Consider the following 72,089-nt stretch of genomic DNA (forward strand, 5'->3'; position numbering starts at 1 on the left):
TATCAGTGATAAATTATGCTGATAGCATATATTCCCTGACATAATGTGATACTGTTGCTATGTAAGAAATATTCTTGTTTTTAGGCAATGCACAACTGATAATTCAGTGGTAAGGGGGCATGATGTTAATCTACTATTACGTGGTTCAGAAAAAATACACAAACACACCATATAAATGTGTTTGTGTGTGTATATATACACACAGAGAAAATGGTAAACATGGCAAGTGTTAAACAATTGGTGAATTAGGATGAGAGAGCTATTGAAATTCATTGTACTATTCTTGCAACTTTTCTGAAGTTTTAATTATTTCAAAATAAAAAGTTACAATATAAAATTAACAATATTTCTTATTACAGGATTAATATATTGTCATTGTAAAATAATGTTTGAGAAAAAAAGACCTAATATTTAAAAACACAACAATCCCTGGGACTTCCATGGTGGTCCAGTGACTAAGACTCCACTCTCCCAATGCAGGGGGGCCCGGGTTCGATCCCTGGTCAGGGAACTAGATCCCACATGCATGCCGCAACTAAGAACTAGCATGACGCAACTGAAGATCCCGCACGCAGCAACAAAGATCCCAAGTGCAGCGACTAAGACCAGGAGCAGCCAAATAAATAAATACATAAATATTAAGTAAATAAATAAATACTGTACTTGGTACAGTTACTCCTTAAAAAAAACACACACACACAATAATCCCACCAATAGGTTATGAACATTTTATGTTTTTAAAACCATGTATATTTTTTAAAGGAACCATACTAGACAAATTGATATTTTAACCTGCTTTTTTCCCATGGTATATTGTAAACATTTTGTCATATCATTATAGTTATACCATTTTAATTGCTGAGTGGGATTTCATTGTAGAGTTATTTAACCAATTCTCTAATCATATTCAGGTTATTGATATTTCAGTATAATAACCAACACTGACATGAAACATATTTGTAGCTAAATCTTTTCCCACATGCATAAATATTTTCTGAATATAATTTTCTAGCAGCTATCCATTTTATTAAATAATAGTAAGTATAATTATTATTGTCATATATATACATAGAAAAGTATTCCAACAAAACCTAGAGTATAGAAAGACTCCAACACCTTAAGTCCATTCTGTGGATGTCATGATCATACATATATTCTGTTTTTAGTTCTTCCAGTGGTTCCATTGTAACTTTTTTTCAATATTTTTAAAATTTTGTGACCACACCACCTGGCTTGTGGGATCTTAGTTCCCCGACCAGGGATTCAACCTGGGGCCTCAGCAGTGAGAGCGCAGAGTCCTAACCACTGGACTGCGAGGGAATTCCCCATTATAACTTTAAACCATAGAGCCCTGTTTCTTTATGTATTTATTCCCAGCTGTGAAAAGTGAGGGAATTAGTGCGCTTAAACCACCACTTACCTTTCTTCTCCCTCTCTACCTTCAAAACTATGTTATAATCTTGGGTTATTATCATTCAGCACAGACCTAATACCAGGCACTACGTAAAAAGAAGTGTCAGAGAAGGAATAAATGAAAGTAAAATAAAAATATTTTATTTTTCTTATTCTTAATCAAGCTAATAGACAACTATTTTAAAGTAATAATAGCAACAATGTATTGGGCAATTATAGTTTTTAAATAAGATGAATGACATCAATGTTATAAGAGTGGGAGAGGCGACTTGAGAACACTCTGTTATAAGGTACCTGCACTGTCCATGAAGCATTAGTGTTACTTGAAGATGCTCTTAGATTTGTTGTAAATGTATATTGCAAAAACTAGGGTAACCACTAAACATTTTTTAAGAAGTATAATTGTTATGTTAAGAGAAGGGAGAAAATGGAATCATAAAAGGCTCAGTTAATACTAGAGAAGACAGAAAAATGGGAAGCAGAAAAGAAACAAAGAACAAGGGCGATGAATAGAAAGTTACCAGTTTGTCTCCCATGTGCTCAGAAACAGAACTATCTGGTACTATGGTGGTGGAAGATTTGCCACCTTTTCTATTTGGATCCCTTTGGTCACCAGATGCTAAGGATTCTGATACTTAGATGCTGTCCCTGCTCCTACTGGTGATCAGGAGAGTGAAAAGAATGTATTATATTCAGTTACGTGTATCTTAAAGCAATGCTGCCATGAGCTCCTTGCATCTTACAGGATCTTTAATAAAACACTCCTCTCAGTTTTTATTCCCCAACACTTCTCTCAGGACAAAGTAATGAATCCATGGAAACTGGGCCAAAAGATTACCTCAATGACAGACACATTCCTTCACTCAGAATCACTGTCCCTTTTTTCTCTTCCTGAGATAATATCCTTAAATAGAACTCTATTCATTTATTCTGAGAAGTTATTATGCCTGCAGCACACGATGGGGAAGACTGGTGAACAACAGTGAATATAAACCCAGTTCCTGCCATCAATAATTTGACATTCTCGTAGAAAAGGTAGGGGACAAAAATAGACAATTACAACATAGTATAATAAATGCTATGACAGAGAGGAGTATATGACTATAGAAGCACGGGGTAAAAGTACTTAACCTAGACTGGAAGGGCTAATGAGAAAAGATATGATGACCAAGATAGGTTGTGAAAGATGGGAAAGGGTTAGTTAGGTGAGGAAATACGCTGCAGACAATGTGAATCACATATGCAGAAACAGGGAGTTGGAAGAGAGCCTGACATTTTCAGGGTTGTGCTGGCACTCAGGATAATTTCTTTTCCAGAAGCCTCCTTGCTTCATTTTACAACATGACCTCTGTCTGGGCCTGCACCTCAATCCACCAGACATCCAGGGACTTTTCTTAAACTGAGGATTAATAGTTCAAGTGCAAGATGGAATCGTGTCTGAGTAAAACTCAATGACATTGTTAAAAAGAGAATGTGAAAGGTAAAATAAGGAGAAGAAAAGAGATAAAACCTAACTTCCTTCCCCCACAAAATGTCAGGAGGTACCATATTCCAGGTATTTTGTTGGTTCTGGGCCAATAAGTAGAGTGGGGAGATGGTATTCAATCCATCATGCCAAGAAGAAATTTGTACTAACATATTTGTGATTTGTGAGAGGTGCCAATACCTGTCAAATTAAAATACGAGAAAACACAAGCCTTTGTCAGCAACTGACTAAAATGACAGGTGCTAGCTTTCCTAATATGACCCAATCCAGTGAATTCTCATTCTTTGCTGCAAAAACAACTGCAGAAATTATCTGATGTCCCATGTTAGTCTTGGTCATTCTGCTGGCCTAACATGCAGGACATTTGCCAGGAAGAAGAGGGTCAGTTGTGTTTTTGAGGCCCATACTTTGGGGTCCCGCATTTTGGTACCCTCAGAAAATCTAGCTAATTTATCTTTAATTGCCTTTTCACCTTAATACAGTGTCCTACCTTAAGTTGAGAAATCAGCCAGTCATCCCTAAGCAACCATAGATGTCAAAATCAATCAGATCTCATCCTACAAACAAGTTAAACAAGTTGCAAAAGCTTGAGATTTCATCCTCACAGTATGTAAACGTTAGCAATAAATTGTGGACTTAGCATGCCAAGACAGAGGATAAAATGAAAATAATTGGTCATCTAAAGTTCTCTCTGCAATGGGGGGCTGGATCTCAAAGAAGATAATTTTTTAAAGCCTGAGTAAAAATGCTTATGCTTCATTCCTTGCCTTTCATTCCTATTCTGCTCCTTCTTGATCAAGATTATTAAATCAATAAATTTTTTTAAAACTCTTACCTTGATTTCATAAACATTATTATCTCTAGCTTCCCATCTCACTTTTCCCCTGGATTCAATCCAGCAGAGAAAAGTGTCTTCATCTGTTGCTTAAACCACAGCAACCCCAATTCTCCGTCATGGCATTTCTTTTCTTTTGCATTAAGTTCAGTTGGTTTACTAGGAAATAATTTCTTTCCTCAACATTACCCTTTGAACTAAATAAAGGTATTGAGTAGATGTGGTTTCTAGATTTGGTTCCAGAAAATATTTATGTGGAGGAAAGTTGAAAATAATAGATAACTCCAGAATTTATTCATTTATGTCAAGTCTTTTATGTCTGTTAAGAGCCTTTGCCCCAAACCTTTGGATTTAAAAACACCTTTTTTGTTTTCAGAAAGTTTAAGGATCTAAGGTAACATCTAGAAGAATAAGTAGGTAAGAACATTTAATAAAAATAGATTGTGAAATAGTAGACTGAGCCCTAAAAGGTCCTAGATAATAAAACCTATTTTGAAATTAAAATAACTTTTATAACGCCATTATAACACAACACTAGACACAGTTCAATAAAACAGATTTGATGGACCAGAACTGACTCTATTATATGTAAATTATAATATAATATGGGAAGCATCAAATCAATTAGAAACAGATGGGCAGTTTAAAAAACTGTGTTGGCCAAAATATTCAATGTCATAGAAAGTTGGGAAGAGACGGTTAGAGACTGAAGAGACACAACAAAATGCAACATGTGGACTTTGTCTTGTCTCAAATGCAAAGAAATCAATTGTAAAAAGACAACCATGAGCTATGGACTGGGTACTAGTCAATATTAAGAAATTATTTTAAATTTTGTTACATGTGATAAAGGCATGGTAATTATATTTTGAAAAAAGGAGGTGTCTTTCTCAGGTAGAAAAGCATACTCGATTATTTACAGGTGAAATGACCAGATACCTGGGATTTGTTTTAAAATATTCAAGATTAAAAAAGAAAAAAAGAGTGAAGGAGAAATGAAATAAGAAAGACAAAATAATCATTGGGAAAGTATGGGGATTCATTACACGATTTTTGCTACTTTCAAGTTGTTTTGAAAATTTCTGTAAAAAAGTTTTTCTAAAAAAACACTGGAATCATTTCTTCAAATAAATCTCACATTGAAACAAAGCAGAGTGTTTTGCTGAAGGAAGAGAGAGAAGAGAGCTACAAACTCCTAGCTCTTGACCCTTTCCCAGGAGAGTCCCTGAAATGTCTCTGTGGAACATGGTGTGAGAACAGCAGCATCTGGTTCAATTCCCTCAGCTGATAGACAGCAGAGCTCTCTCCAAGCACCACAGTGTCCGAGTTGACCCTTCTCATCCCATAGCTGATCTTTTTATAGGAGTACTCACCTTCCTGCACAAACCCCTCTTCACCTGCCCAGGTAGGGATCTCCCTGTATACATTCTGACTTCACCCCTTCCCTTGCTCTTGGTGCCTGAGAATTTGGTAAATATGTTATTCATCTTTTGATTTGTTGTCCTTATATGCAGAATATTTTATCATGGGACTAACCATAGTTTTCATCTTAATAAAGGATGCTTTTTAAAAAGAAAATGGTGTAGAGGCAATAGGTCAACTACTCAGACAAAAAATCAATAGATGCCTTAACATAGGTTCTACTCCAAAAATACAAGAGTAGTAAAAAGTCAAATGTAAAATAAAAAGCATAAAATGAACAGCTAAAATAAAATTGTGGTTAAATATCAAGGTAAAACATACGTAGGTAAAAGATAGGGTTTTCTAATCTTGAAAGTAAAAATCAAAATTTTTACTATACAAAGTCTAAAAAATTTCATCCCCAAAACATACAAATGTTTTAAGGGTTAAAATCACATAATAAGCTAGAAAAAGAGCCATAGCAAAAAAAGACAAGTGGTCAAACATTTCATTATTAAAAAAAGCTCTTAAACATACTAAGATCACAGAAGAGCAAAAGGCTAAGGTCATAAATAGTCATTTCATATGAGAAAAATACCATAGGCATATCTATATAAATATCTATATTATTCTTGTCACTATTAATTAATGTAATTGTAAGGTAAATGAGAGTTTTTACCTACCAAAACAGCAATAAAAATGTATCAAATATAGTTCTCACTCAGTGCAAAAATGTCTTTAACATATTCAAATCTTTGACTCTAATTCTTAGAATTTATCCTAAAGAAACAAATCTTATTAAAAAAATAAATTGTTCATTAAATGTTGCTTATCACAGTAAAAAGGTGAAAAGTCAAATGTTCAACAGTAGGAGATGATTAGATAAATAATGATTCAAATGCTTAATAACATTTTAAAAGATTCTGTTAATGCAAAAATGTTTACGTTTTAAGGTTAAGTCTAAAAAAATTAAAGGATGTAGATTTTAATATAAAAATGGTCACTAATATTTTCAAATTAAAGGCTAACTTTTTCATAGATTCAAAATAAAATCGATTTAGTCATTCTTTCCTTTGGATGTTGAGATTAAATGATTTTGTTCTTCCCTGTTTTTTGTTAACTTTTAAATTTCTCTCAAATTTCCTCTAATAAATACTCACTACTTTTATGATTTTGTTAAATATAATTTGGAAAAAGTGTGTGCTCTACTCGCAGTGTAAACAACTTTACACTGTGTATTTATTAGGAAAGAATGACATAGAAGTTTGGCAGTCTGAGCTGTTCCTTGATCTTCATAGTGTTATAGTATGTCATATTGAAATTTATCTTTTCCCTTAGTTATAGATCTTTGTATCAAGCAGCTAGCTAGGCAGAAAGTGAAAAGGAATGGCTGGGTGAAGATGAAATAAAGGTCTCTGGCAGAGCTACTGATCTTCCCTTAGCAAAATTCTTGGAGATTCCGAAAGGTAATGCCTCATATTATACTGAACCAAAAATTGCCATCATGATCAAGACATTTTCTATCATGAGCCTAACACAATGTCAATAATGTTAATAACCGCATGCTGATCATGGAACATAGTGAAATATTTGAGATATGTTATTTAGGGGAAAAAGAGCATTCTGCCTACTAAAGTTTCTTCTTTTAATTTTAAAAACATGGCTAAAATATGCGTACAAGTATTGCAGTATTATTTATAATAATGGCAAATTGGGAAAAAACGGAAATGCCCAACAATAGAGGCATAATTAAATACAGTACTGACTATTCATCCTTGTGGAATATTATATAACCATTAAAAATGAGGTAGGTCCACATACTTTGACATGGAAGTTTCTTGTAAAGAATAAATAAAATAATTGACAAGCTATATGTATATCTGTGTATAATTTGATTCTCTTTAGGGCGTGGGTTGGAAGGGGCCTTCACTTTTTTACATCCTTCTGCCTTTGCATTTTTGGGATGAGAAGATGTTGCTTTTATAACTAAAGAAGAAGGAGAGGGAGAAGAAGAGGAGGAAGAGGAAGAGGAGGAGGAAGAATCAACAGTAACAGGAGCAGCAACAGCGCAAGGAAGGAAGGAAAGAAGGAAGAAAAGAAGAAAGGAAAAAAGGAAGGAAAATTTGCAACTGACGCCACCAGATGGATATAGAGCCATTCTCTAGAGTTGGTCTTGGCTATCCACAGAGGGTGTCACACAACAGCAATGTCTTAGTGAAATCACTGTAGGCCACCATATGGTTCTAAATTTTTATAGCTCAAATATCAGTTTACCAAGAGCTGATCTATTTCTGAAATTGAGGCCTGATGTTTTTTCCAAATATGAGGCAGATGTAAAAACTAGGAAACCACTGCATACATTTATTATTAGAAATAGATGTAAATATTGACCCAGAGCCTCACATTCTCTGATCAACCTCATCCCCTCACCAACAAGGACATTTGGGAGAGCAGAGTGGGCAAGGGTGCAGATATGGTTGCAGAACTTAACTGGGCCACTTACTGCTATTGACTTTGGTCAAGTTTCTTAACCTCAGTTTACACATCTGTAAAAAGAAGATAATAATTATCTCTCAGGTTTGTTGTGCAGAAAATGGTATATGAATATACAGAGGAGGTAGTTTGATGAGCATAGAAAATGGGGGAAGAATTTGATGTGGATGGCTAGTTTCAACCTATATGTCTATTTCCCTAATGGAGGTATACCTGACTTAGAGCCAGAGAATTGTATCTGCTAAAATTGCATTCATTAATTAGCAGTCAATATATTATTACTTTGCCAGACAAAACACTAGGCACTAACAATACTGCGGAGAAAAAGAAAAAAAAAATGCTCCTGTTTTCATAGTGAGTCCCTGACTTACTATGGTTGGAGTTATGATTTTTTTACTTCGTGATACGCATTCAGTAGAAACCATACTTCAGAATTTGAATTTTGATCTTTTCCAAGTAAGCGATAGAAGTACAATGCTCCCTCATGATGCTGGGCAGCTGCAGTCAGCCATGCAATCACGAGAGTAAACACCCAATACATTTACAGCAATTCTGTACCCATACATACCGACATTCTGTTTTTCACTTTCATTACAGTATTCAATAAATTATGTGAGGTATTCAACACTTTATCTTTAATTGGCTTTGTGTAAAGATGACTTTGCCCAACTCTAGGCTAAAGTAAGTGTTCTGAGCATGTCTAAGTTAGGCTAGGTTGTTCTGAGCATGTTTAAGTTTGGCTAGGTTAAGCTATGATTTTCAGTAGGTTAAGTATATTAAATACACTTTTACTTACAATGAGTTTATCAAGACGTAACCCCATCTGAAGCCAAGGAAGATCTGTATTAGGGAAGTCAACCACTAAACCATTCAGCCCACATTGCAAAGAAGAGAGCAAGATGCCATGGGACTGTACAATGGGCAGCCCCAGGAAATCAGAGAAAGGTCCCGGGAGGAAGCAACATTTCAGCTGAGAATTGAAGGGTGAGTAGGAGTTAGCTAAGTGAAAGATGTAAGAAATTAATAAACAGAAACCTCAATTAAATAAAGTCAGAAGACTCTCACACCCAGCTCCAATAGCAGAGCCCAACAGGAAGAAGAAAGGCTCCTCTTCTTTCCTGACAACAACTCAGCCAAGGAAAAGCCATGGACTCTGTTTACTACAGCCCTCCCAACTTCCTTTTCCCCTCTATAAAAGCATCCTCCTTCCCTTGCTGGGTGGGCCTTGCCTGTGGCTCACTGTGGTTGCAGACCCCGAATTGCAATTCTCTGTTGATCCCAAATAAACCCATTTTTGCTGGAGAAATAACTGGCAGTCTATTTGTTTTAGGTAAACAAAGAGGAGGAGGAGTGTGACTCAGGCAGAAGGAACCGTTTGTGCAAGGACCACAGGTGGGAAGAAACTGAGAGATTTGGAGGTACTAGGAAAAGTCGAGAACAGCTGTGACAGAGGGCTATGAAGAGCAATGAGACTGCAAAAAAGTCAGATCCAGCAGATCCAGTCTGCTTAGAGGCAGACTGAAGGATTGCAGTCATTATTTCCGCAAAGACAAAACGAGTCATTAAAGATTTCTAAACTGGAAATTCATGCTGTCTCCCTTCTCCATTCTTTTCCTTTATGTTAATAATACTCCTTTTAGCTGTCTTGTGGTGGGGACACATTCTGACCCTTATTCTTTGTAAGGTTAATATTTATTCATCAAATTCTCAGAGTTCTGAAAGTGACTATGTGTCCCTATCTACTGTAAGAACTGAATTTATTTAAAGTATTCTCACCTTGTGTTCTTTTCATATTTGTAGTGGTCTTAATTTTCTAGACCTCATGTATATCACCAAATGTGGTGTCAGACACTAAGGTTTGTTTTTCAATGGCTTTCTGATTACACAAATTGTCCTATCAGTGTTTTACTTATTACAGTTTTTTACAGAAGTAGAAAACACAGAGGTAATATTTTGACACTCAGAATTTGACCACACTGGATTTTTTTTTCCCTAGCCATACTACTTTTCCTTTTGTTCATTTCCTTTGAAAGAAATTGTAGCCATTAGTTAATGCCACCCATTTATCAAGGACTGTCCTATACACGTCACTCACATCTCATTTAATCATCACAATAACGTTGCAGGAATGAATTTCTATTTTCTTTAGAGTTGGAGGACTGAGGCTCAGAGGTTATATATCTTGTTCAAGGTCACAGGGTAAATAAATGACAAACACTTCCCCAAATAGGCAGTTTCAGTTTACCTGTGCTTCTGCCAACTTCAAAAGTTCCTAGAACCATAAATGTAAATTTTTTAAAAAATGTATTCCTAGATAGACTCTCAAAAAATTCATGTCTGAAATTATAGGCACTGAAGAAGGTGAGAGGAAGAGTATTCTACTCCTCAAACCTCTGGCCCACAAACACCTAAAAATATGCAAAATCTGATCATTGATGAAAAATACACATTACTTGCTATAAATGGAACTGAATGGTAAGAATAAAAGTGAGTACTCCACGTCCAAACCATCAATACAGCTTTGCCCTGACACATGGTTGTATTTATGGTTTGAGGAGATACTAAAAATAACAAGAAAGGGCAGAAGTCTTGTTTAAAGCAGCGTCTTTTAAAAATGTGTAGCGTGCAAGGATGAACACAAGACCAAATCTTATTTAATGTGGCAAGAATTTTTTCAGACACCCTTTTCTTATAAATTTCTCATCTAGTTCCACTTACATCATTTTTGCTTGACATATCATTTCACCACAGAGCACATTTTTATTGATTATCCAAGTTTTGTGAATACTTTTTAAGAGACAACAAAGTTTATGTCTCACAAATATTGGAAATTCCCCAGAAGTCCTGGGAATTTTGGGAAATCTTAAGACATTCATGTTTATAATTCTTGAAGACATTTGCAGCTTTAATGTAATGTGGCTTTTAACAGCAGTGCCTGCTTTTTAAAGGTCATCTTGCATCTAACCACAAATTGAGAGGATTGTTCGAAATATTTTTTGAATGAAAAACAAAACCCTGTCTAAACACCTGAACCAATCAGATTATTTTTGTCATCACAAACTATGGGGTTAACACTATGGTAGACTGATTTATAACAAATTTAAAGAGTGAAATTTTGTTTTAATAATTTATTTCCAAAGCTAAAATGCTGCTGTAAACAAACAAAAAAGCGGTAAATTCCTTAGTTAACTAGCTAACTACACTTTTTTTCTCTTAGAACTACTCTTCTTTATCTTACAAGATTAGAATACTTTTATATGAACATGTGCCCACACAGAAATCTTTCTCTAATTTGATGTTACTTATAACACATTATAGCTTCTTTAGCTCTTTTTCTCTCACACACAATAGCTATTTATCATGTAGAATCATCAGTTTAGAGGCAGAGTTTGGCTATAATGCTGACTAAAAAGACTGGTCAAATGCCAAATGGTAGCCTGGTTCCCACATTTGCCACATTTGGAATTTTGGATAACCATCACCTACAGCTCTTACACTCTTTAATCATAAAGTGTTGCAAGTCCTCCAGACAAGTGAGGACGAGAGTAAAAATGAAAATTAAACAAATTTTTTGATGGTTTCCGATGATACTCTTTAATTACAAATGTTAAACTTCTGCTAGATTATTCCAGAGTTACTATCTAAATGTTTAACTTGCACTAGTTTATTAAAAGGTAAATATTTAAGGGAACAAGGTATAAGGTATATATGGCAAAAGGAAGTATTTGATACAAAAAATCAACAAACAAAACCCAACAACAAAATTGTTCTAAATGTGTGTAAGAAAAAGAAAGAAAGGAATTTGATGGAAGCTTTATATCACTGAAATTGTTTTAACTTCTACTGTAGATTCATGGTGGGAAACAAATTCCATAATTGAAACTCCAACTATGAACAAAACCTGAGAGGAATAGAATGTATATATTATATTTTAAGCTATCAAAAGTCAGAAAATTCTAGTGAGAGATTAGACTGAAGAAATAAAGAATGTGAAAATGGAGAAGAAATATGATTGAAAGTTCTAAACTGAAAGAAATAGCTTCAATAACATTATAATTTATTGCATCTGCTGTCATTTTTATTTTACAAATTATGAATTATAAAATTATAAATTATATGATATTTCAAGTATACAGAAATAATATAACAGGAAAATCTCTATTATAGTTTTATATTTACCTTTAATTACAAATGACAGGATGCTGGATATAGTTACATTTAACTTCCAAATTACTCAGTTTCACTGAAATTTGAAACTCATGGTTCCCCCAAATATTTTTGAATTAACCTGCCCAAGGAAAGGCAGTCATTGACAAGCTTGGCTAAAATATGAAAAATTGTCTCAGAATAAACCTTTTCTTTAGCTTTCTGGTTGTGTCTATCTTTGAAAATGTCTTTATATAGGGAGTAGCTTGAATGATTAGAAATTAATATGTTAGCGAATTATAAAGGTCAATTTAATTCCAGTTGCTCTAAGTTGAGAAAAACTTGAATGTGAGCCGCAATCACATCAAAGTCTTCAAAAGCAACGGGCAATTTATACTCTAGGACTCTGGGTGGAGTTGAGGTTTCAAGTAGTGTTTTAAAGAATCTCAAACTTTTACCCTTTACCCTCCAGAGTTCTTTGAGTTAACCTCAATTGAAGTTGCTTTCTCACAGGCTTAAGGTTAGTTTAAATTTTTTCAGGGAAGGGTTCCTAAATTAGTTAACTGTGTTCAGAATTAATAAATATACCTGAATATATGAAATATGTAACTCTGACCCAAGCTTTTCAAAGCAGAAGGCAGTCTTACATTTCTCTCCATTTACTTTTAAAATAAAATAACCCTCATGGGTTCTGCTACCATAGCAACTAAAAGTTCTCTTATTGTCTATACTAATTCTGATGAACAGTTTTGTAAAAAGTAACTGACTAAGAGATTCCAGCACAAATACCCCCCCAGGCTCCATTTCATTCCATGTCTTGTAGGAACAGATGGCTCATTACATTAAATAAGACCTGAGACCAGGGTTGGCTTTCTAAAGTGGGTGCCTCTTGAGACAGTTTTTATATTCAACAGGAAAGTGTGTGGGCATTGAAATTACTCTACACGTCACAGCCCAAATAAGCATTGGGTCATTTGAGAGAAACATCTGGAGACCAGAAGAAAAAATCTGACTTAAAATTTCAACACTTTGAAGACCAGGAAACAAATGCAAAAATTTTCCTCCAAATTTGCTTTCTTCTTTATGTAATATTCTTGTTACTCTACTGTCCTTGAAGCAAAGTTCCACGTCTGCTCTTGAGTTCTGAAAATTGCCAGCTGCAAATTCTGACATGCCAAGGGCTCAGCTATATTTGCCCAACCAAGAAAAGGTAAAAACAGAATCTTGGAGCCAGTAAAGATTATAAACATGTTTCTATACTTTTGGTGTGCTGTTTATAAAAAGAACCCACTTTAAGACTTTAATAAGCCCCCAAACTTCATTATTTTGCTCTCCCTCCAAGTACAAAGCATGTTTTGGCATGTTGGAATTTGAACTTTGGAATTTTTAGGAGAGGCAGTGTGTGGGCAAGGACCTAGCACCCTGGCAGGTAGAGGTTCAGCAAGTTTCTCAAAATAAGGTGAAAGAACAGCCCATGGCCTAGAAGCTTCTTTAGGACCCACAGGGGCTAGGATGATAATGCACTGAACCAAAAGAGTTCACTAGACTTCTTCCCAATATTTAAGGACTTTAGACAATCCTACCGCTTTTAATAATAGGTAGCATAAGTTTGTGCATGAAATTCTGAAGTAAAACGATGATAATATAAAATATATGATTATCTAACAAGACTAGGTAATTTCATGTAAAAGCAGAGGCTTTGCTTAAATAAGTTTCCTATTGTTTACAGAGTAAGAAACACTATTATAAGACTATAAAAATGACCCTGAAGTTTCTCCTTCCTGTTTCTAACATGACCATCCTCTCCCCCATTTCCACCCAATATTAATTATTTTTCCCCAGCAGATTCTAGAACTGCACCTCCCAATTCAATAGCCATTAGCCACATACAGCTATTTAAATTAAAATTAAAATAATCCTTTTCTAAACAATCCTCAGAATAGGAGAAAATATTTGCAAATGAATCAACGGACAAAAGATTAATCTCCAAAATATATAAACAGCTCATGCAGCTCAATATTAAAAAAACAAACCAATCAAAAAACAGGCAGAAGGCCTAAATAGACATTTCTCCAAAGACATATAGATGGCCAAGAGGCACATGAAAAGCTGCTCAGCATCACTAATTATTAGAGAAATGCAAATCAAAACTACAGTGAGGTATCACCTCACACCAGTTAGAATGGGCATCATCAGAAAATCTACAAACAACAAATGCTGGAGATGGTGTAGGGAAAAGGGAACCCTGTTGCACTGTTGGTGGGAATGTAAAATGATACAGCCACTATGGAGAACAGTATGGAGGTTCCTTAAAAAACTAAAAATAGAATTACCATATGACCCAGCAATCCCACTACTGGGCATATACCCAGAGAAAACCACAATTCAAAAAGACACATGTACCCCAATGTTCACTGTAGCACTATTTACAACAGCCAGGTCATGGAAGAAACCTAAATGCCCATCGACAGACAAATGGATAAAGAAGATGTGGTACATATATACAATGTAATATTACTCAGCCATAAAAAGGAACAAAACTAGGTCATTTGTAGAGACGTGGATGGACCTAGAGACTGTCATACAGAGTGAAGTCAGAAAGAGAAAAACAAATATCATATATTAACCCATATATGTGGAATCTAGAAAAATGGTACAGATGAACCTGTTTGCAAGGCAGAAATAGAGACACAGATGTAGAGAACAAACATATGGACACCAAGGGGGGAAAGCGGGGGAGGGGGTGGTGGTGGTGTGATGAACTGGGAGATTGGGATTGACATGTACACACTGATATGTATAAAATAGATGACTAATCAGAACTTGCTGTATAAAAAACAAATTAATTAAATTAAATTAAAAAAAATAATAATCCTTTTCTTCAGACTCACTAGCCATATTTCATGTGCTTCAATAGCCACATGTAGCTAGTGGCTACCATAGTGCACAGAATAGAACATTTCCACAACAGAAAGTTCTACTACTTCTAGAAGATTCAAAAATTTCCCATTTTTTAAACCTGAAATTTTATGCCAAAAATGAGTGTCTAATAAATATTTGTGGAATAAAACTGCATAGTTTTCTCATAATTTTAAAACACAGCTCAATTCAATTTTTAGTTGTGGAAAATAGGCAGCCAATTAAGGTAAGCAAAACAGAGTGGAACATCATTTTTAAAACTTCTGGAAGGCTTCACCTTGTAAGCTTCATGGAGCAGGGGACTATGGGGTCATTCTAATAATCACCACTACTTAACAAAGTGTCTGATATATGGCTGGTGTCTCAAATTTTTAACAGTGATTTCCTCTGGAATTAGAACTTCTCTGATGTCTCTGTTGGAGAATGGGGAGACCTGAGGTTTGATTTTCAATTTCGTATACTAAAACTGTAGTTTAAAACTGTATATTTATAATATACTTAGATTTTTTCTTTTTTAAAATAGTGACAAGCTTTAAAGTTTGGGAAATGTTTAAGATGGACTATTTTTTAAAGATGTAACTTGCCCTCCCACCTCCATACACATACATCAGAAACCTACATTCAGTAGTCTAATTATTTGTCCATCTGTACCCTATGAACTGTTTGTGAACACACATTCAAATAAACCACGTTTCTCTATTCCCCATTGTAAATGCAAACACATACATGCACAGAGAAAACTTGCCTCTCCCTTCAGATTCTCAGCCAGGCAAATGGTAATACTTGAAGAAATGTTGATACTACCAATTATATTGACTCAGAAACTGGTTAGTAGACAATCCTTTGACTTTAGGCACATCCCGTAATATTTGTTCATTAATTAAAAAAAAAAAAAGGAAGCCACCGAACTGAACTAGGTTATTTCTAAACTAGTAATATTTTTATGTTCCAGGCATTTACTAGTTTGCTTTGTGATGTGTTCATGTAAACAATTTTAGTAAGTTAAAAAGCTTTTGGGACTTCCCTGGCAGTCCAGTGGTTAAGACTCTGTGCTTCCACTGCAGGGGGCATGGGTTTGATCCCTGATCTGGGAACTAAGATCCCAAATGCCACATGGTGTGGAAAAAAAAAAAACTTTGTTGAAATGTGACTTAAAAGTGCTAATACATTTTTTTTTAAATTTAGATTTAATGAGATTTACCTGATGAAGACAACTCACTTTTTTTTTTTTTTTTTAAATTTACCATCTTAACCATTTTTTTTCAAATTTTTATTTATTCATTTATTTATTCATTCATTTATGGCTGTGTTGGGTCTTCGTTTCTGTGCGAGGGCTTTCTCTAGTTGTGGCAAGTGGGGGCCACTCTTCATCACGGTGCGCGGGCCTCTCACTGTAGCGGCCTCTCTTGTTGCGGAGCACAGGCTCCAGACGCGCAGGCTCAGTAATTGTGGCTCACGGGCGTAGTTGCTCCGCGGCATGTGGGATCTTCCCAGACCAGGGCTCGAACCCGTGTCCCCTGCATTGGCAGGCAGATTCTCAACCACTGCGCCACCAGGGAAGCCCGCTAATACATTTTATATTTTAAATTACAGCAATACTATCAGTTGCCCAGAATTGTTCTTGTCCCTATGAATGGTTCAATTTTCCTTGGGTGTTAAGAATTTTAAAAATCGTATTTTCTGTGTTTTCACAATGTCTTGGAATAATAGAATCATAGATCTATTTCATTCTTTTGTCACACAGCATAACCATACTCAAACCAACCCTGCTCTTATTCTTTTATATCTGGGAGGCCCTATAGCTTTAAAATTTTAGCATCCTCATCTTTTTATGCTTACTTCTGTCATGTGTGGATCTACTAAATTACTCACTTTAGACTCTATCACACATCTCATTAATTTTACATTCCAAATTCAACACTCTAATACTTTATCTTCTCTGCTGAATAAATATCCAAATATGTTAATCAATGTTGCACTGAATCTAGCTAATAACAAATACTGTCCTTTTAAAGATTCTGGAATCTTGTGAATCTTATTTGCCCATATCCTCATAACCAATGGAAATGTCTTTGATAATTGTGAATTGATGCAATAAAAGTTTTAAAAAAATCACACAGGATATAAAGGCTATCTTTATACTAAATTAAAACTTTATTGAATAAAGAACACTCTCCAGAACACATGATCAGATGGACTAGGTCTACATTACATGCAATGAAGCTGAACATGACAGTAGTTTAACATGGAATGTCAAACAAATTAGTATTTCTCATTGTACAAAACTGCTTATGTAGTTGACATGCAAGAAGAAAAGTATGATACTCTGCATTTTCACTAATCATCCGTGATGAATTTTAAAAAGACATTTGAAGAAACTGGTAGATTTCTTTAGGATAGATTTCAAATAAATTAGTTACATGTGTACAATTATTGAAACTTCTTTCAACCTCTCTTGCATTCCAAATAAAATCTTAGTGCAAACATCAAAGTTGCTGGTTACTCCAAAAGACTGTCAAACTCATAACAGAATACAAGTTCTGAATTAATGTGCATAAGTAGGACAAAACCAAGAATACCAGTTACTGCAAAATTCATTTAGGCACACTTAATAGTCCACTCTAAGCATTTTTTCTAAGTCTGTCACATTAAGTTCTAAAGCCTGTTTACAGTACTAAAATTCTATCATTCAAGCATCAATGATTATATTTCAGAAAAAGAAAATCATTCATTTCAGCAATAGCATTACTGCTATATTCTAAAAAAAGAAAAAAAGGGAAAAAAAAAGAATCATAATTAACAAAACCAGTATCCATAATAGGATACATGGGGAAAAACATTTTAGGGGAAAAAAAAATGTGCTTTACTTGCACAGCAGGAATTATATAATGTAAACACCATATTGGCCCACACCACAAAATCCATGAGAAAGGTTCAAATTTGAACACCATGTGTGCATTATTTTCAAATCTGTGTTTGTGAGTTTATACTGCATCTGCTTGTACCAATACATGACAAATAAAACACACTGTTCCACACACATTCACATACAAGTGATTGTTAAATATTGAGCATGGCTTGCTTCCCTGACTTTAACTCAAAAAATGTTAAGTGATATCTCAACTGTTTTTTAAATGTCTACAGAAATCATTAAATGAATGTGAATAGTAGTTGAGGAATGATGCAAAGTGATGGTAATAATAACGTGGATGTAAAAAAGAATGTATGTATAACTGGCTGACATTTGCAAATGCATGGAAAGTCTTCTTCTGTGGGCCGTGTCTGAACTTTTAACTGATACCAAGAATAAAAAATATAGTAGCACAAGTCCATTGACACCTGGAGGGTCAGGCCTAGAAAGCTTACCTTCAAAGTGCAAATTTTAACAATGGAATGTTTTAGCAGGGACATAAGGACAATCCTTTGTCTTCTTCTTGATAAAGAGAAGAAGTAGGATGTTCAAGAAGTATTTTCTCCTGGCCAAAGTTATTTCAGTTTCTTGGTAAAACAAAAAAGTATTTAACTAAAAATATCACCCACCCACTCTTTCACATACACAGAAGTATTCTTAGGGGTGTGTGGGGAAGAAAAAACCCTTAACTATGGATCACCTAATGTAACTTTTATTTAAAATGTAAGTTCTTTGAATCAACTACATTAAATACCAACATGTACCTCCCTCATCCCTTCCCTCTCCACCTGCCTATCCCTAACACCCCCAGTGAACCAGGTATTCTAATGTCTTTGTGTTTTCTAAGCCTCGTGACAAGGCTGTTGAGTACCACCTCCAATGGAAAAAAATGAACACCTAAGGTGCACTTTCTATAGCACCTTTTTCTTCTCCACAATTGAGTGGAATCTTTATGCTCTCAAGACTGGACCTAGATCTCTAGGTCATCAGGCCGAGGTCGGCTGCTGGCACGACTGCTGGCTCTGCTGGAAGGCCGCTGGTCCACAATGGCTAGAGGCTGTAGTTCATGGCCAGCATCGAGCTTTTTAGAATTCTGGGGGTCATCAGGAAAATCAAAAGGCTGTGCGTGGGAGTTAGAGATGGTGCTTCCTGCCTGCCCCATTCGATTTTGTTCTGCACTGTAATTAGCCCAGTTTTGCTCACTTGCTTGTTTGTTGTAATTGCGGCAGGAAGAATTGTTTCTGTCTCCGGTAACCAGCTTGTACCCGGGAGGAGACATGGGTGAGAGGGGAGCGGTTGGGGAGGAGCAGCCATTGAAATAAGCATATTTTGGAGATCCACAGTCTTTGGAGGGGCTCAGTGGGCTGGCGGTAGTGTGGTAAGGATCGCTCTTTCCCTTCACGCGATCCTTAACACCCTTGAAGAAGACATAGAAGAGTTCGATGATGTTCAAGCCAAGAGACACCAAGGACACGACCAGCATGAAGATGATGAAGATGGTTTTCTCTGTGGGACGAGAAAGGAAGCAGTCCACCTGATGCGGGCAGGGATCTCTTTTGCAAGTGTAAACAGCACTCAAACTGAATCCATAGATGTACCACTGGATCAGCAAGAAGGCTACCTCAAAGACAGACTTGAAGAGGATACTGATGATGTAGGTTCGCAGCAAGCCCCCTCGCATTTTCACCTTGCCGTGCTCTTCAATGCCATACTTGAACTTCTTTATTTCAATCTGCTTCAAGTGCATATCCACATTGACACCATCAGTTTGGGCAACTTTGAGTTCCTCCTCTTTCTTGTTCAGTTTCTCTTCCTTTCGCATCACATAGAACACATGAGCCAGGTACAAGAGTGTGGGAACAGACACAAATATGATCTGTAGGACCCAGAAACGCACATGAGAGATTGGGAAAGATTTGTCATAGCAGACGTTTTCACAACCAGGTTGTTGAGTGTTACAGCGAAAGGCAGACTGCTCATCACCCCAGGCTGACTCAACTGCTGTCCCCAGTAGCAGGATTCGGAAAATGAAAAGGACTGACAGCCACACCTTCCCTCCAGCGGTAGAATAGGCTTGAACCTTGTCAAGGAGTTTGCCTAAGGCACTCCAGTCACCCATGTTGCCTGGGCACCACCTGAAAAGAAAAAGACAACTAAATGATCATAGACTACAGATTGTTAGTTTAATATACAGTTTCTTTCAGCCAGCAGTCAAAGTACTGTAAAAGGTCTCCTATCTTTCTAGCACTCTTCAAAAACAAACAAATAAACAAACAAAAAAACCACAAGTGCAAACTCTTCCATTTTCCCCTGAAAAGAGCTCTCAAATTTTCTTGAGATACGCTAAATCTTAGAAACAGCAGCGCCCATGTGCAGAGTAAATTGCGATCTTAACCTTGCGAAGATGTATTACTTGCTCAACTGCTGTCTTACCACGTGACTTGAGAAGTTGTCTGCGCTAAGTGTCTGCTTATTTTATCCCTCTGAACGGTCCAATTAGAGGACTGTTCTTACCTGATAGGCCTGTGTCTGCATGCACACCCAAGCAAAATGCTGATATGTGGTATGCAAAAAGCATGGGTACCTAAGAATTGAGGTAAGAATGCCGATACCCATGCACACGCATGCAACCTGTTTTCAAACCTCATTCCTATTACATATAGTACTTTATTCCTAATTGTATCCTGAAATGTTTCTCCTTGGTAATTCAAGTGTCATTTGTGCATACTCTACAGTGTAGTCATTTATACTTCTCTGTTTCTTCTTAAGCAGTGACTTATGTGGTTCAGAAGTCTGTCTTCTGCCCAGAGGAAAATACGTTGTACTGAAACACACCATTTTGACACACTGTGTCACTAGATGCAGGAACCTACTTTCAAAAAACAAGACTAAATGCACATCACATTTCAAGTAAGAGTTCAATTGACCTCGATACTAATTATAGCCTGAGAAATAAAAAGACAACTTTAGTGTTATCTCTAGTAAAAATGATTGGTTTTAATCTTTGGATTGCTGTACAAGTAAGTTCCTTTACTGGGCTTTGGGCCCTCAGCCCACGTACTCTATTTAACTTCCTATCAATACCTAGATATCTTAAGCCTAGGACTTTCCCATTATTGGGGATGAGAAATAGCCTCGTCTACAGATATGACAGGAATCCCAAAAGTTATTTAGTTCAATTTATTCTTCTAATGCCAATAGTCCTTTTAACTGATGAAAATTGAGGTCTTAAGTATATAGGAAATATTCAGCTATCCGTAGAGCCAGAAAAAGACTTTCAATCCCAAGACCAAGGCTTCCCAATGCACGACACTGGTCTTAAAATTATAGAAAAGCTGGGTTAACGTTAGAAATGTTTCCGTGCTTTAATATACACAATCTTAGAGGGGGTTGAAATCTGGTAAGAAATGAATAACACTGCACGTGGCAGCCAGAGAGAATATAGTCTAATTTTTAGCAGAGAGTAATTGGAGGGTTCAGAATGGGATGAAGTAGTCAAAGATTATTTAATAATTAAAAACAAGCAAAGCAAAGACTTTTCAGGAGCTTATTGAATTTTAAATAGTATAACTAAAAGTAGGATTATATAGGCTTCTTAGAAATATGTTTGTTGTCTGGATATAAAGAATTTTTCACCTGGTATTAAACTATAAGCCATCTTCTCCTTGTGGGAAGTAAATGAGGTCCATGGGAATCTTCTTCCCCACCAAGCAATATTACATTTCTGTCTAATGCCTGTACCTCCTGGCTATAGAGGCCAGAAAAAAATAAATTGGAAACCTGGCCTGGGATTTCCTGGATGGAACAAAGAAGAGATGGCTGATCCATAAACTGAAACTGTAGCAGCTATCTAAATTAGCAGTCTGGGCTGGCCCAGAGACTGGTGCCAAAGAAAGGGGGGTGGGTGATGGGTAAAGGTTGGAGGTGAGTGGGCAAGTTACAGGAAATAATGCCCCCTTGCCAGTGGTCATAAAAAAGGGAGCTTCCCCTCTAGGAAGGGCCATTTGAGATTGTGAAGCGACAGTGAAATTGATGTATGGAAAGAGCAGTCAAACAAGAACAAAGGCTTGTAGGACTGACAAACAGAGTTAAATAGCCAGGGAAAAGCTGGAAAAGCTGGAAAAGCTTGAAGAGAGGGAGAAATTTCGCTTTGATGGACAGTGTGATATGAGAGAATGTAAAAGAAAGAAACTACAATCTAGCAGAAGACACTACACTGGGAATGAAGAAGCACAGTCCGTGAGGGTCAAACAAATAGAACAGAATTTTTGAAGCTCTATCAATAGACAGTTTCGATGTGATGATGTGTAAATTGGTCCCGATTCTGTGTAGAGAATTACAATATTTTGCCAGTGTCATCTGCTTTTGTTCAATACTCCAATTTTGGGGTGGGGGTGGGGGTGGGGGGGGATGAATGACAAAAACAATCAAGTATAAAATGATAAACTGCACACATCTCATCACATTCACGCAATGATCGAGCTCAAGAAAAACTTAACGTGCTTCAGGTACACTGAGAAGTTGTCATTTTAGTCAGTGTTTCATTATTATTCAAAGTAAAATAGGTAGATGCTTGTGGCAATTAATTACTAAGTTTCTTTACACTCTATGGAAAAATAAAACTTGACTTTCATATAATTCTGAGATTCCACAAAAATACCCTACAGTGCCACAGTATGTGAACTGGGTCACTGGGCAGCTCTCTAGGTAGTAGCCAAGTTGTCTTTTCTTTAAGCAGCCACCCAGTTGTCATTTGCATTAACTGAGTTGTACTCTTTCATCTGAATGAGATGAATTATCCAACGGGACACCTAGTATCCTGTAACATGTAGATACCTGTTATTAGCACTATAACAAAAATAGTTAACAACAACAAAAAAAAGATAACAAAAATAGTTATCTTTTTGGTAGTCATTCACTTTGCTGTGAATTAAAAGTTCTATCAACTGGTTGTCCCCTCATCCCATTATTTTCATTTTTCCAAGTCACAGCTGAAAAAGTAATGCCCTTTTATAAGAAGAGGTCATAATTATGTTTATAGAATCCCTAGCATTGATTTACAGACTATATACCCCATTCACATTCACTAGTATGAGACAGGTATATTCCTTATTTGATATATGATAAAATCATGGCAGTTGGGCATATATCCTGTATATTCATGCCTTCACCTCTAGGTTCCCAGGGTGGAAATTTATATGTAGATTAAGGTCTAGGTTAAGGAGTTGTACAAAGTTCTCATTAGGAGCAAATGCTTGACAGTAGCTGGACCGTCCTTCTTGTGTCCTCTATGTACCATATTAGATCACATTTTCCATTGCTCTTCATGGCCCTCTAGACTAGAAGCCAAAAACCAGTCACGCCAGGTGTGACCCGCCCAAGGACCCTCTGGGCCCTTTGCAGCGGTTCCGAAGGGCATCAGAATCACTTAGCAGCATGTGTTAAAAACATACATTCCTGACAGTCACCAGTTTGAATGAATATCATGGGGTGAGGGTGAGGGGTGGCTGTGAATCATTCTTTTGTTTCTTTTTCTTTTTCTAAACAAATGCACCAGGTGATTCTGAAGTAAGTTTTCAGGCCAAGAGGCAAATGTTTCTTGACATTTTTTGGTGCTCTGTCTCGTCTCTCGTTCAAAATATTTAGGAGTGGGGAAATGTCAGGAGAGCAGAAAGGGATTGAGTGTCTAAAAAGGCCAAGGGGATGGCTGGGCAGGGTTAGTATGAGAAGCAGAGGTCTCTGGGCAACTGGGAACTGAGCTTACCCTTTACTGTACAGCCCCCTGTCCCTCCACCTCCATCGGCTGCTCCCCAAGAGCACAGGGACTCAAATGCTTTATTCAAAATGAAAAAAAACCCTTCTATTTTAAGTTACTTTTGACCGTCCCCTTTTCCAGAGCCATATAAACAAATCACTGTGCCAAAGCTACAGTCACGTTGCTGCGTCATTAATGTTCTAATAATTATTAGGAGAATTAGAATATATTTTACTTCCAATTTTAAAGATTTTCCCAAGAAGAGACACTGTAATGAGTTGAGAGTGGGGAATTAAAATAAAATAAAGGTAAATAGGATTGCTTCCTGATAAAAATCCACTTAATGGATTTTTTGGGGGGGAGGGGCGGAAGTACTGTGTGTGTTTCTAATATCCTAAACCAAAACATTATAAGCCCCTTGGGACTTCCCTGGCAGTACAGTGGTTAAGATTCCGAGCTTCCACTGCAGGGGGCGCAGGTTCAATCCCTGGTTGGGGAACTAGGAGCCGGCATGCCCTAGGGTGCAGCCAAAAAAAAAAAAAAAAACACTATAAGCCCCAAAACTAAACTGTAAACTCTCCTAATGTTTTTCTTTAATTTTTGTAAGAACCCCTCTCCCTTGCAGTAAATGTCTTTGAGTGGGCTCAGTTGTGACCATTCCTCTATAGTTACAACAGCCAGATGTGCTTTTGGTAATATTCATAGCCACACATAATTAACATAATCCACATTCAATCTGTCAGCAAATTCTATAGGCTTTATCTTCCCCTGAAAACAGACTATGAGTCTCACCACCACCCCTGCTCTTAGCCTGATCTCAGCCATCATCAGGTTACATGCCACCTTTCTTCAGGTTATATGACAAGAGCCTAGTTACCCTGCTCGCCAATCTACTCTCCTCAGTCAGTCTTGAAAAACTAACAAGCTGATCTGCCTTGATCAGCTCGGTTCCATGCCCATGGCTTGTTCTGGTATCACCTCATCAGTCAGCACTCCAGGCCTGTCACTTGCTACTCCCCTTGTTCTGTTTTTGTTTTTTAATGGCCCTTAGCTCTACTTGATATATTATGTATTTACTTGTTTATTGTTTGTCTGCCTCCATGACAAGGACTTATCACTATCTGCTTTCCTCAGCTAGAATGTGAGCTCCATTAGGGAGTTTCCTTTGTCCACTGCTGTATCTCCAGTGCTTAAGAGTTAAGAGATATTGAATATCTATTGAATGAATTAAAAGCGGCTTGTTCAAAGCAAGGTACCAGGTTTCACCAGTTTTGTTTGTTTGTTTACTATCTCCTTGGGACTCTCTTAATTACAGTTACATATCCCAAACTTCTGAGGTTTCAAATTAATTAAAAAGAGACTTCCACAGTAAAAAAAAAACAAAAAAAGTGGTATTGTCAGCATCTCATATTACACGGACATTTAAATTCTCAAGTGATAATTGCTGTAACAGAGAACTGTCTGAAACAGCATACTTTAAATGATTCCTGAACAGGCAATATGACTGAATTAAGAAAACAGGCTCTTTAACAAAGAATTTCTTAAACAAGGTCTTGAATTTATTACACAAGGGCATAGTGATTTGGGATTCTTGCAGAACTGCACCAGGTGTCATAGATATATATGCAGTTTCACTATTATGCTGTTTCACAGGTTAAGATTTTAAAACAACAACACCAAAAAAGAAAACTTGTGTTGTCCAATTCTGCAGTATTCTAATTCTGACTGGACTACACAATTCAATTGTCACTGAAAGAGACCCCACAGTGTCTTGCAATAGAAGAAATAACCTGTTAAAACTTGTGTTTATTTCAAGAATGATAAATCTTGGGGTAAGATTGGGGCTCTGAAGGGAAGAGTAACAGCTGATACCAACCCTGGTTAATATAACATCTCTATATAGTTTGAGTGTATGTTAGGCAGTTAAGTGATGTGAATCAGGTACCATAGAAAATGTATATTCCCAGTTTATCCGGTAATATACAACCTTTGTTTCCTTATACCTGGGTAGTTAGCCTAACTCTGTGATGTATCAAACCTATTCCGTGTAAACCTCTGTTCTATTTAAAATTCTGTCTCATGGCTCCCTGATTAGCCTTAGATTCCTTTGTAAAGACTGAAATACTGCTACATTTCTGAAGGTATCTGATGTGTGGCATTGCTTTTTTGAGGGAGGTGGGGTGGGGTACACACTAACAAGCCTTCTTTCCTTGGCCCTCACCCTTTTTCATCACCCAGTCGGCATGCATCAGCCTCCACAGAATGATGAGATGAGATGGGAGTTGAGGAGTGAGGGACTCCATCCAAAGAGACAATCCCCTCCCTAGTCCAATAGCTATCACTCAACTCCCCTACTAACGGAAGTTTCTAATGGTCACTTGAGGGGTGCTAGAGGAAAGAGCCTAAGTCAGAAGCTGCAGGCTAAAAGCCATCTTCTTAGATTGTGATCGGATGGACTTTAAAATAACGCTATTTCTATCAGTTTTGGTGCTTCCCCCAAATGTCACCTCCAAATTTACTATTTTTATTGAACAGCCTAGTTATTTTGTCATCATATAAACACACTCTTAGAGCCCTCACAAGTGTATTGATTAAGAAGTCTATTTTCCTTAGTGAGCATTGAATGAGTAACTCATGCACATGAAGCTCTTAATAAAAGCTCAGTAAAATTTAGCTATTACTCTTTAAATGATTTTTAGATATAGATATAGCCCACTTATTTTCTAACTTTGGCATCCTTTCTTTAGCAAAATAGCAACTAAGAAGTGATTAACATTTTCCTAATGGTAATCAAAATAAGTTTTCTAGATGCCCCTGTAATGAGTACAATATTGCTATTTTAGCAACTTCAAAGAGATTTATGAGAAGGAGGAATTTACCCTTTATCAATTAATAGGGAGAAAAGACCATGAAGAGGGTCTTTGTGTTGCTATTTGGAGGCATCTCCTCTAAATCATGGAAAAAGTCATATACTATAGAATGTATCTGCCTAGAAAGCTAGGAAAACTTGGATGTGAAGGTTAGTGAAAGTTAAGAAATTCTTAAAGAAAAATTTTTACATATATATATATATATATATATATATATATATATATATATATATATATATATATATGGCTCACCCTGATTTGTGTTTTAACTTTGGCAAAAGACAGTATGTACATACATAGCCAAATGGTGAATCTAGACAGGCAAAGTGGAGACAAAGTGGAGAATTTAGGTAATTACCCGAAGGAGGTTGGGGGGAACTCCCATTGAGGAGAAACTCTGGGGATATTTTTTAAACTTGACTTATCTATACTGAATATTGACATTAGTGGTAAACACTAGATAATTAATAATTAATAACTTGTCTCCCCAGAGCTGAACTAACTAACGTGTGTGAATACGCTCCAACAATCTATTCAAACAATTGAGAATCTTGAAGGGAAGTCAGATCAGAACAGGAAAGGTGGAGTAGAAGGTATTAATCACTGGTGACTTTCCTATCATTCCCTTCCCTCGGTATCATACGTAGAAGCTCTGAGGCTCATACCAAGCTACCCCTCTGGATATCATCAGAGAAATGAAGGACTGCACTGTAATGTGAGGTTTCCATTCTTCTCTATGCAGGAATTGGAAACATGTAAGTAACAAAACAACTCTCAGTATCTGAAAACACACCCTTTCAGACGCTTGCTTGGAACCGTGTTTCCCAGGGTCAGCAATGTAAGAATTACACTGTAAAGGGCCAGGAATTGAGTGCATGGGGCGGCAGTGATAAATTATAAAAGGTAGTAGAAAAATGTGGAACATATTTAAACAGTGAAGAGAGTAGGATTAAAGCATTACCACTGCATTTTCCAGGCAAAGGACAGGTGATAACTATACTGACTTTGGAAACTACAAAGCACCAGACAGACACACTGCTAGGACAGAATAACCTTCTGGCAATCTGGCCTACATAGAAGAATTACCCTTTCTCCTGAAGGGTTTTCTACCTGGCTTTTTTCATTCTTTGAGAAAGAGTTAATTTAATGAGGTCTCTGCATTACTGCAAGATTTTATTCTTGGCAATCCTTGTATAAGTTAGGCTTTTAAAAAATTTTTCATAATCTACTCTTCAAACTGCCTGAGGCATTTTAGACTGAGTTCAAGTGTGCCTAATTATCAGAGGGTGAGATTAAGCATCTTTTCATTACCAGCTTGGTTTGGGAAGCAGAAGAAATTAAACCCACCTCCAAGTAAAGCCACGTCTATTTTTCCAACAGTTTATAGCTCTCCTCTTCCCACTCCCACTTTGTACTCCTGGAGAGATACACAGGCACGCCCTAGGGTGAGGATGAGGTTGGTCAAGGAGAGCTTTTGATAAGCTTTATCAGAGATGCTCTGTAAACATCTGGATGGCCAGCCAAGAGGATAGGGTGGGCGAGCCGCTGCTGGGAACTCAAGATTTGAGTTTCCGAATTCTGTACTGATCTGCCTCTGGACACGTCATTAGCTCTTTACTCATTTCATTATGGGGCTTCCTCTGCTCTCCCCACCCCATCCCTATTCTTGGGAAGTTTTGAGAACTTAGAAGTGTTACAAGTGCCATTTAGGCACGGTAATTCCCAAGGTACTCAGATTTCTTTATGGTTGATACAGTAGGATTCAACAAGTTCAAAAAAAAAAAAAAAAAAAAAAGGACACTGCGGGTGCGGGTTTTGGAAGGGAAATTAGATTGACACATTTAATTCAATTAATCACTTGCTCTTCTTTTACCATTTGGCCACAGTCCATCTCCCCCCCGCCTCTCTCCCCCTCCCCCTTCCTTTCCAGTGGCGGAACTCGGACCTGCGCTGGGTTTGACTGTGAGGATTTGAGGGAAACTTCTCAGCAAACGTTCCCAAAGCGCGGAGGCTCGGCAGTGCAGGAGCCCCGGGCGAGCCGGGCAGATGATAAGATGGCAGGAGGCGGCCCGAGCCCTCCCGGCCCCAGGCCCCCGTCCTCGTTCAGCAAAGCTTTCATTTTTATTTGCTTTTCAGCATTCTCTGGTGCAAATACTTCAAACTGCAGGGTCACACCAAGAATTTAAACTAATTAGTCTGTGGAGTTAGAACAGACAAAATCCCTACCGGACACGAAAACGCACGGTTGCATTTCTGGCTAACAGAATGCGTGTTACCCATAAGAACATGTAAGAAATTGAGTCCTTTTAAATAACAAATCAGTGTTATCTTTGCCTACTGGCAGCACCGCACCCTGCGGCTCAAACTCAAAAAAGTTGCCCAAGAGCTCTGAAGTCTGCTACAGGTTCCGACAAGCGGAAGGCTGCGGGGCGTGGGGCTGGGGGGAGCTAGCTCCCTCTAAGGCTCCGATTTAAGAAATTTCGTTTCCTATTCTTTCTAGGAGCCCCTGTCTTCGGAGACCGTTTTGGAAATGCACCCTGGCATATACTCTCTTCTAAACATCCGTTCTCTCTCTGTTAATGCTTTGTTAAGTAACCACCACCCATTCAAGGGATTTCACCTCCTGAACTGCCAGCGTGGTCGACTCAGTGGTGGCTCTCCTGAGGTTCTCAAGATTTTTGCACAGTGGTTGCTAATACAAAGTAACCCTTTACTGTTGCTTTAAGAACCTCAATATTACAGCTCTGATTTTTACACCTTTTTGTTTACCGGGTAAAATTCTAGGAAGGGACCACGTGGAAGTCAAGCAGCAAGGTCTTAACAAAGCACTTTGTTAAGAAGTTTGCTTTGCAAGGCTATAGAACATCAATCAAGATTTCCATATGAAAAAGTACAAAGAGTAGAATTCTATAGCAAGCACGTTAAGCAAATTTGCACTTTGATTTTTCTGCTGTTGTCATTCAAACCCCCAACCTAGGCCCCCTAACCCCGCCCCCCTCAAAGTTACAAAGCACCTAGACTATTACTGATTACCCAAAAAAGTAAAATTATCCTCTAAAATGGAGAACCAAATATCCAGTAACTTTATTCTAATATTCTAATCCTAATCAGAAAGATCTGAATCTTATTTACCTGTTGCATTATTAAAAGAAAACTTTTTAACAGTCAAAAAGTAAATACCGTAAGTTCAATTTTAAGTTTAAAACTATAGACACTTTCAAGTTCATCATTCCCTTTACAATATCATATGAAAGCTACATTTAACAAATTTTAAAACTTTAGAAAAGTTTTTCTTGTAGACAAAGAAAGGAATAGGTAAAGGTCTTTTAAAAAACTTACTCTTTCTCTTGAAAGAAGTGAAGTAGGCACGCCAAGTGATTGAACTCCTCAGAGGATGAAGTCAAATGCAAAAGCAAGTCCAGGCCCTCAGACCTGTCTATTTAAAGTTTAAACGTCTTCAGCTATTTGGTACTTTCCTCGCTCCTTCCCCCTAATGAACGAAAAGTGCTGATACCTCATAAAAGCTTTTTTCTTACTTGGAGCACAGAGCTTTTAAAAGTTTCAAGCCACTGACTCAACAAGGAGGAGGGCCTAGAAGAAAGGGGCGGGGAAGAGGAAAGGCGGGCAGGAGAGTGGAGAGGAAGCCGGCGAATGTGGACGGGTGAGGGAGAAGAGGCAAAGAGGAGTAGCCAGCCCGGATAAAGCTGTGCTTTAAATCTGCTGAGAGAAATGAAATAGCATTAGAGACGTGAGTTTCACTACTTGTAGTTGCTCCTTACAACAACAATTATGGGTTTTAGTTAGTGCTTTTTTCACCAAAAGTCCAGGGATGATAAAAAGCAGTGTATTTTAGAATATTACTACCTTTTCTAAACTTTTACTTACTGTAATATTACAGTAAATTAATGTCGTGGAAAACAGTATAGCCAAGGCATACTTGTTTCCTGTTGGCCAAGGTGTGTGAAGTTAAAGGTGAAGTTAAAGGTGGGTGTGAGTGAGTTATCTGAGCTAATTCCTCTCCTCTTAGTTTAAGTAGGGACAGTGAACAAAGGAAATGGAGACGGGAGAGAGAAATTTCAAAAATGAACATTTTATGGTGGTATGCCCATCCCAAATCCACCTTCCATCCCCTTGACTGCTTTGAATTTTATTCTTTACTGCAGTTTAGCAAAAACAATGTAGTTTCATATAACAATAGTTACAGCTGTATATTATACATTTTGACTGTGAAAATCTTGATATCTGACCTCTGCCAGATCTCCAGGGAACTGAAAATTTATATCTCAGCCCCATTCATGCCAACTCACTAAAAATGAAATCTCTTTTGTAGTGAAATGTCAAGATATTTTTATGAAATACTCATATGTTAAGTTGGCATTAGGTGGGTCCCGAAACTATCAACCTTCCTTGAGACCATCTCCCTCTCTAAAACCCACTGGATAGTTTTCTGCCTGATGAGAGCAGAGGTCTGCATATAATTTTTATGTGCTTTTCCACCACTTCCATGGTCCTCCCTCTTCAACCCTCTGCATTAGGGTTTATAACAGCCTGAGTCATGTGGCCTCAATCTTAGAGTGGGTAGATCCTTTGAGGACACTCCAGATGCCATACTAGAGGGCTGTGGTAGGACAATTCCCATAAACTGGCTTCAGTGATTCTCCTGAGGTTGGGCAGGGAAATCTCTTGGCCATTATTCTCTGGAAACAAAGCAAACTCATCCAGCCTTAATACTCTTTACTCTTCTCAGTAGTACAGATATCAGAAAAGAAGAGGATGGCAAATGTTTTCTGATAGATACCTCTCCCTAAATTTGATTTCATTGAAATGGTTAATAAAGCACCTTTTGAAATGTTGTAGTGTTAAGACACAGTTTTGCTCTCTTATGTGCTGGCTATGCTATTTCTAAGGGTACATTTTTCTTTATGTTAAAGAAGGGGAAAAAAACCAGAAATTATAATCTGACTTTCAAGTCTTCAAGTTCAGCAATCCATAAATATTGTTTTGGTCTTGTATTTATATTGTCCTTTCCTTCAAATGAGTTTATTGTTTTGTCCTAACTAAAAATTACTTCCCTTGATTCAGAACACATTCACGAAAATGTAATTTATTCTTTTTATTTTAAGAAAATCTGCTTTCCCTCCCCCTTAAAAAAAAAAAGAAGTCTATGCTTCATTAAATTTACGTAAATATTTGGTTTACTTTTGTAAAAGGATTTATCAAGTACAATTATTACTGAAATCATCCATTTTATTTTTTAAAATTTCCTAAAATGCTAATTCAGAATTAGTTACATGAAAGAAAAGTTGCAATTGGCTATTCTATAACAGGGTTTTTTTTTTTAATGAAAAATTGTGTTTATTTCCAATTCTGTTTTGTTAGGTGTATAAAATGAAATTGTTATTTAAGTATTCTGGAACCTTTTCTTTTTAGTCTATTGCTTATGTGACCAACTGGAAAGAGAAAGAAAGAACTTCTTTATACCAAAATAAGTTACTCATGGAAATTGCTTAAACCATTTTCTAAGCCAAAGAGATTAGTCATAGCATTAGCCAGCAATTAAATAATAAGTTCTCCTAACATGGACTGTACTATATCTTTTATTTCTAAAGTGATTTCCACAAAATCTTTCATAAAAGATGAAGACATTCTATGTGATCTTCTCTTCTTTTGGAATAATGCCACCAAGATTTGATCCTATGAGTAAGAGTGCTCAAGAAGAGCTGGGCCGCTGAATGGCTTCCTTGTTGGAACATTGACAACAGTTACCTTTCATGGACCCCTCGAAGCTTCTCCAAATGTCTAGCAGCAACTCCTATTATACTTCATACTGTAGCAGTGCTGGTGATTTGTATTTTGACCAATAATATACATTTTTTTAAAGCATCCCATTTATCTGACTTTAGAAACTTATCTCCATTGGAATCTTTTGCAAAAATTGTGGGATAGGTTTTTTTAAATGTTTTTCTCATATTCTCAAAAATGCCAATGCCATTTCATTAATATAAACACTGACTTTTCAGAACTGTATATTCTCTGACTGCCAGGCCCTGTCTATGCAGAAGAAATGGATGCGGCCTGATGTGCTAGGCAACACTGCTCTTTGAGAGATGAGGGACAGTCCTTTAGAGTTCTGTCCTCTGCAGAATTTCTTTAGGTGCCACCATGAGCCAGGCCTTGGACTCCGTTTTATCCATGTTGCTCTGTGTATTGAGAAAAACACATTATTGGCACAGTGAAGAGTAGACTATTTTTCAGAATCGTGCAAAGTATTTCTTAATGTGAAAACCAACTGCATTTTTTGATTTTTACCTTTGTTTCAAAATAGCAATTTTTGAAATTTTAAGAGATGAATGGATTAATTTTTAAGGATTTTGAGTGCTTATCTCACACAAACTCTGATGGATTACTCCCACATCAATGTGTAGCATGGATGTTAAAAAATAATTGATGGATAAAGATTGAAGATTAGTAAGGAGAATATTGTAATGGTAGAGGAGTGAGTTAGTTATAAGAACCTGAACTAGGGTACTAGGAGTAAGAAAGGACAAGAAGGTAGATTTACCAGAACTTGATGACAGATTGAATGGGGAGGACAAGAGAGGAGTGCGGAAACTGATTTTGGAGTTTTGATTGGGAAAATGTTACTAACACACACACAAAAAGGAAGTCCGGAGGAGGAACTGATTTGCTGAAAGATATTTAATGATTTCAACTTGGAAAATTTGGTATGAAGAACTGAAACATCTTGGTGAAGATATCTGGCTGGCAGTTTCAAACATGGGCTGTGGAGTTCAGTTTAAAATTGCCATAAGATTTGGGGTTTTACTCATAGAATTGCTATTTGAAACCACAGGTACAGGTAATATAACTGAGATAGTATGTAGGTAGTGTGCCAAAAAGACAGCACTCACACAGCCTCAGTGGATTTCCTTATTTAATACAGGCAAAGAAAAAGAATGAAGAAAGAGGCAAGGTAGAATCAGGTAAAGGAAAGTGGGTTTATTTGTAAGGAAAATATCACCCTGGTACTTGGGGGAGTCTTAACTTTGGAAAAAAGGGCAGTTACTCCTTTCAAACAAGAGTGAATGAAGACCATAAAGGAAAAAATATGCTTTAAAGTAGAGAGTATGTGCTTTAGAAAGCTAGGGTTTAAAAGTAACTTCTCAAATAAAGATGAGGTTATCAGCTGACTCTCAGATTAGAACAAGTTGATCAGAGTTGAAGTTTGCAATACCTCTGTGGGAATCCAAAGGCAGCTGTAGAAGAATAAAAGGATTATCAAAGACTAGGAGGGTCTAGGATGATTTTGTATTGGATTAAGATGGCGTTGTCTTATGGATTTCCTTTCATTAACATCAGAATAATTCTAACCAGGTACCAAATTTCCATTTTATCTAATGTTTATTGGACTGTAAGGAAGGAGAAAAAGTTAATTTGCAACCCCAAAAGTATGCAAATTCAGAAATGCTCTACCCAAACTGGTAAAACCAGCCAGGAAATGGGTTCTTAAAGTGACTGTTGATCAATCATATTTCCTTTGGAATAGTGTAGATTTCCCAACATATTACCCACTTGTGCTAGAATCCTTTTTCAATAGATATATTTCTGGGGTCTGACAATTTACTTTGGAACTCTAGAGTATTCACTTAACTGAAACTTGCTTGCCATTTATTATCATTCTCTCATCCTTGAGAGGGGTTTGAGGATAAAAGGTTGTCTCAACCTGGGTAAAATCTGAACTTATTCTCTAGCCTACACCTATTTCCAAGTGAATTTTTCTGTGAGGCTACACACAAAGTTATTTGTCAAGGGAAGAATTTTTTGTTTTGTTTTGTTTAATGGGAGACTCCCAGCCAGTAGATAAATATGTCTTTGGCTCCACCTTCTGTACAGAGTGAAAATCAGCATCAGAAGAAGTAACTGGTAAACCATTTATTTAATACTTTAACTTTAAATATTTTCACCTTTTTTATTAAGCATGGTTAATTTTTTGGATCATTTGTGAATGTTTACATTAATTCATTTAGCAAATATTTATGTCTCAGGAACTATGCTAGTGAGGGTTTGTTAGTTATGCAGGAAAGTAGTTACTGATATAAAAACAAGGTCCAATCTGTTGGAAGTTTTAGGTGACTTTTTAAATTCTTGGAGATTCATGTTGTCACCTACAACAAAACGCTAGAGGCCAAGGTCAGCTCAATATAAAGTCAGAATATTATCACCCAGTAGAGTACACCTTAAGGACATGCAAAGCTCTTTCAGACCGAAACCATCAACCTACTCATTCCCTGTAGAGGCTAGGTTTTCCATCATTAAGTTCCACCTTTGGATTAAGACACTTGAGTTTTTAAGAAGGTGAAAATGGAGATGAAAGTATATTCTTGGAAAGGGTAAAAGAAAAATTAACAAAAATTAGTTTATCATTGTGACTTAACAAAGACAGTTTGAAAAGACTGAGGATATAAATTCTTATGGGAATGAGCAGAAATGAATCAAGGGGCCTGTGAACTCACCTAAATTTGATAGAACTGACCTTTAGTTCTTTTTGGCACCTATTAGTGCACATCACAAAAGACTGAGGTATATTAAAGCTACTCCCTCATGACACCAGTACCGGCTCAAAATAAAACAAGCCTTAGACCAAGTTTGGCTTCACGTTTAGATACTTATTTAATAAACACCTATTAGTAAGCAGACTCTAAACATTTCATACAACTTGCTTTGTATTCTCTAGAAAGTCCCAACTCTCTGTTCTTTTTAGGTGCTGAGACTACCACCTTGCATGAAAAGTTCTTTTTTTTTTAAATACATTTATTTATTTATTTATTTATTTATTTTTGGCTGCATTGGGTCTTCGTTGCTGCGTGTGGGCTTTCTCTGGTTGCGGCGAGTGGGGGCTACTTGTTGCAGTGCGCGGGCTTCTCATTGTGGTGGCTTCTCTTGTTGCAGAGCACGGGCTCTAGGCGCCCGGTCTTCAGTAGTTGTGGCACGTGGGCTCAGTAGTTGTGGTTCACAGGCTTAGTTGCTCCGTGGCATGTGGGATTTTCCCAGACCAGGGATCGAACCCATGTCCCCTGCATTGGCAGGCGGATTCTTAACCACTGCGCTACCAGGGAAGCCGGAAAATTTCTTTTAAAGTAGAAGTGACAATATTCCAGAAACAGCACTTGATCGTAATAGAAAGACTCAGCCACCGGATATCCTCCCAACCAATGACTGGATACATGACCATTTGGGGGTCAAGTAAATAGTTTCTTAAATTCTGTTCACACAAAGATCTCTAGATTATAGCCAATCTATGTAAATTGAATACCACTCATTTCACCAAGGAGAGCCTGTTTCTACTGTTCATTATGCTAATTAACAAATCACTAATTTCATCAGTAAAAATCCATATCTGACATTCAGGATGCTAATTAGCAAATATCTGGTGTGTTTCAAAGACATGAATACGGAAGCACTTGCAGTCCTCTCTGAGGTGGCCTTTTTTTTTTTTTTTTTTTTTTTAAATTTTATTTATTTATTTATTTATTTATTTATTTATTTTTGGCTGTGCTGGGTCTTTGGTTCGTGCGAGGGCTTTCTCCAGTTGCGGCAAGTGGGGGCCACTCTTCATCGCGGTGCGGGGACCGCTCTTCATCGCGGTGCGCGGGCCTTTCACTATCGCGGCCCCTCCCGTCGCGGGGCACAGGCTCCAGAAGCGCAGGCTCAGCAGCCGTGGCTCACGGGCCCAGCCGCTCCGCGGCATGTGGGATCCTCCCAGACCGGGGCTCGAACCCGTGTCTCCTGCATTAGCAGGCAGATTCTCAACCACTGCGCCACCAGGGAAGCCCTGAGGTGGCCTTTTTGATGTATGTTTGCCACCCATGCCAAGCCATGAATTCTTGATTAAGTACCCATACTCTACATGTAACTAACTCTGTATGCAACCAACCAACACACACGTTTATATTACTGCATCTTTGCTGAAGTTTTTAAAAGTAAATTACAGACATCATAAAACAGGGAAACTGTGTATTGCTTATATAGTGCAACTTAGTACACTGGAAAATGGAATTAGCTCCTGGCTTCCTGGTGTTAAGAGATGGAAGCAAAAGCCATGAGTTGAAAGGAGATACCAGAAGAATTGGAGCATCTTAAGAACATATAGGGATATTTTAACAATTTTACATTTGAATGGCCCCTTCTCAAGACGTTATATATCTACCCCTAAAAATAGCATGGCTATTTTAAATGCTTTTTGTTTGAAGTTAATATGTGTTCTTAATGCTTCACAATGCTTTCTAAATATTTGCTTCATAAGTAATTTGAATCCTACATCATGTGAAGTTCAGATTGATTCATATTCAGTGGGCTTTCCTTTATGTTTCATGCTGACCCTCTTCAGCCCACCCCTGCACCCCTGTCATTTTCCTGGCCTTGGGCCACTCATGTTGAAATACCGATAGGAGGTTGTTATCAACTAACTTCTGATCTTGCAAGCATCAGCAACAGTTGGTGTTCAGTATTCTCCTGGCAATCCTGTTTTATAAAATTTCCAGTCAAAACAGCAAACTTGATGTGTTTGGAAGATTCAGGTGACTTTTTAAATCTATTGGATGGGATTCATTCCAATAACTGATTTCCCCTCAATAATTTTAGTAGTTCTTTTATTTTCATTCCTGAATAAAGTATGAATGGATTTTAAATATTAAAGTTCAAAATATTAACATGTGGAAAGTGAAATAAATCAAGCTTTGATTATTATAGATAATAGATAGTAGAAGGTTTTCTTCGTTTTTGTTTTAAATTCCAAAGCATTAATAGAGGCAATGGATATAGCTCAGTGATATGATTGTCCTTTTATGGATTTCTATATAAAGAGTTTCAGTAACTTTCTTGGCTTTTTATGAAACAGTTTATCCATTGGGGGAAAAGACTACAGGTTTGTGAATCAGACTTTTCTATTACACTCATCCATAAAAAGATAGCATATTGTGTGTTTAGACTAAATTCTAAAATATAGCCAGCTTTAACAGAAATTTGTAATTAATTGACCACTAAACCAGATAGGACATAGAATCAATCTTATTTTAGACCTTAATTAGGCAATGAAAACTGCAATTTTGGATTCAGATTCAAGAAACATTTGTGGAAACCCTATTATTTCTTTAATATTTTTGTGGTTTTACGTACAGGCAATTCTAATAAGTCAGATTCATTTGGAGGGGCTTCCGATATCCTTAAAAATGACGACATGGGACTTCCCTGGTGGCGCAGTGGTTGGGAGTCGGCCTGCCAATGCAGGGGACACGGGTTCGAGCCCTGGTCTGGGAAGATCCCACATGCCACAGAGCAACTAAGCCCGTGAGCCACAGCTACTGAGCCTGCCCTCTAGAGCCCAAGAGCCACAACTACTGAAGCGTGCGCCTAGAGCCCGTGCTCCGCAACAAAAAGAAGTGCACCGCAGTGCACCGCAGTGCACCGCAGCGAAGAGTAGCTCCCGCTCTCCGCAACTGGAGAAAGCCCGCGGGCAGCAACGAGGACCCAACGCAGCAATCAATCAATCAATCAATCAATAAAAATAAATAAATGTATTAAAAAAAAAAGAAGACATGCCAAAGCCATATTATAAAATGCTTGATATACTTTGAAATGTAAATTAACTAATTAATAACTTTAATATAAGCCCCCATAAAGATGTATAGCTTTGCTATTCATATCATAAATTACAGGATCTACTAAAACAGTATACAGTTGCTTAATAGTTTATCATAAGGTAGGGTGAGCTGGTAATGTTTAAAGATGTTTGATGAACATGCTCTTCAAAATGTCAGTTTATCTCCTATCTATATGTATAATCTTATTTGGAAGTGATGTAAAAACTTCACATTGGGGGCCCTTCCTGAATAGGAGGCCCAGGCCAAATGGTCTTTCTGATAATGGCCTTTTTGTCCAGCCCCTGCTCTGTCCCCAGCCTCTGAGTGAAAGGTTCTGCATTCCAGGCTGGAAGTTAGAACTCCTCTTTTGCCACTGACTTGCTAGTTAATTTTGCTTTGGTTAATTCCCTCTGCCTCTCTTTTGTTTCATACGAACTTTTTGATGTATAACATACTTAAAGAAGAGGGAACACATCCTGAATGTAAAGTTTGGAGTACTTTTGCAAATCAGATACACCTGTTTAACCAGCAGTCATATCAAGAAGTGGAAATTATATCAGTAGCATCCCTGTAGCTTTCCTTGAAGGCCCTTCCTCTCATTAATACTTCCTCCATAAGCATAATCACTATTAATTCTTTCCTATTTTTCCCTTTCTCTTTAATAATTAAGTTGAATCTTAAAGAATGTACTATTTTGTGTGTCTGGCTTTTTTTTTTTTTTGATTATTAAAAACTTTATTATGATTATTAAAATAATGCTAGTGTGTTAACTTATTTGTGTGTCTGGCTTCTTTCATTTTCATTCATATTCTTGCAGGCCGTCATAGATCATTCATTATTATTGATGTGTAATATCCCCTTGTATGACTATATCACAATTTATTTAACTTTTCTACTGTTAATGGGCTTTTGGGTAATTTCCAATTTGAGGATTTTATAAATAAAAATCCTCTGAACATTCTAGTACAGGTCTTTTGAGTTGTCTGTCATCTTGTAGGAGTTCTTTATTTATTCTGTCTATGAGTCCTTTGTCAGGTAAGTGTATTGTGAATAGCTTTTCTTTCTCTGGGTTGCCTTTTTACTTGCTTAATGGTTTCTTTTGATTAAAAAAAGAATTGTAGATGTAATATAGTCTAAATTATCAAATTTTCTCTCTACAGTTAGTACTTTTTAGAATCTTTTAAAGAAATGTTTGCCTCCTCCAACTAAAATCAAGAAGATATTCTCTCGGAACTCCCCTGGTGGTCCAGTGACTCTGCACTCCCAGTGCAGGGGGCCTGGGTTCCATCCCTGGCCAGGGAACTAGATCCCACATGCCACAGCTAAAGATCCTGCACAAGGCAACGAAGATGCCCTGTGCCACAACTAAGACCTGGCACAGCCAAATAAATAAATAAATATTTTTTAAAAAAAGATATTCTCTCATGTTTCCTTCTAAAAGTTTTACTGTTCTATCTTTCACATTTAGATCTACAATACCTGTGAAATTGATTTTGTGTATGGTATAAATTAGGGGTCAGAATACATTTTTGTTGCTATAGAAATTCAGTCTACTCAGCATCATTTATTAAAAAGATCATCCTTTTCCCAGTATTATCTTGGTTATGAATCAGGTGACCATACATGTCTGGGTCTATTTGTGAACTCTGTATTTTGTTCCATTGGTCAGTTTGTTTATCTTTGCACCAATAACATGTTCCCTTAATTACTATACTTTTATGATAGGTCCTGATATATGATAGTAAAAGTACTCTAGCTTTGTTCTTCTTCAAGATTGTCTTGGCTGTACTTGGCTCTGCATTTCCATATGATTTTTTAAAATCATCTTCTCAGTTTTCACATACACACAAGGTATTTAAAAGATAAACAAGAAAATTGAACTGTTGGGATTTTGATTGAGATGGCATTAAGATGTTTCTATAGATTTTTATTCTTTATTCTTTATTTTGCCTTTATTTTCAAGGATATTTTTACTGGTTATAGAATCTGGGGTTGACAGCTTTTTCTTTAAGTATTTTCATGCATAATGTTCCATTCTTTTCTGGCCTCATAATTTATGAGAAGTGAGCTGATTAATTGGATTATTATTCTCTTATATGTAAAATGTCATTTTTCTCTTGCTTCTCCACAATTTGCTCTTTATCTTTCATTTTCAATAGTGCAAGTACTGTAACTGAAAATTTCTGTCTTTCATCAAATTTGAGAAATTTTGGCCATTATATCTTCAATTAATTTTTTTTCTATTATAGTTTCATTCTCATATCCTTTTTGAACCATTATGCATATAGAACCATTTGCTATCATCTGACAGATCTCTGAGGCTCTCTATTTTTTTTCCTATTCATATTGGCTAATTTCTTTTGATCTATCTTCAAGTTCATTCTACTGTCATCTCCATTCCTCTAAGTCCAACCATTGGTGATTTTTTTTTAACATATTATATTTTTTGGTTCTAAAATTTCCATTTGGTTTTTCTTTTACCATTTTTATTTCTCTGCTGAGATTTCCTACCTTTTTATTCAATTGTGAATATATTTTGTTTTACTTCATTGAGGTAAGTTAAAATAGCCACTTTAAAACCTTTAATTTCTACTACTGACACTTGTGTCATCTCAGAGTTGCTCTTAATTGGTTTTCTTTTCTATTGGCAATATGTTCCATTTATCTGGTTTCTCATATGTCAGGCAATTTTTCATTATACCCTAGGAATTATAAACGTTAAGTTGTTGAGATTCTGGATTCTATTATTTTCCCCTGATGTGTGTCATTTCTTTTGTTTTAGCAGGCAATTATCTTATTGGAATTTGTGTAGGATAAAATTATTTTAGATCTGGACTAGAACAGCTGTATGTTTATCTCCAGGGACATCTGGAAGTTTGGCACCTTATCCTGGCCAAGAAAAGATCCGTCAGCTAACTAATATCCTGTTTTAAGTTCAAAACTTCCCTGGAGGCACCCAAGATCAGCTTGTTTATTGATGAATTACACCTGGCATGACCGTTTAAACTTTTGGGCTTGGCTTTTATACCCAGAAGAGCATAAAAGAGCCTCCTGGAAACTTTTGGGCAGCTCTCCTGAAACCAAGATTTATCAGAGAAATATTGGCAATTCAATCCCAAGGTGAAATACATATTCATTTTGTGAACATAACAGACCCTGGGGAGCCATGCCTGGAGGTTTCAAGCACCCTCAGTGCTTTTTTTTTTAACTTTTTTTCCTCTTGCTGTACCATATCCTCAGCCTTTAATAAAAGTCTTACATGAGTACCGTCATCCCTCGGTGTGCATGGGGGATTGGTTCCAGGACACCCAGCAGATACCAAAATTCACTGATACTCAAGTACCTTATATAAAATGACATAGTATTTGCATATAACCTACCCATATCCTCTGGTATACTTTAAATCATCTGTACATTTACTTCTAATACCTGATACAATGCAAATGCTATGTAAATAGTTATAAATACAATGTAAATGCTATGCAACTAGTTGCCTGTACAAGAAAAATTCAAGTTTTGCTCTTTGGAACTTGCTGGAATTTCTTTTTTTCTGAATATTTTCAATCCATGACTGGTTGATTCCACAGATGTGGAGCCCACAGATAGAGAGGGCCAACTGTGTGCTCTGTGGATTCTGATAAATCCTTTCAATTATCAATCTATGCAAAATTGAAAATGCAAACTTTGTTTCTTGGGTGGCAGCTTTAGTCTCCGTTCAGTTCGATTACTACTGGCCAAGATGCTTTCTATGTTTCATGCATGTGTGGTTAATGGGTCAGTCAAAGATATGGGTAGGAAGAATTTGATAACCCTCTTTGTGATTTTTTTTCTTCCAGAGTTTACCTATTCTCACAGTTTTCTGGCTTCAGTATTCTGGTTTACCAGGCCATTTTCCATCATGTCCCCACTGCCTTCAGCACCATTCGCACTTGGTCTCAGGCTGAAAGTTTCAAAAAATGGGAACTCCACTTTTCTAGACCAGTATAATCCACTATAGTCGATCTTTTTCTGTTTACTTTCCAGTGCTACACATAGCTGCTATTTGTATTAGGTCCAGATTTTATGGTTGTTTTCTGTGGAGGATTCAGTCTGGTTTGATCTTATTCCATCATCATTAGAAGTGGAACTGCTCCCATAAGATTTTTAAAATATTGTCTTTTTCTATAAAAGGTGTCTTAAAACTAAAAAAAAAGCTGCATTTTAGTTTGCTTGGCACACAAAATCTATTACCAATCTTGAGCTAATGGAATGTTTAGAACCAGAGCATTTAAAGGAGAGGCTCCTCTGAAGAATAATCATTAATCCATTTTTTTTAAAGACCAGGATGGTCAGAAAAATTATTTTTACCGAAAAAAATAAATAAAATTTTCCTCTCACCCCCCAAAAAGCTTCATCAGTTGACTGCTAGTTATAACTGACTGGTTTGGTAATGTGGTTGACTCTCTCACTACAGTCCTGGCATTATTGAACAATGACAAGTAGATGTCAATGAAATCTAGAAAGAAAGATTGCTATGTAACACAGGAACATAATCCCTTCTTCCTTTTTACCATGTCAATATGCTATCTCATTTAATCCTCATACTACTTAAATTAGGTAAGCATTATATATCTATTTAACAGACGATCAAACAGATATTCTGGGAAGTTAAGTATCTTGCCGGAAGTCACAGTACTAAATGATAAAACCAAGTCTAGTGCTCACTTCAGCAGCACATATATTAAAATTGGAATGATACAGAGAAGATTAGTATGGCCCCTGCACAAGGATGACACACAAATTCATGAAGCGTTCCATTTTCTTTTTCCCAGATTTTACTTTATTTTATTATATTTTATTTTATTTTGATTACCAAAGCAAAGACACTGATAAAGCAAATACAATCTGTAATAATAAATACATCTGCAACAGATGCTAAATATCATTAAATTATTATATAATTTAGACAGTAAACATGGTCTATTTTTGCTTCTTTCCAATAGAATACATTTGATCACATTTTTTTTTTATACAGCAGGTTCTTATTAGTCATCAATTTTATACACATCAGTGTGTACATGTCAAACCCAATCTCCCAATTCATCGCACCACCACCACCATCCCCCCGCAGCATTCCGCCCTTGGTGTCCATACGTTTGTTCTCTACATATGTGTCTCAATTTCTGCCCTGCAAACCGGATCATCTGTACCATTTTTCTAGGTTCAACATATATGCGTTAATATACGATATTTGTTTTTCTCTTTCTGACTTACTTCACTCTGTATGACAGTCTCTAGATCCAACCACATCTCAACAAATGACCCAATTTCATTCCTTTGTATGGCAGAGTAATATTCCATTGTATATATGTGCCACATCTTCTTTATCCATTTATCCATCGATGGGCATTTAGGTAGCTTCCATGACCTGGCTATTGTAAATAGTGCTGCAATGAACATTGGGATGCATGTGTCTTTTTGAAGTGTGGTTTTCTCTGGGTATATGCCCAGTAGTGGGATTGCTGCATCATATGGTAGTTCTATTTTTAGTTTTTTAAGGAACCTCCATACTGTTCTCCATAGTGGCTGTATCAATTTACATTCCCACAAACAGTGCAACAGGGTTCCCTTTTCTTCACAACCTCTCCAGCATTTGTTGTTTGCAGATTATCTGATGATGCCCATTCTAACTGGTGTGAGGTGATACCTCACTGTAGTTCTGATTTGCATTTCTCTAATAATTAGTATGATGAGCAGCTTTTCATGTGCTTCTTGGCCATCTGTATGTCTTCTTTGGAGAAATGTCTATTTAGGTCTTCTGCCCATTTTTGGATTGGGGTGTTTGTTTTTTTAATATTGAGCAGCATGAGCTGTTTATATATTTTGGAGATTAATCCTTTGTCCGTTGATTCGTTTGCAAATATTCTCTCCCATTCTGAGGGTTGTCTTTTCATCTTGTTTACGGTTTCCTTTGCTGTGCAAAAGCTTTTAAGTTTCATTAGGTCCCAGTTGTTTATTTTTGTTTTTATTTCCATTACTCTAGGAGGTGGATCAAAAAAGGTCTTGCTGTGATTTATGTCAAAGAGTGTTGTTTCTATGTTTTCCTCTAAGAGTTTTATAGTGTCCGGTCTTACATTTAGGTCTCTAATCCATTTTGAGTTTATTTTTGTGTATGGTGTTAGGGAGTGTTCTAATTTCATTCTTTTACATGTAGCTGTCCAGTTTTCCCAGCACCACGTATTGAAGAGATTGTCTTTTCTCCATTGTATATCCTTGCCTCCGTTGTCATAGATTAGTTGAACATAGGTGCATGGGTTTATCTCTGGGCTTTCTATCCTGTTCCATTGATCTATGTTTCTGTTTTTGTGTCAGTACCATATTGTCTTGATTACTGTAGCTTTGTAGTATAGGCTGAAGTCAGGGAGCCTGATCCCTCCAGCTCCATTTTCTTCCCTCAAGACTGCTTTGGCTATTTGGGGTCTTTTGTGTCCCCATACAAATTTTAAGATTTTTTGGTTCTAGTTCTATAAAAAATGCCATTGGTAATTTGATAGGGATTGCATTGAATCTGTAGATTGCTTTGGGTAGTATAGTCATTTTCACAATATTGATTCTTCCAATCCAAGAATATGGTATATCTATCCATCTGTTGGTATCATCTTTAATTTCTTTCATCAGTGTCTTATAGTTTTCTGCATACAGGTCATTTGTCTCCCTAGGTAGGTTTATTCCTAGGTATTTTATTCTTTTTGTTGCAATGGTAAATGGGATTGTTTCCTTAATTTCTCTTTCAGATTTTTCATCATTAGTGTAGAGGAATGCAAGAGATTTCTGTGCATTAATTTTGTATCCTGCAACTTTACCAAATTCATTGATTAGCTAAAGTAGTTTTCTGGTGGCATCTTTAGGATTCTCTATGTATAGTATCATGTCATCTGCAAACAGTGAGAGTTTTACTTCTTCTTTTCCAATTTGTATTCTTTTTATTTCTTTTTCTTCTCTGATTGCCTAAGGTAGGACTTCCAAAACTATGTTGAACAATAGTGGTGAGAGTGGACATCCTTGTCTTGTTCCTGATCTTAGAGGAAATGCTTTCAGTTTTTCACCATTGAGAATGATGCTTGCTGTGGGTTTGTTGTATATGGCCTTTATTATGTTGAGGTAGGTTCCCTCTATACCCACTTTCTGGAGAGTTTTTATCATAAATGGGTGTTGAATTTTGTCAAAAGCTTTTTCTGCATCAATTGAGATGATCATATGATTTTTATTCTTCAATTTGTTAATATGGTGTATCACATTGATTGATTTGCATATATTGAAGAACTCTTGCATCCCTGGAATAAATCCTGCTTGGTCATGGTGTGTGATCCTTTTAATGTGTTGTTGGATTCTGTTTGCTAGTATTTTGTTGAAGATTTTTGCATCTATATTCATCAGTGATATTGGTCTGTAATTTTCTTTATTTGTAGTATCTTTGTCTGGTTTTGGTATCAGGGTGATGGTGGGCTCATAGAATGAGTTTGGGAGTATTCCTTCCTCCGCAATTTTTGGAAGAGTTTGGGAAGAATGGCTGTTAGCTCTTCTCTAAATGTTTGATAGAATTCACCTGTGAAGCCATCTGGTCCTGGGCTTTTATTTGTTGGAAGATTTTTAATCACAGTTTCAATTTCATTACTTGTGATTGGTCTGTTCATATTTTCTATTTCTTCCTGGCTCAGTCTTGGAAGGTTATACCTTTCTAAGAATTTGTCCATTTCTTCCAGGTTGTCCATTTTATTGGCATAGAGTTGCTTGTAGTATTCTCTTAGGATGCTTTGTATTTCTGAGGTGTCTGTTGTAACTTCTCCTTTTTCATTTCTAATTTTATTGATTTGAGTCCTCTCCCTATTTTTCTTGATGAGTCTGGCTAATGGTTTATCAATTTTGCTTATCTTCCGAAAGAACCAGCATTTAGTTTTATTGATCTTTGCTATTGTTTTCTTTGTTTCTATTTCAGTTATTTCTGCTCTGATCTTTATGATTTCTTTCCTTCTGATAACTTTGGGTTTTGTTTGTTCTTCTTTCTCTAGTTCCTTAGGTGTAAGGTTAGATTGTTTATTTGAGATTTTTCTTGTTTCTTGAGGTAGGCTTGTATAGCTATAAACTTCCCTCTTAGAACTGCTTTTGCTGCATCCCATAGGTTTTGGATGGTCGTGTTTTCATTGTCATTTTTCTCCAGGTATTTTTTGATTTCCTCTTTAATTTCTTCAGTGATCTCTTGGTTATTTAGTAATGTAGTGTTTACCTTCCATGTGTTTGTGTTTTTTACGTTTTTTCCTCTGTAATTCATTTCTAATCTCATAGCGTTGTGGTCAGAAAAGATGCTTGATATGATTTCAATTTTCTTAAATTTACTGAGGCTTGATATGTGACCCAAGATGTGATCTATCCTGGCGAATGTTCCATGCACACTTGAGAAGAAAGTGTAATCTGATGTTTCTGGATGGAATGTCCTATAAATATCAATTAAATCTATCTGGTCTATTGTGTCATTTAATGCTTCTGTTTTCTTATTTATTTCCATTTTGGATGATCTTCCATTGGTGTAAGTGAGGTGTTAAAGTCCCCCACTATTATTGTGTTACTGTCGATTTCCTCTTTTACAGCTGTTAGCAGTTGCCTTATGTATTGAGGTGCTCCTATGTTGCGTGTGTATATATTTATAATTGTTATAGCTTCTTCTTGGATTGATGTCTTGATCATTATGTAGTGTCCTTCCTTGTCTCTTGTAACATTCTTTATTTTAACGTCTATTTTATCTGATATGAGTATTGCTACTCCAGCTTTCTTTTGATTTCAATTTGCATGGAATATCTTTTTCCATCCCCTCACTTTCAGTCTGTATGTGTCCCTAGGTCTGAAGTGGGTGTCTTGTAGACAGCATATATATGGGTCTTGTTTTTGTATCCATTCAGTGAGCCTGTGTCTTTTGGTTGGAGCCTTTAATACATTCACTTTTTAGGTAATTATCGATATGTATGTTCCTATGACCATTTTCTTAATTGTTTTGGGTTTGTTTTTGTAGGTCCTTTCCTTCTCTTGTGTTTCCCACTTAGAGAAGTTTCTTGAGCATTTGTTTTAGAGCTGGTTTGGTGGGGCTGAATTATCTTAGCTTTTGCTTGTCTGTAAAGCTTTTGATTTCTCCATCAAATCTGAATGAGATCCTTGCCCGGCAGAGTAATCTTGGCTATAGGTTCTTCCTTTTCATCAATTTAAATGGGTTAAATCACAGCACTCCCTTCTGGCTTGTAGTTTCTGCTCAGAAATTAGCTGTTAACCTTATGGGAGTTTCCCTGTATGTTATTTGCTGTTTTTCCCTAGTTGTTTTCAATAATTTTTCTTTGTCTTTAATTTTTGTCAATTTGATTACTATGTGTCTCGGCGTGGTGCTCCTTGGGTTTATCCTGCCTGGGACTCTCTGTGGCTCCTGGACTCTGGTGGCTATTTCCTTTCCCATGTTAGGGAAGTTTTCAACTATAATCTCTTCAAATATTGTCTCTGGTCTTTTTTCTCTCTCTTCTCCTTCTGGGACCCCTATAATAATGAATGTTGTTGCGTTTAATGTTGTCCCAGAGGTCTCTTAGGCTGTCTTCTTTTCTTTTCATTCTTTTTTCTTTATTCTGTTCTGCAGCAGTGAATTCCACCATTTTGTCTTCCAGGTCACTTATCCGTTTTTCTGCCTCATTTATTCTGCTATTGACTCCTTCTAGTGTAGTTTTCATTTCAGTTATTGTATTGTTCATCTCTGTTTGTTTGTTCTTTAATTCTTCTAGCACTTTGTTAAACATTTCTTGCATCTTCTCGATCTTTGCCTCCATTCTTTTTCCGAGGTCCTGGATCATCTTCACTATCATTATTCTGAATTCTTTTTCTGGAAGGTTGCCTATCTCCACTTCATTTAGTTGTTTTTCTGGGATTTTATCTTGTTGCTTCATCTGGTACATAGCCCTCTGCCTTTTCATCTTGTCTATCTTTCTGTGAATGTGGTTTTTGTTCCACAGGCTGCAGGATTGTAGTTCTTCTTGCTTCTGCTGTCTGCCCTCTGGTGGATGAGGCTATCTAAGAAGCTTGTGCAGGTTTCCTGATGGGAGGGACTGGTGGTGGGTAGAGCTGGGTATTGCTCTGGTGGGCAGAGCTTAGTAAAATTTTAATCCTCTTGTCTGCTGATGGGTGGGGCTGAGTCCCCTCCCTGTTGGTTGTCTGTGAGGCGACCCAGCACTGGAGCCTGCAGTCTCTTTGGTGGGGCTAATGGTGGACTCTGGGAGCGGTCACACCAAGGAGTACTTCTCAGAACTTCTACTGCCAATGTCCTTGTCCCTGTGGTGAGCCACAGCCACCCCCCACCTCTGCAGGAGACCCTCCAACACTAGCAGGTAGGTCTGGTTCAGTCTCCTATGGGGTCACTGCTCCTTCCCCCAGATCCCGATGCACACAGTACCCTGTGTGTGCCCTTCAAAATTGGAGTTTCTTTTTCCCCCAGTGCTGTCAAAGTCCTGCAATCAATCCCACTAGCCTTCAAAGTCTGATTATCTGGGAATTCCTCCTCCCATTGCCAGACCCCTAGGTTGGGGAGCCTGTCGTGGGGCTCAGAACCTTCACTCCAGTGGGTGGACCTCTGTCGTATAAGTTTTCCCCACTTTATGAGTCACCCACCCAGCAGTTATGGGATTTGATTTTACTGTGATTGAGCCCCCCTTAACATCTCATTGCAGCTTCTCCTTTGCCTTTGGATGTGGGGTATCTTTTTTGGTGAGTTCCAGTGTCTCCCTGTCGATGATTCTTCAGCAGTTAGTTGTGAATCTGGTGCTCTCGCAAGAGGGAATGTGTGCATGTCCTTCTACTCTGCAATCTTGACCCAATCTCTCTCTTTCTCAAGTTTGAATTGGAGAAATTTCACTAGCGGAAAAAATAGATATCACATATCTAAAAGTTAAGCAATAGATTTTTAAAAATGTAACACATATGGAAAAGAAAAGCTAGAAAACTTTGTATAAAACTAATAGAGGTTGCATAAAACCCCATCAATAATCATCATATATAAATGGGAAAAGTAGATTAACAAACAAATCAAAATGGTTAACACATTTTAAAAATTACCACCACTAGTTTAAGAAATATAGATTAAAATAAAATAGCATTTCCCCTATAAAATTAGTAGAGATTTAAAAATAGCAATATGAAACACCGATAAGATATGATGATACCCTCATTAAATGGTACTGTGTATATAAATTACAATTTCTTGAAAGTAGCAATAAAGCATCAATCTTAAACATGCTACACTCTTTTAACTAGTCTGGTCTCTAAGGATTGCAAGTTGTAGAAACTCTCACCTTACACCTGCTTATGTCAAAAAAGAAATTATTATATCCTAGTTTTAGGATGGAATCTGTTACTGAAATTCTGTTATTAGGAATCTGTCTTTTTAAATCTCTAGCTTCTGCCTTTCCTCTGTGTTAGCTTCATACCAAGGCAGGCTCTCTCCGGTGGCACTAGAAAATTGGGCTTGTATTCAGATCACATTAGCAATCCCTAATGAAAGGGAATGACTCTTCCACAGTAGTTCTTAGAAAAACCAGGGCTGAATCTCGGTGCCTGTGTTGGGTCTCCCATTCAGTCCTGAATGAGTAACTGCAGCCAGGAGGGATGGAGATGACTTTACTCAAACATCTTGGGATACAAAGTGAGGTGCTGCCACCAAAAGAAGGGGAAAAAAGGCCAGTCAGGAAAAATCAATAGATACTTACTACATAATTTCACCCTTTAATAACACTCCTATGAATCAATGTTAAGAAATAATAGATGCAGATTTACATCAGTGTTTATTACAGCTTTAGTTTTAATGCTAAAAAACAGAAAACAAGAAAACATAAACAATCTTATTGTCCAACAACAGGGAAATTGTAAATTAAAGAATATAAAGTGTTTTAGGGAGTCATTAAAATAATAATTTCAAATGGTTTTTAGTGCTTATGAGGAAAGAACATTTTAAAATAGAAAGCCATAATAGCAGAATATGAGATAATTTATAGAGTATGATCTCACCTCTATAAAAAATGTACAGAAAAAATGAGGAAAAACCTATTAAAATAATAATTAGTTCTAAGAACTGTTGGAATTCACTTATTCATAAAAATATTTTTGGAATGCTTATTTTATGGCACGAATTTTTATTCAGAATATTGTTGTCTCTATAATTTCCATATTTTTACCTATGTTACAATAAGCAACTGAGAGGTGCATTACATTTAGACTGAAATTCTAATAACCTTACTTAAATCCTTACTATGTTCCAAACATCATTCTAAGGTGCTTTCAGGTACACTGTCTCATTCAGTGTGTCCCTTATGAAATCAGTTGTCAGTTCTATTTGCTTCACAAGAGTATTTTTCTTCTATAGGAGCCATAAATAAAATCTGTTGATTGACAGAGTGATTCATTTGTTCATTCATCCAATCACCACCTATGAATTGTTGAAGGGATTAAAAAATAACCCCTAAAGAAATTTCCTAAAATTCGAAAGGTAAGAAAGCTTTTAAATTATCATAGGTCAGTGAACAGGTTTTTGCTATGATTAGAATATGTTAATTATTCTTTGCTTTAAGTAAGTGAAGAGTTACACGAGTGTCAGCAATTATGTCAAAGCCATTGTGTGTGAAGAGATTATATTCATGTATAGTAGCATTCGATTGCAATCATAAAAATCATTTATTATGTAAATGGTCTTTCTGCAAGATTTTGGAAATATTGTAATTCCTATTATTGTTTAAATATATAGTTAATGTGTATGTGTGTGTATATATATATATATATATATATACATACATACATACACATTAAATATATTCAGAGTTTATTTTCTACACATTTATTTATGAATAATTTTCATTCCATCTGCTGGCTCAAGCAGGATAAAAGGTTACAAAGTTTTCTGACCAAAGGATCTTCTGGTGGGAGTTTGTGGCTGCCACACCCTGAAATTTCAGATCATGAGAGGACATTATTTGGGGAGGCAGTGCATCCAAACCTCCAAGGAGACTGCTGCAGCCAACTCTCACAAGAAAGAGATGTAGGCAGAGGTTTCCAGGTTGAAACCTCTGATGGGGTTGTCAATAGTAACTGTGAGAGAACGTTTTTATAGAGTGTCACAAAGCAGGCAGCTTTGTGCTGCAATGACCTGGGGTAGTTTTTGAGCAGGACAGAGGAGAGGCACTGCATGCTTATTATTTTCCCCACCTAACGCAAAGCAAGAAGGTGACAAATGCTGCCCGTCTAAACGCAGAGCTTAGCGTGTCCAGATAACTTAATTCTTAGTGATTCACACACAACAGTTCACTTAATCCTCACTAAACCCTATAGGATAGGTACTATTAAACAGATGAAGGAGCTTTTTTTCTTTTTTTTAACAAATGAAGGAAATGAGGCTTTGAAAAGTTACTTGACCAAGATCTCACAGTTAGTAAATGCCTGAGCTCAAATTCATGCTCTGAATCCCAGGGTTGGTTTCTAAAATGCTGAAAGGAAACAGACGAGTTATACTTGATAGTGGTAAGTTTCCATTTTTTTTTTTAATTAATTAATTTATTTATGGCTGTGTTGGGTCTTCGTTTCTGTGCGAGGGCTTTCTCTAGTTGCGGCGAGCGGGGGCCATTCTTCATCGCAGTGCGCGGGCCTCTCACTATCGCGGCCTCTCTTGTTGCGGAGCACAGGCTCCAGACGCGCAGGCTCAGTAATTGTGGCTCACGGGCCTAGTTGCTCCGTGGCATGTGGGATCTTCCCAGACCAGGGCTCGAACCCGTGTCCCCTGCATTGACAGGCAGATTCTCAACCACTGCGCCACCAGGGAAGCCCCCATTTTTATCTTCATAAAACATGCATAATTTTTACACTGAAACTGAATAAATGGAATTTCTTTCAAGCTTACCTGATGTGTTTTTTTTTCTTTTAAGAAAAAAGAACACATCTTTTAAAATATCTTTGTTCTTGGAAGTTTCGGGCATGGGGGATAGTCTGTTAAATATTATAATCCAATTCCCAATACCACCCTGCTTGTATTGGTGCCAGCGCATGGGGAATTCAGTCCTTCCAGCTGCATTTGCAATGCTTACCACTAGAGGGAGGGATCAGACCATGGAGAGGAGTAGCAAGTCCACTAAGGAACTCCTTGGTCAATTCATTCATTGGCAGCTGCAAGTAGCCTGAGCAGAAACTGGGGAGCCCTTTGTTAGTAAAGACAGATGTCTTCTTGTTACCTGGAAGAGATGATTTTGCAACCCCAGTAAAGAGAAGAGCCAAGTTGTGTAGGCTTGAAGTGAGAGACGCTAATATACTTAGTATACTAGATTTGATCTTTAGCACTATTGACATTTTAGACCAGTTAGTTCTTTGTTCCTGGGGGTTGTCCTGTGCACCATAAGAGGCTTAGCAGCATCCCTGGCCTCTACCTAGTAGGCACCAGTGGCACTCTCTTTCCAACTGTGAAAATCAAAAATATCTGCAGACATTGCCACATGTCTCTCCAGGGGCAAAATTGCCCCTGATTGAGAACCACTGTCTCAGAGATCCAAAATCTCCTGAAGACTTGAAGCCCCAGGATATATAAAATATTTCCTCTCCCTGGTGACTGGGGAATTCCTCAATTCAATGCTATGCATGGAAAAATGACGTTAGTCCCAGTGCATAAATGAAGCATGGAAACAGAACAACACATATTGTAACACTAGTGAAAGTGGCTAAGGAAGCAAGAAACAGGTTGAAATTTTGCAATTAGGGAGAAAAAAGTAAGAACTGAACCCAAAGGGATGAGAGGAATGATGTTAGGCAAGAAGGAGTTATCAGGCTCAAGAAGCAAAGCCTGGACTTCTCTGGTGGCACAGTGGTTAAGAATCTGCCTGCCAATGCAGGTAATGTGGGTTCGAGCCCTGGTCCAGGAAGGTCCCACATGCCATGGAGCAACTAAGCCCATGTGCCACAACTACTGAGCCTGTGCTCTAGAACCCGCAAGACACAACTACTGAAGCCCGCACGCCTAGACCCCATGCTCCACAACAAGAGAAGCCACCACAATGAGAAGCCCGTGCACTACAACAAAGAGTAGCCCCCATTCACCACAACTAGAGAAAGCCTGTGTGCAGCAACAAACATCCAGTGCAGCCAAAAATAAATAAATAAATTTAAAAACAAATGTATAAAAAAAAAAAAAAAAAAGAAGAAGCAGATTGGTTCAAGATGGCAGAGTAGAAGGACATGTCCTCACTCCCTCTTGTGAGAGCACCGGAATCACAACTAACTGATGAACAATTATCAACCGGAAAACACTGGAACTCACCAAAAAGGATACCCCACATTCAAAGACAAAGGAGAAGCTGTAATGAGATGGTAGGAGGGGTGCAATCACAATAAAATCAAATCCCATAACTGCTGGGTGGGTGACTCACAAACTGGAGAACACTTATACCACAGAAGTCCACCCACTGGAGTGAAGGTTCTGAGCCCCACGTCAGCCTTCCCAACCAGGGGGTCTGGCAACATGAGGAAGAATTCCTAGAGAATCAGACTTTGGAGGCTGGCGGGATTTGATTGCAGGACTTCAACAGGGCTGGAGGAAACAGAGACACCATTCTTGGAGGGCACACACAAAGTAGTGTGCACATCGGGACACAGGGGAAAGAGCAGTGACACCATAGGAGACTGAACCAGACCTACCGGCAAGTGTTGGAGGGTCGCCTGAAGAGGCAGGGAGTGGCTGTGGCTCACTGTGGGGACAAGGACACTGGTAGCAGAAGTTCTGGAAAGTACTCCTTGGTGTGACCGCTCCCAGCGTCTGCCATTAGCCCCACCAAGGAGCCTGCAGACTCCAGGGCAGGGTCTCCTCAGTCTAAACAACCAAGAGGGAGGGAAACCAGCCCCACCCATCAACAGACAAGTGGATTAAAATTTTACTGAGCTCTGCCCACCAGAGCAACACCCACCCCCAGTCGCTCCATCAGGAAGCTTGCACAAGTGTCTTAGATAGCCTCATCCACAGAGGGCAGACAGCAGAAGGAAGAAGAACTACAATTCTGCAGCCTGTGAAATGAAAACCACATTCACAGAAAAACCCCAGACAAAACGAAAAGGCAGAGGACTTTGTACCAGATAAAGGAACAAGATAAAACCCCAGAAAAGCAACTAAATGAAGTGGAGATAGGCAACCTTCCAGAAAAAGAATTCAGAATAATGATAGTGAAGATGTTCCAGGACCTCGGAAAAAGAAAGGAGGCAAAGGACATGGAAGCAACCTAAATGTCCATCGACAGATGAATGGATAAAGAAGATGTGGCACATATATACAATGGAATATTACTCAGCCATAAAAAGAAATGAAATGGAGGTATTCATAATGAGGTGGATGGAGTTAGAGTCTGTCATACAGAGTGAAGTAAGTCAGAAAGAGAAAAACAAATACAGTATGCTAACACATATATACGGAATCTAAGGGAAAAAAAAAAAAAAGGCCATGAAGAACCTAGTGGCAAGACGGGAATAAAGACACAGACCTACTAGAGAATGGACTTGGGTATATGGGGAGGGGGTGGGGTGAGATGTGACAGGGTAAGAGAGTGTCATGGACATATATACACTACCAAATGTAAAATAGATAACTAGTGGGAAGCAGCCGCACAGCACAGGGAGATCAGCTCGGTGCTTTGTGACCACCTAGAGGGGTGGGATGGGGAGGGTGGGAGGGAGGGAGATGCAAGAGGGAAGAGAAATGGGAACATATTGTATATGTATAACTGATTCACTTTGTTATAAAGCAGAAGCTAACACACTATTGTAAGGCAATTATACTTCAATAAAGATGTTTAAAAAAAAAAAAAAGAAAGGAGGCAAAGATCGAGAAGATGCAAGAAATGTTTAACAAAGACCTAGAAGAATTAAAGAACAAACAAACAGAGATGAGCAATACAGTAACTGAAATGAAAAATACACTAGAAGGAATCAATAGCAGAATAAATGAGGCAGAAAAACGGGTAAGTGACCTGGAAGACACAATGGTGGAATTCACTGCTGCAGAACAGAATAAAGAAAAGGGAATGAAAAGAAAAGAAGACAGCCTAAGAGACTTCTGGGACAACATTAAACACAACAACATTTGCATTATAGGGGTCCCAGAAGGAGAAGAGAGAGAGAAAGCACCCGAGAAAATATTTGAAGAGATTATAGTTGAAAACTTCCCTAACATGGAAAAGGAAATAGCCACACAAGTCCAGGAAGCACAGCGAGTCCCATACAGGATAAACCCAAGGAGAAACACACCTATACACATAGTAATCAAATTGACAAAAATTAAAGACAAAGAAAAATAAATGAAAGCAACAAGGGAAAAACGACAAATAACATACAAGGGAACTCCCATAAGGTTAACAGCTAATTTCTGAGCAGAAACGCTACAAGCCGGAAGGGAGTGGCACAATATATTTAAAGTGATGAAAGGGAAGAAACTACAACCAAGATTACTCTACCCAGCAAGGATCTCGTTGAGATTCAACGGGGAAATCAGAAGGTTTACAGACAAGCAAAGGCTAAGCGAATTCAGCACCACCAAACCAGCTCTACAACAACTGCTAAAGGAACTTCTCTAAGTGGGAAACACAAGAGAAGAAAAAGACCTACAAAAACAAACCCATAACAATTAAAAAATGGTCATAGGAACATACATATCAATAATTACCTTAAACATGAATGGATTAAATGGCCCAACCAAAAGACACAGGCTCGCTGAATGGATACAAAAACAAGACCCATATATATGCTGTCTACAAGACAGCCACTTCAGACCTAGGGACACCTACAGACTGAAAGTGAGGGGATGGAAAAAGATATTCCATGCAAATGGAAATCAAAAGAAAACTGAAGTAGCAATACTCATATCAAATAAAATAGACTTTAAAATAAAGAATGTTACAAGAGACTAGGAAGGACACCACATAATGATCAAGGGATCAATCCAAGAAGAAGATATAACAATTGTAAATATATATACACCCAAAATAGAAGCACCTCAATACATAAGGCAAATGCTAACAGCTATAAAAGAGATAATTGACAGTAACACAATAATAGTGGGGGACTTTAACACCTCACTTACACCAATGGACAGATCATCCAAAATGAAAATAAATAAGGAAACAGAAGCTTTAAATGACACAATAGACCAGATAGATTAACTTGATATTTATAGGACTTTCCCTCCAAAACCGGCAGATTACACTTTCTTCTGAAGTGCACACTGAACATTCTCCAGGGGAGATCACATCCTGGGTCACAAATCAAGCCTTGATAAATTTAAGAAAACTGAAATCTTATTAAGCATCCTTTCCAACCACAATGCTATGAGATCAGAAATCAATTACCAGGGAAAAAATGTGAAAAACACAAACACATTGAGGCTAAACAACACGTTACTAAATAACCAAGAGATCACTGAAGAAGTCAAAGAGGAAATCAAAAAATACCTAAAGACAAATGACAACAAAACCATGACAATCCAAAACCTATGGGATGCAGCAAGAGCAGTTCTAAGAGGGAAGTTTATAGCAATACAATCCTACCTCAAGAAACAAGAAAAATCTCAAATAAACAATCTAACCTTACACCTAAAGGAACTAGAGAAAGAAAAACAAACAAAACCCAAAGTTAATAGAAGGAAAGAAAACATAAAGACCAGAGCAGAAATAACTGAAATAGAAAGAAAGAAAACAATAGCAAAGATCAATAAAACTAAAAGCTTATTCTTTGAGAAGATAAACAAAATTGATAAAACTTGAGCCAGATTCATCAAGAAAAAGAGGGAGAGGACTCATATTAATAAAATTAGAAATGAAAATGCAGAAGTTACAACAGACACCAGAGAAATACAAAGTATCATCAGAGACTACTACAAGCAACTCTATGCCAATAAAATGGACGACCTGGAAGAAATGGACAAATTCTTAGAAAGGTAAAACCTTCCAAGACTGAGCCAGGAAGAAATAGAAAATATGAACAGACCAATCACAAGTAATGAAATTGAAACTGTAATTAAATATCTCCCAACAAACAAAAGTCCAGGACCAGAGGGCTTCACAGGCGAATTCTATCAAACATTTAGAGAAGCGCTAACACCCATCCTTCTCAAACTCTTCCAAAATATAACAGAGGGAGGAACACTTCCAAACTCATTCTATGAGGCCACCATCACCCTGATACCAAAACCAGACAGAGATACTACAAGAAAAGAAAATTATGGACCAATATCACTGATGAATATAGATGCAAAGTTCCTCAGCAAAATACTAGCAAACAGAATCCAGCAACGCATTAAAAGCATCATACACCATGACCAAGTGGGATTTACCCCAGGGATGCAAGAATTCTTCAGTATATGCAAATCAATCAATGTGATACACTATATTAACAAACTGAAGAATAAAAACCATATGATCATCTCAATAGATGCAGAAAAAGCTTTTGACAATATTCAACACCAATGTTTGAATAAAACTCTCCACAAAGTGGGAATAAAGGGAACCTACCTCAACATAATAAAGGCCATATACAACAAACCCACAGCAAACATCATTCTCAATGTTGAAAAACTGAAAGCATTTCCTCTAAGAGCAGGAACAAGACAAGGATGTTCACCACTATTATTCAACATAGTTTTGGAAGTCCTAGCCATGGCAGTCAAAGAAGAAAAAGAAATAAAAGGAACACAAATTGGAAAAGAAGAAGTAAAACTGTCACTGTCTGCTGAAAACCTGATACTATACATACAGAATCCTAAAGATGCCACCAGAAAACTACTAGAGCTAAGCAATGAATTTGGTAAAGTTGCAGGATACAAAATTAACGCACAGAAATCTCTTGCATTCCTATACACTAACAATGAAAGATCAGAAAGAGAAATTAAGGAAACAATCCTATTTACCATTGCAACAAAAAAGAATAAAGTACCTCGGAATAAACCCACCTAAGGAGGTAAAAGACCTGTACTCAGAAAACTATAAGACACTGATGAAAGAAATCAAAGATGACACAACAGATGGAGAGATATACCATGTTCTTGGATTGGAAGACTCAATATTGTGAAAATGACTGTACTATCCAAAGTAATCTACAGATTCAATGCAATCCCTATCAAATTACCAATGGCATTTTTTACAGAACTAGAAGAAAAGATCTTAAAATTTGTATGGAGACACAAAAGACCCCGAATAGCCAAAGCAGTCTTGAGGGAAAAAAACAGAGCTGGAGGAATCAGGCTCGCTGACTTCAGAGTATACTACAAAGCTACAGTAATCAAGACAATATGGTACTGGCACAAAAACAGAAATATAGATCAATGGAACAGGATAGAAAGCCCAGAGATAAACCCACGCACCTATGGTCAACTAATCTATGACAAAGGAGGCAAGGATATACAGTGGAGAAAAGACAGTCTCTTCAATAATGGTGCTGGGAAAACTGGACAGCTACATGTAAAAGAATGAAACTAGAACACTTCCTAACACCATACACAAAAATAAACTCAAAATGTGTTAAAGACCTAAATGTAAGACCAGACACTATAAAACTCTTAGAGGAAAACATAGGAAGAATGCTCTTAGACATAAATCACAGCAAGATCTTTTATGATCCACCTCCTAGACTAATGCAAATAAAAACAAAAATAAACAAATGGGACCTAATGAAACTTAAAAGCTTTTGCACAGCAAAGGAAAGTACAAACAAGACGAAAAGACAACCATCAGAATGGGAGAAAATATTTGCAAACAAATCAGCGGACAAAGGATTAATCTCCAAAATACATAAACAGCTCATGCAGCTCAATATTAAAAAATCAAACTACCCAATTTTAAAAATGGGCAGAATTTTGTAAAACTAGCAACAATAAAAATATTTCATGTACTTGTAAAACAAAAAAAGGGCAGAAGATCTAAATAGACATTTCTCCAAAGAAGACCTACAGATGGCTAAAAAACACATGAAAAAAATGCTCAATATCACTAATTATTAGATAAATGCAATCAAAACTACAATGAGGTATCACGTCACACTGGTTAGAATGGGCATCATCAGAAAATCTAGAAACAGCAAATGCTGGAGAGGGTGTGGAGAAAAGGGAACGCTGTTGCACTGTTGGTGGGAATGTAAATTGATACAGCCACTATGGAGAATAGCATGGAGGTTCCTTAAAAAACTAAAAATAGAATTACCATGTGACCCAGCAATCCTACTACTGGGCATATACCCAGAGAAAACCATAATTCAAAAAGACACATGCACCCCGATGTTCATTGCAGCACTATTTACAATAGCTAGGTCATGGAAGCAACCTAAATGCCCATCGACAGACGAATGGATAAAGATGTGGTACATATATACAATGGAATATTACTCAGCCATAAAAAAGGAATGAAATTGGGCCATTTGTAGGGATGTGGATGGACCTAGACACTGTCATACAGAGTGAAGTAATTTAGAAAGAGAAAACCAAATATCGTATATTAACTTATATATGTGGAATCTAGAAAAATGGTACAGATGAACCAGTTTGCAAGGCAGAAATAGAGACACAGATGTAGAGAACAAATGTATGGACACCAACAGGGGAACGTGGCAGGGGGGTGGTGGTGGGATGAATTGGGAGATTGGGATTGATATATATACACATATGTATAAAATAGATAACTAATAAGAACCTTCTGTATAAAAAATAAATAAATTAAAGTAAATTTTAAAAAAAGAAGAAGAAGCAAAGCCTTCCACAAAGGGAGAACTCTTAAGAGACCTGTGCATGCATGGGAAAGGACTAAGTTCTCTGAGCCAATTCAAATTCTTGTCTTGCAAGCTTCCTCTTCCAGTATTTTCTGTCTCACTTGCCAGTACTGTTCTCCATTATGCTAGAATCCTTGGAGTCATTCTTTGCAGTCACTGTCTTCAGGAGGGAAGTGATTTAAATATGTTTCCATAGCTATTAGAGACATTTTTGACCCACAGGACCTAGCTTACATTGAGGGTTGTAGTGAACTCTGCACATTCCAGCAGGCTGGCTACAGCTTCCTTACTTGCAAGCATACTGGCCACATATAATGCAAAAGAAGTTTAATCAAGAGGAAAAAACACATATTATGCAAGAGGACAAAACCAAACCGATAATATATAACTTCCAGAGCAAATGTATTCAAAGCCCTACATGTTCTTTTATGTCATATAGGGACTCATACTGCCAAGAGCTCTGTTTATATCAAAGGTAATATTCATGGATCCTGGGTCTTGACACCAACAGGTCAGTGGTTGGTGCTCCTGGTAGGCTCAGGTCCAGCCTTGGGTGGACAGCTCAGTCTAAGCTATCCATTCAGTTCTCCTGAAGCCCTTTGAAGAAAGGATAGTGTAAGGATCCATCCCATCCAGTGATAAACACTTTTGTTAAAAAGATATGGATTCTTGGGAATTCCCTGGCGGTCCAGTGGTTAGGACTCTGTGCTTTCACTGCCAAACTGTGCCAGGGCACGGGTTCAATCCCTGGTCAGGGAACTAAGATCCCACAAGCCTTGCGGCCAAAAAAAAACCCCCAAAACAAAACAAAAAACAGTAACAACAACAAAAAACGATTTCTTATACCAAATCACTAAAAACCATTAGTGTGGCACATTCAAGGGCATCTGACTTGAACATAGTTGCATTGTTTACTGGAGCAGGTCAGAGTAAGCAGGATTCAATGTTTATTAATTGATTATATGAAGAAATGAATGAGTACATGCATGGCTACACTCAGAACTTAGAATATTCTAGTATTAACACTTCTACTTTTTTGAGTACTTGCTTCTGCTCTGGGAAGTAAAGCAATTTTAATCAGAGGATGGTGTTGGTGCTTGCCTAGATTCCTTATGTTAGCTGAAGCACCCATCCTACAAGGGATCCGGGTGTTAACTACTAACAAATCAAAGCTTCCCCTTTCTCTGATAGAGAAATTCTCTTACAGAGAATTGCCCTAGGTCAAGAGGCAGCCAGGAGCCACCTGACCTGCCTTGGAGGCTATACCTTCCCAAACTTGGCCAGTGACTGACTGACATAGGAGTCCAAAAGTCAGCCCCTTCACCTCAAGGTGAAACCTGTGGTGTAATTCCTATTCCAGAGCTTCTCCATGGGATCAAAGCTATTGTTTAGCTGAGAATACATCCCTGCTCAGCTTTATTTTTCCCTGCCTATTCCTCTTCCCTCACCGCCCCCCCCCCCCCACTCCTGAGAACACTCCTCCAACAAGGCATTTGAACAGGTATCTCCATCTCTGGCTCTTCTAGGGAACGTGATCTCATCGATTGCACACTCAGAGCTACCAAGACCACATGTCAACAGGAAATGGAGCAGGACCCTATGGTCCTTACCCTCCCCACCCCATGTCCTCAGCCTGCCTTTTTTCTGTGGAAAAACTTTAGCCAAAGAATAAGTTTAATCAGAGAAGTGAGAAAATGCAGGAACAAAGGAAAACGGTCAAAGGAGACCAAATAATAATAGTTTAGTCATTAAGCATAGTCAAGAACATTTAGTTCCGCCTTAAGGGCTATAGATAATATTCTGAGCCATATCCTGTGAGCTGTCTTATAGATACTGAAACTCCCACCAGGTGGAAGAAGTTAACTACATGAGGACCAGGCTGTAGCCATGATATAAGATGCCACAATTCCGAGAACTGGCCTCAAAGAAATGGAAACAAACTGACCCTGGAACTGAAGATTAACTGTACCTAACACAGTCAAGATGACGCTGGTCAGACCACTGATGATGACCGTCAGAGCTGACTATACTGTTTCTACATGTAGCCCCCTCCCTCTGTGTATAAAAGCTCTTGTCCCCTTATTGTCAGGGTTGGGGGGGAGTCGGCCTTTGGACAGTTGTCCACCCTTCCCCCCTCCACTCCCCAGTTGCCAGCATCCAAAATAAAGCAAACTTTCCTTTCCACCAACTTGGCCTCTTTATTGGCTTTTGGGCAGTGAGCAGTCGGACCCCACTTTTGGTTACAAACACTGGTGTCTTTCCCAAGCTTTTCAGAAAAAAAAAGGAATGGTACAGCATCCCAATCGCAGATAATTCTTTTTTTTTTTTTTTGGCCGCACAGATGCAGGATCCTAGCTCCTGGACCAGGGATTGAACCCACGCCCCTGCAGTGGAAATGCGAAGTCTCAACCACTGGACCATCAGCGAAGTCCCGCAGATAACTCTTCTCCAGTTGTTCTGAAGTCACCGCCCTCATCTTACTTTAAGCTTTTATTTAAATTCCGTATTACCAGTAAATCCTTGGGTGAAAGCAATGTAATGGTAAGACCTCAGGACTGGTATTTGTAGAATGGTAGACTATACAGCGGGAAAGGACCTTAGAAGTCATCTAGCTTAACTTTTTATTTTACAAATGTGTTGATTGTGGTCCAAAGACATGATTTTCTCAGGGTGATACAGTTATTGAGTGGCAAAGCTGGGATAGAACCAGGTTTCCATTCTACCATTTTAGTGTTTTCGCCAAACCTCTCTGTTTCTTGTTAGGAACTGTGCTTACATGAGGGAATCTTAAAAATTGGGTGCTATGTAGGCAAGCTGGAAGAAATACCTTTTAAGCACTCAACATCATAAAATATTATTAAAATAAATTTAAGAACAATGTGACTGTAGGATGCTTGCTACATAGATCTTTATTTTTTAATCTTCTATAAAAAATTAACTGAATTTTCTTGCTAGGGATAAATGCATTAGTAAGACAAGATCCCATTTTCAGGAAGTTTTGGGGCTACTCTAGTGCTACAAGCAAGCTGTGGAGCCAGAGAGAGGTGGTAATTAATCTTACCTGGCAGAACCAGGGTAAGGTCCCCAGAGGGGGTAACATTTGAGATGGTCCTTGAAGAGTGAGTAGAATTTTGATAGGTAGAGAAGAGAGAAGGACATTATAGTTAAAGACAATAGAATGAGCAATTGCACAGATATTGGAAAGTCTGGGGCATGGAAAGCCTTCCCATGTGGCTGAAGTAGGTACATCTCAAGAAGAGAGGCTAGGAGCTTGACAGTTTGGATGAGATTGCTACGAAGGGTCTGGGAGGCTGTACATAATGTTTTGTCTCCTGATTATAATGCCTTTCCATGCCTTCCCCCAATTTTCACCTCCCCATAAATTGTTTGATTCTCTTTAGTTCTCATAGGGTATGGCACCATGCTGAATGTTTTGTAATGTACACTTAAATCAAATTAGAGAAGGGGAAAAAGAGAAGAAACCTGCAGCTGTCATCTTCATCTCCTTTCTCGGGTGTTAATGAAGAGGAATAAGAAACAAAATCAGGAGATAAAACTGTAGCTTTGACACAAAGGTTAAACTGTCAATTCCTTAACTAATGAAGAAAAGAATCTGACATATTGAGCTTGTACTACTACTATTAACTATTACTGTTACTACTAAATACGTAAGCACTTTAGAATTGTCTAATTTAATTCTCACAAATTGCTCCATGAGATATATAACTGTAATTATCTCAAGTATAAAAATAAGAAACCTCAGGTATAGGAATTCAGTCAAATGGCCAAGGTCACAGAACTACCTTGACATGGAGCACTCTGAACAGTTTCATCTGTGCAATAGGCTTCCCAGGAAGCAGCAGCTGACAGTCAGTTGCTAGAATCCTGAGGGTTCCCTTTCCTTTTTTCTTTCTTTTTTTTAATTGAAGTATAGTTGATTTATAATGTCGTGTTAGTTTCAGGCATTACAGCACAGTGATTCAGTTATACACACACACACACACAGTTTTTTCAGATTCTTTTCCCTTATAAGTTATTACAAAATATTGAATACAGTTCCCTGTGCTATACAGTAGGTCCTTCTTGGTTATCTACTTTATATAGAGTAGTGTGTATATGTTAATCCCAACCTCCTAATTTATTCCCCGCTCCTTCCCCTTTGGTAACCGTAAGTTTGTTTTCTATGTCTGTGCGTCTATTTCTGTTTTGTAAATAGGTTCATTTGTATCTTTTATTTCTTTTTCTTTTCTTTTAGATTCCACATATCAGTAACAGCATATGTATTTGTTTTCCTCTGTCTGGTTTACTTCACTTAGTATGATAATCTCTAGATCCATCCATGTTATGGGGGTGTTACCAAACACAAATTCATGTGCCCAATGCACACTGATGCCAAACAAACCAAAACATCAGAGTTTGGAGCAGAGAAAGTTTTATCGCAGGATCAAGCAGGGAGAATGGGTGGCTTGTGCTCAAACGTCCCAAACTCCCTGATGGTTTGAGGGGACATGTTTTTATAGGCAAAATTTGGGGTGAGGGATACAGGGTGTGTGACTTTCTTCTGATTGGTTGGTGGTGAGGTAACAGGGCAGTGCTCCAGGTATCTTGTGCTCAGCCAGAAGTTACCATCCTCCACCTGGGTGGGGGCCTTAATTCCTGCAGAAGAACTCAAAGATACTGTTATGTATATTCCTTGAGGAGGAACCAGGACCCTGCCCGAAGGTTGCATTATTATTTCTTGACTGCTCCTCCTTTGTTTCTGCATTCCCTCCTTTCTGAGATTAGCAACTGTTTGAATCTGCCCTTTGGAACCCAGGGAAAATCAAGGAGGCTAAATGAAGCTGATTTCCTTAAAAAAAATTAAAAAAAAAAAAAAGGGACTCAGAAGGACGTTTGTGCCTGAGAGCCCCACAGGGTCCTGCTCAGTTTCAGGGCTTCCCTTTCTAAAAGAAAGAATTGAGAGAAAAGAAGAGGAAGAGAGGAAAGCAAGATAGAAAGAGAACAGATATAGGGAGGAGAGAAACATTAAAAAGGGATGAAACTGAGCAGGACCTTGTGGGGTCCTCTTGGGTACAAATCCTTTCCATGTACCCTGTTCTTGTTTGTAGGAAATAGGCTTCATCCAGGCTTCTTGACCTTCCCTGAGTTCCAAAAGGCAGATTCAAACAGTTTCTAATCAGGGAAGGGAGGGAATGCAGAAAGAAGGGCAGAGCAGTCAAGAAACAATAATGCAGCCTCGTGGCAGGGTCCTGGTTCCTCCTCAAGGAATATATATAACAGTATCTTTGAGTTCTTCTGCAGGAACTAAGGCCCCCACCCAGGTGGAAGATGGTAACTTCTGGCTGAGCACAAGATTCCTGGAGCACCGTCCTGTTACCTTACCACCAGCCAATCAGAAGAAAGTCACACACCCTGCAGCCCTCACCCCAAATTTTGCCTATAAAAACATCTCCCCTCAAACCATCAGGGAGTCTGTGGTTTTTGAGCATGAGCCACCTCTTCTCCTTGCTTGATCCTGCAATAAGCCATTCTCTGCTCCAAACTCTGATGTCTTGATTTATTTGGCTTCAATGTGTATTGGGCATGTGAACTTATGTTCGGTAACAGGGACAGTAAAGATATGCTTTAAAAGCATTGGGTTGATTATAAATTATTATTCTCTCCACCAAGATACTTAAACATACAAATGTTACATCTCTCAATACATAATGAAAAAAAGAAACTCTGAGGAAAACATTTGTTAGTTTAAAATATATATATACACATATGTGTATATATATTTTGATCTTTGTTTTACATAGGCTTAAATTATAAAGTAAAACTCAGGACTTCCCTGGTGGTCCAGTGGTTAAGACTCTGCACATCCACTGCAGGGGAGATGGGTTCAATCCCTGGTCAGGGAACTAGGATCCCACATGCTGCAGTGTGGCCAAAAAAAAAAAAAAAAAAAAAAAAATTATAAAGTAAAACTCAACAAAAAGATGACCTTGAAAGGGATGATCACAACCTTTGGTAACAATGTAAATACCTTTCAAGAATTCACTATCTAAAATGCTGTAAGACTATTCCCAATAAAATATTATTTACATTTCAAATCTATTAAAATTCTTTATTTTTCTGAAAGTAATATATTGAATTATTTTGAAATGCTCTCGTCCATACGTATAATAATAATAATTTACTTCCTAAAACACATTGTTTTTCCCTGTGAATTACCATTGCTAAGTTAGACTTGGCTCTGGAATGCAATGGGAAATACTGGATTTCAGACACTCAGAGGAAATTTTCTGCCCACACATAGTGGATAAACACACGTTACATTATTTACATGTATTGTATTTCATCTCTCTCCCACGTGGATAAACAAAGCCTATAAATCGTCTTTATTCTGTTAGCAATGGAGTCTTTGTTTAGTGAACCTTACAGAGCATCAGGTGTTTTTCTCCTTGGGTCTTTAAACTGAAACTTAATTGTCCCATGTCACATCTGTTCACATCAATCACACTGCATTATTTTCTTTACAGTGTGTTCTTTGAGGTGATATGATTGATGTAACTAAATGTGATGGATCAGAAAGGTCTACCAGGCACTACAGAAAATTTCAGAATCTCAGGCCTGCAGGCCAAGGGATCCTTGTCTATGCATAATTTGGTATAGAGTTAAACTTAGGACGGCAATACAGTTCACCAGATTAAGAATTTTTGACAGTGATTCCTGACAAACTACTTTCTGATGGTAAAGAAAAAGTATGAATAATTTGCTAGGGCAGAGTTAAGGTTAGGGAATCATTGCTCTGTTGTAAATCAGATAAATTTGGGAAGGAATACATGTTGGAAGGGATTTTCAGTTGGAAGACTCAGTTTTGAATCCCAGCTCCTTATGTTCCAGTTACATGACCTTGGAGAAATCACTTTAATTCTCTCAACCACAGTTTCTCCTCTGTATCATCTATCACAGATTATTGTGAGAATGATAAGGAAAGAATATATCTAACAGGTTATAAACTATGAAGTGTTATAACAAGACCCCACAGTTTGGATGAGGGCCTGCACTGAGTAGAAATCAAATTACCTGAAAACACACAGAAAGAGTAATGGTAAAAATAATTAGGTCCTGATGCCCAGAAGCACCTCAAATTGTGAAAGGAAGTGAAGTGGTGGGTAGAAGGCCTTATGTCCAGAATCCTCATACATTTAATAGCTACTTATGTTTTGATCGTCTACACATTCAAGAAATTGTCAAAAGTCTGAGTGATCAATCTTACTGAAAATACTCTTGTGTCAGATGATATATTCTCCACTTGCATTTTCACCAGAGTTTTACTATCGTTATAAACATTAAACTGAGAAAACTGTACCAATACCATTAGAACTCTCAAAGTGGGATTGTGGTTTGGAGTTTTCTCCTTCCTACATTTCTCTTTTGCCCAAGACATCTGTTCAGAGTCTATCGGTTACTTTGGGTTCCTCCCTGATTTGTTTTCATAGGTGACCTGCTGTAAAATAACTATCTGTAACTGTAATTTTGTTTTTTTGTTTTTAGCTATGTCTGCAACAAACAGACATTAGTATGTCTGTAACAAACATCAGACATACTCGTGGTCCTGAGAAGAATAAAGAGCTGCATCATTAACTAGAAGTTGGGGTGGGCAAAGAAATGCGGTGACTGGAGAGTCAGATATTCAGATGAGAGCCCTTGCTGAGAAACCAAGATACTTGTGCTTGGCAAAGAAGGCCAGCTTTCTACTAAGGTCAAGTGTAGTTAAAATTGCCCTTCTTTTTTCAGCTTTAATCTTGGCAAGGACATTTAAGCTTTCTGTGCTTCATCCTTCTCATAGATAAAATCTTCACTTTGTAGCTAAACTTCTGTATTTTGAGGAGGCAGATTGTCTCCACTACAACCCAGATATGCAAAGAAAAAATATCTTTAAGTCTTCTAAGGAGTGGGAAAAAATATATGCAAAGCAATTTTAACTTAAATCAGCTTGAAGCAGTAGGGTCCAACAGTTTAATTTTTCTCTTTGGGTAACTCAGTTTAACCTTGCATTACTCATTTTTTGGGATTCTGCTTCCCTTACAGGTCCCCCCCCACAAGGTGACATCTTTTGGGAGAGGGACAGGGTTATTGGACCTCAGGACCCTGAGAGAAATGAGGGAAACAAATCCTCAAGTCAATTCTCCTTGGTTTCAACCTGATCCTTAGGAGTGCACTGTCTGGTTTATTTCCTTTCTGGGTTGTGTCCACTGTTGAAATCCATTGCTGAACCTTGTGGCAATGCATTTGCTCTCATTGATGCTCAGCTTGTTGTGGACCTGGTGTTCTCTCTGCATTAATTCAGCCCCACCTTGGCACTCCCTAGTACTATCTACACGTCTAAACCCTGGACAGAGTGTTCTGTTCTTCCATCTCCAGCTCCAAGAAGCCTCATTCTTACTACAACAGCCACCCTTGACAAGCAAGCTCCCAGCTAGAACTTAAGAGTTGCTGCCAAGCAACACGTGGTGTGGTTCTGTCTCCAGTTCTGAGAGCTGTCTCTTTTCAAAGTTCCAAATATAGAGAAGGGCCAATTTTTTACATTTAGAGTTTACCCAAGTTACTTGTCTTCTCTGGAAAGAAGATTGGAGATGGTAGATCAGGAGCCACTTGTTTTACCTCGGGCACTTCCTTTCTCCCTTTTCTTTCTTCTCCGTCTCACCCACACAAGAAGGAAAGGGCTTCTATATGGGAAAGGACTTCCTTCAACATTTAAAGACATGGCTCCACTACTGATGTTTTTCGAAGTCTAAACCCATCCTTGTTTTCAGTCCTTTTTATGTTACCAGATTTAATTCTTCAGAAGCTGTTGGGATCTTCTCTTTTATCCAGTATTGTGTAATTTCAAGTCATGTAGCTTGATGTGGGTCTCCTTTCATCCATTCTGTTGAACAGTGTATGATCCCTTTTAACCTAAAAACACTTAAATTCTGGAGACTTTTCTTGAATTATTTCATTGTTAATTTCTTCCTTTCTGCCTCCTCTTTTCTTACTTCCTCAAACTCCTGTGTTTTCAGGATCCCTTGGATTAGCCTTGTTACCAGTTCAAGCTCACTCTGCTCACCGCACAACAGGCCAATAAATTGGGCAAAAAGGTGTTGAGGCAAGGAATAACGACTTTATTCAGAAAGCTGGCAGACCGAGAAGATGGCAGACTCGTGTCCCCAAAAAACCATCTTATCAGGGTCTGGATGCCCGTTTCTTATAGAACAGAGAGGGGGAGGAGGTGAGGAGCTAAAGTAAAAAGGCCATGAGGCAGAGTCAAGATGGCGGTGTGGGAAGACGTGGAGTTAGCATCTCTCGACAACTAGGGCACCTGCTGGCCACTGCTGGGGGACTCTGACACCCAAGGCGACGGGAGGAACCCTCAAGTAAATCAGTAGGATGTGGGGGGACTGAGGGGGGGGAGGAGAAGTGGAGGCTAGACAGGATCGACACCCCTGAGGCTGGGGAGATCAGGAGAGGCAGGCAGGAGGGGCCCTCCATGAGGAGCAGGAGAGGAGCGGAGGGCATTTGCCCCACCCACTCGGGCACAGGGAGCCTGCTGAGCTCCCAGGCTAGTCCCCTGCCCTCCAAATCCCCCTCCAGGCCCTGTGGGTACTTGGGGGCATAGGAGGGAGGCAGGGGAGATCAGGAGAGGCAGGTGGGAGGGACTTTCCCAGACCAGAGAAGCAGGAGAGGAGAGGAGGGCGTTTCCCCCTTTTTTTTTCTCTCTCTTTTTTTTTTCTTTTCTTTTCCCTCCTCCTCTTTTTTACTATTATGGTACTGATGTACCTTCCAGTTGTTGATTCATCTATATTTTTGTTTTTATATTCTTTCTAACATATCTGTTAGTTTCCTGGTCTAATTTTATTTTTTATTTTGTTATTGTTCTCTTTTTTTCTTTTTCCATCCCATGCAGCTTGCAGGACCTTGGTTCATGAGCCAGGAGTCGGACTGAAGCTCCTGCAGTGGGAGCGCTGAGTCCAAACCACTGGACTAACAGAGAACCTCACACCCCAGGGGATATTCATTGGACTGAGGTCTCACGGAGGTCCTCATCTCAGTGCCAAGGACCAGCTCTACCCAGTAGCCTACAAACTCCAGTGTTGGAAGCCTCAGGCCAAACAACCAGTAATACAGGAAAACAATCACTCAGAAAAAAAAAAAAAAAAAGAGACAGCAAAAAAATATGACACAGATGAAGAATCAAAGTAAAAACCTACAAGACCAAATAAATGAGGAGGAAATAGGCAATCTATCTGAAAAAGAATTCAGAGTAATGATAGTAAAGAAGATCCAGAATCTCAGAAATAGAATGGAGGCACGGATTGAGAAAATACAAGAACTGTTTAACAAAGATCTAGAAGAACTAAAGAACAAACAAACAGAGATGAACAACACAATAACTAAAATAAAAATACACTAGAAGGAATCAATAACAGAATAACTGAGGCAGAGGAACGAATAAGTGAGCTGGAGGACAAAATGGTGGAAATAAATGCTGAGGAGCAGAATACAAAAAAAAGAATGAAAAGAATTGAAGACAATATCAGAGACCACTGGGACAACAGTAAATGCACCAACATTCGAATTATAGGGGTCCCAGAAGAAGAAGAGAAAAAGAAAGGATCTGAAAAAATATTTGAAGAGATGATAGTCGAAAGCTTCCCTAACATGGGAAAGGAAATAGTCACCCAAGTCCAGGAAGCACAGTGAGTCCCATACAGGATAAACCCTAGGAAAAACACACAAAGACACATATTAAACTAACAAAAATTAAATTCAAAGAAAAATTAAAAGCAGCAAGGGAAAAACAAAAAATAACATAGAAAGGAATCCACATAAGGTTATCAGCTGATTTTTCAAAAGGAACTCTGCAGGCCAGAAGGGAGTGGCAGGATATACTTAAAGTGATGAAAGAGAAAACACTACAACCACAATTACTCTACCCAGCAAGGATCTCATTCAGATTCGATGGAGAAGTCAAAAGCTTTTCAGACAAGCAAAAGCTAAGAGAATTCAGCACCACCAAACCAGCTTTACAACAAATACCAAAGAAACATCTCTAGGCAGGAAACACAAGAGAAGAAAAAGACCCACAAAAACAAACCCAAATCAATTAAGAAAATGGTAATAGGAACATACATATCAATAATAACCTTGAATGTAACTGGACTAAATACCCCAACCAAAAGACACAGACTGGCTGAATGGATACAAAAACAAGACCCATAAATATGCTGTCTACAAGAGACCCACTTCAGACCTAGGGACACATACAGACTGAAAGTGAGGGGATGGAAAAAGATACTCCATGCAAATGGAAATCAAAAGAAAGCTGGAGTAGCAATACTCATACCAGATAAAATACATTTAAAATAAAGAATGTTACAAGAGACAAGGAAGGACACTACATAATGATCAAGACATCAATCCAAGAAGAAGATATAACTATAGAAGTTTAAGCACCCAACATAGGACACCTCAATACATAAGGCCAATGCTAACAACCATGAAAGGAAAAATCAACAGTAACACAATAATAGTAGGGAATTTTAACACCCCACTTACACCAATGGACAGATCATCCAAACAGAAAATAAATAAGGAAACACAAGCTTTAAATGACACAACAGACCAGATAGATTTAACTGATATTTATAGAACATTCCACCCCAAAGTGGCAGAATACACTTTCTTCTCAAGTGCACACGGAACATTCTCCAGGATAGATCACATCTTGGGTCACAAATCAAGCCTTAGAAAATTTAAGAAAATTGAAATCATATCAAGCATCTTTTTAAACCACAACGCCATGAAACAGGAAATCGATTACAGGAAAAAAACTGTAAAAAACACAAATACATGGAGACTTAACAGTGCACTACTAAATAACAAAGAGATCACTGAAGAAATAAAAGAAAAAAAAATACATAGCAACAAATGACAATGAAAACATGATGACTGAAAACCTACGGGACACAGCAAAAGCAGTTCTAAGAAGGGACTTTATAACAATTCAATCTCACCTCAAGAAACAAGAAAAATCTCAAATAAACACTCTAACTCTACACGTAAAACAACTAGAGAAAGAAGAACAAAGAAAACCCAAACCAGTAGAAGGAAATAAATCAGAAAAATCAGAGCAGAAATAAATGAAATAGAAACAAAGAAAACAATAGCAAAGGTCAATAAAACTAAAAGCTGGTTCTTTGAGAAGATAAACAAAATTGATAAACCCTTAGCCAGACTCATCAAGAAAAAAAGGGAGAGGATGCAAATCAATAGAATTAGAAATGAGAAAGGAAAATCAGAACTGACACTGCAGAAATACAAAGGATTATAAGAGACTACTACAAGCAATTATATACCAATAAAATGGAC

General features: G+C 37.8%; 1 protein-coding gene and 1 non-coding gene across 2 annotated transcripts; one reads left to right on the forward strand and one right to left on the reverse strand.

Moving 5' to 3' along the window:
* Positions 1-16,817: 16,817 nt before the first annotated feature.
* On the reverse strand, positions 16,818-29,767 carry GJA1 (gap junction protein alpha 1). The gene is made up of 2 exons (XM_007198531.3): positions 29,569-29,767; positions 16,818-19,739 (listed from the first exon to the last, which is right to left on the reverse strand). Exon 2 carries the CDS (start codon positions 19,721-19,723, stop codon positions 18,575-18,577), a length of 1,149 nt encoding a protein of 382 aa, XP_007198593.2. The 5' UTR covers positions 19,724-19,739; positions 29,569-29,767; the 3' UTR covers positions 16,818-18,574.
* A 12,797-nt stretch (positions 29,768-42,564) lies between these two features.
* LOC114238982 (U6 spliceosomal RNA) lies at positions 42,565-42,671 on the forward strand. The gene has a single exon (XR_003624198.1). It is a non-coding gene; the product is annotated as a U6 spliceosomal RNA (small nuclear RNA).
* Positions 42,672-72,089: the final 29,418 nt, after the last annotated feature.

Source organism: Balaenoptera acutorostrata, chromosome 14, assembly GCF_949987535.1.
Source record: "Balaenoptera acutorostrata chromosome 14, mBalAcu1.1, whole genome shotgun sequence".
Classification (NCBI taxonomy): Eukaryota; Metazoa; Chordata; class Mammalia; order Artiodactyla; family Balaenopteridae; genus Balaenoptera; species Balaenoptera acutorostrata.

Coding starts and splice junctions, on each gene's coding strand:
- GJA1 (XM_007198531.3), bottom strand. CDS start 19,723: ATGGGTGACTGGAGTGCCTTAGGCAAACTCCTTGACAAGGTTCAAGCC.